At 43.2% G+C, this 72,089-nt stretch overlaps 5 protein-coding genes across 7 annotated transcripts in view; 4 read left to right on the top strand and 1 right to left on the bottom strand.

Annotated features, from left to right (window-relative positions):
• LOC124112370 overlaps nt 1-2,808 on the top strand; it is a 10,641-nt gene extending 7,833 nt beyond the window's left edge. For all 3 annotated transcript variants that reach the window (XM_046472448.2, XM_046472449.2, XM_048383438.1), the window contains one exon: nt 1-2,808. This exon is cut by the window's left edge and continues 58 nt beyond it. In XM_046472448.2, the coding sequence (XP_046328404.2) occupies nt 1-60 (60 nt within the window). In that variant the 3' untranslated portion in view covers nt 61-2,808.
• Nucleotides 2,809-23,752: 20,944 nt separating this feature from the next.
• On the top strand, nt 23,753-29,806 carry LOC124112356. The gene is made up of 4 exons (XM_046472428.2): nt 23,753-23,845; nt 24,447-24,563; nt 26,494-26,608; nt 26,944-29,806. Exons 1-4 carry the CDS (start codon nt 23,771-23,773, stop codon nt 27,090-27,092), a joined length of 456 nt encoding a protein of 151 aa, XP_046328384.2. The 5' UTR covers nt 23,753-23,770; the 3' UTR covers nt 27,093-29,806.
• A 2,880-nt stretch (nt 29,807-32,686) lies between these two features.
• On the bottom strand, nt 32,687-46,145 carry LOC124112369. Its single transcript, XM_046472446.2, has 6 exons — nt 46,040-46,145; nt 40,562-40,643; nt 37,188-37,315; nt 36,635-36,716; nt 36,079-36,206; nt 32,687-35,722 (listed from the first exon to the last, which is right to left on the bottom strand). The coding sequence occupies exons 1-6, from the start codon at nt 46,137-46,139 to the stop codon at nt 35,646-35,648; spliced, it is 597 nt and encodes a 198-aa protein (XP_046328402.2). The 5' UTR covers nt 46,140-46,145; the 3' UTR covers nt 32,687-35,645.
• Nucleotides 46,146-49,795: 3,650 nt separating this feature from the next.
• On the top strand, nt 49,796-54,052 carry LOC124112355 (glycine N-acyltransferase-like). Its single transcript, XM_046472427.2, has 2 exons — nt 49,796-49,943; nt 52,796-54,052. Exons 1-2 carry the CDS (start codon nt 49,924-49,926, stop codon nt 53,196-53,198), a joined length of 423 nt encoding a protein of 140 aa, XP_046328383.1. The 5' UTR covers nt 49,796-49,923; the 3' UTR covers nt 53,199-54,052.
• Nucleotides 54,053-55,240: 1,188 nt separating this feature from the next.
• LOC124112368 lies at nt 55,241-62,553 on the top strand. Its single transcript, XM_046472445.2, has 5 exons — nt 55,241-56,081; nt 57,132-57,428; nt 59,181-59,432; nt 59,753-59,849; nt 60,050-62,553. The coding sequence occupies exons 1-5, from the start codon at nt 55,877-55,879 to the stop codon at nt 60,657-60,659; spliced, it is 1,461 nt and encodes a 486-aa protein (XP_046328401.2). The 5' UTR covers nt 55,241-55,876; the 3' UTR covers nt 60,660-62,553.
• Nucleotides 62,554-72,089: the final 9,536 nt, after the last annotated feature.

The raw sequence follows: 72,089 nt of genomic DNA, 5'->3' as shown, positions 1-72,089 counted from the left end.
GAAATGAAGGAAGTGGAAGATTGTGACATGCCAACCTTCGTCATGAATACCCTCATGTAGCATAGCAACCGTTGTCATGAATACCCTCATGTAGCATAGCAACCGTTGTCATGAATACCCTCATGTAGCATAGCAACCTTTGTTGTGGATATCCTGATGTAGCATAGCAACCGTTGTCATGGATACACGCATGTAGCATAGCAACCTTCGTCATGGATACCCTCATGTAGCAAAGCAACCTTCATCATGGATACCCTCATGTAGCATAGCAACCGCTGTCATGGATACCCTCATGTAGCATAGCAACCGTTGTCATGGATACCCTCATGTAGCAAAGCAACCTTTGTTATGGATATCCTGATGTAGCATGGCAACCGTTGTCATGGACACCCTCGTGTCACAAAATGCCCTCGTGTAGAATAGCAACCGTGATAATAAATATACACATGTTATCTCAGCCATGCTACCAAGCCTTTGTCATGGCTACCCCTGTTACCAAGCCTGTGTCATGGCTACCCCTGTTACCAAGCCTGTGTCATGGCTACCCCTGTTACCAAGCCTGTGTCATGGCTACCCCTGTTACCAAGCCTGTGTCATGGCTACCACTGTCACCAAGCCTGTGTCATGGCTACCCCTGTTACCAAGCCTGTGTCATGGCTACCACTGTTACCAAGCCTGTGTCATGGCTACCCCTGTTACCAAGCCTGTGTCATGGCTACCACTGTTACCAAGCCTGTGTCATGGCTACCCCTCTTACCAAGCCTGTGTCATGGCTACCCCTGTTACCAAGCCTGTGTCATGGCTACCCCTGTTACCAAGCCTGTGTCATGGCTACCCCTGTTACCAAGCCTATGTCATGGCTACCCCTGTTACCAAGCCTGTGTCATGGTTACCACTGTTACCAAGCCTGTGTCATGGCTACCCCTGTTACCAAGCCTGTGTCATGGCTACCACTGTTACCAAGCCTGTGTCATGGCTACCACTGTTACCAAGCCTGTGTCATGGCTACCCCTGTTACCAAGCCTGTGTCATGGCTACCACTGTTACCAAGCCTGTGTCATGGCTACCCCTGTTACCAAGCCTGTGCCATGGCTTCCACTGTTACCAAGCCTGTGTCATGGCTTCCACTGTTACCAAGCCTGTGTCATGGCTACCACTGTTACCAAGTCTGTGTCATGGCTACCACTGTTACCAAGCCTGTGTCATGGCTACCCCTGTTACCAAGCCTGTGTCATGGCTACCCCTGTTACCAAGCCTGTGTCATGGCTACCCCTGTTACCAAGCCTGTGTCATGGCTACCCCTGTTACCAAGCCTGTGTCTTGGCTACCCCTGTTACTGAGTCATGGATGAGGTGAAGTCAAATGGCAGTCTGTGTTTAGCTACAAGCATGGGACATGCAACGTATTTCACTGTCATTCCCTGCCTGTCGTTTCCTATCACATTTTATACAAAACGAATTGTGGAAATACAAGTTCTGGCTCATGCCAATCTTCCGAAGATGTCAGTATGATCTGTTCTCACCGTTCTTTCCTTGTTATGATTGACTGTTATAGACAATGTGTATTTTATATAATGTCTGTGTTGCTGAACATATGTTACTGTTTACTCTCATTCTGTCGTATTTCTGTATTCACGTTTTGGTCTTTCCGGTCTACATTAACAGTCAATGCAGCTTCTCCTGAATAGGTTTCAGATCAGATTACACATCGTATAACAGCATTGTATTTTCGGAACAAGGATTCATTACCCTTGTGCATGTTTATATACTTAAGATTTGTTTTATTGTTTTGATGAAATATACCTGGAAAGTATAATTTTATATTTCCTACAGAACTCGTATATTCTTCCCCCGATGTGTATATTTCTGATATTTATTAAATAACTGTATATATTCATATGCTGTACATGGGATTATGTGATATTCTGACTTGATGTCGCTGATTTCCAATGATCCATTCATTAATTTTTTCACCGCTAGATGTACATATGCTATTGTATTTCTTCGTGGAATTAACGAACACGGTGCTATATATCCGGGAGCGTTGCACAGTATTTAATCAGCGGTGAGGAAGGGGACGTCAATAGTAACATGGGCACTTGTGACAAAAGGTTTTGATATTTGATACACAAACCACCAATCATATAATAATATATTCAAATGCTTCGACATTATGACGTTATGATGTTGAAACCGTGTGGTAATACATTTGTTTTTTGGTTTTGCTGTTTAAAGTCACAGTCAGCAATATTCCAAACTAAACGAATAAGTAATATTATAAGCAACGTCCCACGCCGCTGTCCTGATCATCTGACCCCGTCTCTTACAAAAGACATGCGTGAGACTGGTTATTCCCTGGTGTTGTCTCGTACTAATATTGATTTGTAGAGGCAACATCTCCTAATCAACGGTGTAAAACATACAGTAAAACAGAAAATATAACATAAAGTAAAACATACAATTTAACATATAATAAATCATACAAAAAAGGCCACATCGGAATTGGGAAGACAAGCATCATATGGCCATTTGATTTGTCGTAGTCTTAAATACCCACATAGTCCGGATACAGCTGTGTTATAGTCCGGATACAGCTGTGTTATAGTCCGGATACAGCTGTGTTATAGTCCGGATACAGCTGTGTTAAAGTCCGGATACAGCTGTGTTATAGTCCGGATACAGCTGTGTTATAGTCCGGATACAGCTGTGTTACATCATATGCATCAAGAAACGTGAGACTGTGGTTTTACTGAATTCTCCGTGTTCGTCCATTGTTGTCTAAATGAGCAGTGAATAAATGGAAACCTGACTTCGCTTGTGTGGCGTTTCAAAACAGGTTGTTTGTTCCTTTGATGAAATCGATTTCTGTGGCCGATGTGACTGTTGGATTCTTCAAGGATGTCACCTTGACCCAGGTGCTGCTTGGCCAGTAGAGCGAGGAGGGGGAACTCAGGCAAGGATGTCACCTTGACCCAGGTGCTGCTTGGCCAGTAGAGCGAGGAGGGGGAACTCAGGCAAGGATGTCACCTTGACCCAGGTGCTGCTTGGCCAGTAGAGCGAGGAGGGGGAACTCAGGCAAGGCTGTCACCTTGACCCAGGTGCTGCTTGGCCAGTAGAGCGAGGAGGGGGAACTCAGGCAAGGATGTCACCTTGACGCAGGTGCTGCTTGGCCAGTAGAGCGAGGAGGGGGAACTCAGGCAAGGATGTCACCTTGACCCAGGTGCTGCTTGGCCAGTAGAGCGAGGAGGGGGAACTCAGGCAAGGATGTCACCTTGACCCAGGTGCTGCTTGGCCAGTAGAGCGAGGAGGGGGAACTCAGGCAAGGATGTCACCTTGACCCAGGTGCTGCTTGGCCAGTAGAGCGAGGAGGGGGAATTCAGATAAGGATGTAGTCTGGCGTTACTGATACCATGCCTATGAACAGCTCGCTGCACATCCTTCTTTTCCTGGTTTGGTGTTATTTACTGTGGTGAAGACATCATTACCCCTGTGATAACATCTTCGTCTTTTTAATAGCTTCAGAAACAATTTACGAGTAGCAAATGTTGGGTATCTCCCCCACCCCCTTAAATACTAATTAATACCGTCACTCTCATACCTGTACCACGCTCACACAACCCCCGGCTACATTGTTACAGTAATAGTTTAACCACTTAGGTCTGTATGCAGGTTTACAGAATCAATAACGCGCCACATGGACACCTCACATCTCTCATTACACCTGCTTGGGACGTGTACAGAAGCGGGAACGCGCTATCTCTCATTGCACCTGCTTGGGACGTGTATAGAAGCGGGAACGCGCTATCTCTCATTGCACCTGCTTGGGTCGTGTACAGAAGCGGGAACGCGCTATCTCTCATTACACCTGCTTGGGACGTGTACAGAAGCGGGAACGCGCTATCTCTCATTACACCTGCTTGGGACGTGTACAGAAGCGGGAACGCGCTATCTCTCATTGCACCTGCTTGGGTCGTGTACAGAAGCGGGAACGCGCTATCTCTCATTGCACCTGCTTGGGACGTGTACAGAAGCGGGAACGCGCTATCTCTCATTACACCTGCTTGGGACGTGTACAGAAGCGGGAACGCGCTATCTCTCATTACACCTGCTTGGGACGTGTACAGAAGCGGGAACGCGCTATCTCTCATTACACCTGCTTGGGACGTGTACAGAAGCGGGAACGCGCTATCTCTCATTGCACCTGCTTGGGTCGTGTACAGAAGCGGGAACGCGCTATCTCTCATTACACCTGCTTGGGACGTGTACAGAAGCGGGAACTCGCTATCTCTCATTACACCTGCTTGGGACGTGTACAGAAGCGGGAACGCGCTATCTCTCATTGCACCTGCTTGGGTCGTGTACAGAAGCGGGAACGCGCTATCTCTCATTACACCTGCTTGGGACGTGTACAGAAGCGGGAATCACCACCTCTCATTGCACCTGCTTGGGACGTGTACAGAAGCGGGAACTCACCATCTCTCATTGCACCTGCTTGGGACGTGTACAGATGCGGGAACCTACCATCTCTCATTGCACCTGCTTGGGACGTGTACATCAACACGTCACCTCTCATTGCACCTGCTTGGGACGTGTACAGAAGCGGGAACTCACCACCTCTTATTGCACCTGCTTGGGACGTGTACAGATGCGGGAATCACCACCTCTCATCGCACCTGCTTGGGTTGTGTACAGATGCGGGAACTTACCATCTCTCATTGCACCTGCTTGGGACGTGTACAGAAGCGGGAACTCACCATCTCTCATTGCACCTGCTTGGGATGTGTACAGAAGCGGGAACTCAACACCTCTCATCGCACCTGCTTGGGACGTGTACAGATGCGGGAACTTACCATCTCTCATTGCACCTGCTTGGGACGTGTACAGAAGCGGGAACTCACCATCTCTCATTGCACCTGCTTGGGATGTGTACAGAAGCGGGAACTCACCACCTCTCATCGCACCTGCTTGGGTTGTGTACAGATGCGGGAACTTACCATCTCTCATTGCACCTGCTTGGGACGTGTACAGAAGCGGGAATCACCACCTCTCATTGCACCTGCTTGGGACATGTACAGATGCGGGAACTCACCACCTCTTATTGCACCTGCTTGGGACGTGTACAGATGCGGGAATCACCACCTCTCATTGCACCTGCTTGGGACGTGTACAGAAGCGGGAACTCACCATCTCTCATTGCACCTGCTTGGGACGTGTACAGAAGCGGGAACTCACCACCTCTCGATACATAGCACCCGGATGTCAAAACACATCATAACAATACAACCACGATGTATTCATCAGATAGACACGCTATGTTCATGTGTATGGCAACATACAGTACAAAACATGTATACAAAATAACCGACAAGGAAAGTGACATTTGTGTATGGCTTTCAATGTTATTCAGTTTTTATTCTTCATTGGATTATTTAGCTCATTAAATTGTCATACAACTGTCAAAGGAAAAACGTATCAGTAGCTGTGGAGAATTATCATCATGGTAACCTATGACGACAACCTGGCGGAAGGCGATCCACACACAACACATCAGGCGAGAAGCGCGTGACCAGACTGTCCAACTTGCCCGCCTCTGTGTGAGCTGTGGCTGCCACACACGTGGCGGTGTCCGGCACAAGATGACCAAGTACGTATACATCCTGCATGTCCTCAAGACCAGACTCGCAGCTGGGTGGTAGTCATTGTGTAACATGCTGTCTTATTGAATATCAGGCTACACACGCGGTTGTGGAAAAAATAGACACAACTTTTTGATATGGTAATATAGCAGTGAGGTATGTCACCTGACCACTGCTCAGACCACTGACTTGTTGAAACTCTCCACACTGGGTTTTGTGTTACTGGCTTTAGTATTAAACTATTATTTACTTTGTGAAAGGAGGTTCACACATTCAAAATTCAAATATCTGTCAAGCATTTACTTGAGTTATTACAAAGGTAAAAATAAACAGAAATAAATTAATATAAACAGCCACAGTCGTGACGAAGTGTATGGGAGCTATACAAGAGAGTTCAAGTGCAAATGTTATGTATGATCACATGTGCGAACTAGCACCATGTAGGCGGGAAGCACCGCTGAAACAAACTTCCATGACGTAACGTGCTAGGTGGGTGTAAGAACTATCATACATTCGAATGTTTGCCCTGATAGTCAGTATTACATCCTGCGGATGACGTGATACCTTTAAAGGAAAGTGTTTATAATCTTCAAAGAATGTTAAATGTACTAGATAAATTTTGTGACACGTGGAAAATGTCAGTTAATATGTCTAAAATAAAGGTTGTTGTGTTAAGAAAAGGGGGTGGACTTTCACTTTTCGAAAAAACGGCTTATTAAAGATGATAGGATTAAAGTTTTTTCATGATACTACTATTAAGGATAGCGCTTTAACAATTGTTTCCATGAAGTGTATCTATGACGAACGAGGCTGGACAAATTGGGTTGAAAAGCTAAGAAATTGTATGTATAAACTAAGATTTGTCGATAAATTTTGTTTGTTTGTTGTTTAACGACATATTATAAAGCAATCTTCCAGATATATGACGTTTTTTTGTAAGTAATCAAGTCTGGACCAGGCAATCCAGTGATTGACATCATGAGCATCGATCCACGCAATTGGGATACGATGGCATGCATCAACTACATGTAAGTCAGCGAGCCTGTGAACTACGTTCCTCCTCAAAATTCATTATCATGCAAAATTAAAAACTTTTATTAACTGTGAAACCTATTTAAAATTCATACCGCCAGTTAAACTAAAAACTGTTCTTTCTAGATTTCGAAAAAGCTGTTCCGATCTAGAAATCGAACGTGGGCGGCATGCAAATATTCCACGAAATCTACGTAAATGTACGTTATGCAGCTGTGTTGAAACGGAAGTCCACTTTAAATTTATCTGCTCCGTGTTTGATAACTTTAGACAAACTTGTATTAAAAAACAAGTTCTATCTCCATCCCAACTATCACAAATTCAACCTCCTGTTATCATCGCAAGATCCTAACACAGAAGTTAATTCGGCTAAATATATTTATAATGCTAATGTTGAAAGAAACGTATTATCCAATGTTGAACAGCCTGTCTGAATTATCATATTCTGTACACAAAGCCCTGTGGCCGATACGTATTGAATAAAATCACATTGAATTGAAACATTCGAAGCAAACATTGGGAAATATGTAATCAGGCTACGTGTTGTCTTCATTTAACTTTGAATAACTATGACAGAGCAATTCCAAACACATTGCTGATGTGTGCAGAGGCGACACCAAGCATGGAATTTAAAAATGATGGCAAACAAATATAAGGTGTCAGTCAAACATCAATGATTCTGTCATAGGTAGGGGAAGTGTTCATTGTGTTTCTGGGTCTGGTCGATTAATAACAACGTGAATACAGACATAACTAATATTTGACAGGGAAGTTACATTGTGCAAGTACATGAATGGTTGCTCTGATAGGCCTGTCGTATGCTTTGTTACGTCAACACTACAGTTCATCAGCAACGCCGATCTTGACAATGGTCACCACGCAATGAAATGTACCCGGCAAGGAAAACCCGATTAGATACACACACACAAAGTAATACCGTGTGTTGCACATTTTCCTCCCAGCTTCTGTACACTTGTGCTCAGAGGTGAGGTGAAATGGGGTTTAACGTCGCGCCCAAGACTATTGCTCTTATATAGCGACGTGCATGCACGTGTATGTGTGTGTGTGGCTGCTTGTACTAGTCCGGACTGATGCCGATTTATAGTGCTAGCACACTGAGATACCATGCCGCAGTTTAACATGAATACCCCACTCAGACACAGTATACTGACTCAGAGCCGACCAGTCCTTGCTTTAGCACCTTAATGTCGAGCGCCAGACAGGTAACAACAAGTACCATCTTTTAATGTCTTTTGGTATGACGCGGCTGGGGATCGAACCTTCCCCGGACCTTCCGCTCTCCGGGCGGACGCTCTACCATTAGACCACGGAGGCGGTCACACGAGCTCAGAACATGTTACTGAAGTACATGTACATATACGGAAACGCCCTGTTGGAAACAACGTATTAACCCCAGATTTAACCCTGTATCACTCGGAGTATTAACTTTAAGTACACCGTGTTGAAATAAGATACGCCTTTTGCAGTTAGCATAAATAACCGTATATTTTATTAGATTTCACATCGTTTGGTGACGATGGAAATGGAAACCATTATTGTACGAGAAATATAAGGCTCTTCAGTCACACATGACCTAAACTAAATAATCTTTGCTGAGGAGTTAGTTATATTTATTGATGCTATTCAAATGTGCTTCCATTGGGAAGAATCTGTGGAATATGTTTATTCATATTCAATTATTGTTTTCACTAAAAGTGCGGTGTGGTGTAGCGTGGCCAACGTTCTAACTTTCCTTTATGTCCAGCAATATGTCTGCAGCTTCAGTTCTTTGTGTCTACATTTCACAGATTATGAAGTACAATCGAGCATCCTCTTTCTACCAAGATTTCAAAGAGCACCATGAGATCCTTGCTCAAAAGTTGTTTGATCAAGGTTACAACATTAAAGGCATCAGTATCAAGCTAGCAGGACATCTCCAAAGACGCATCAGTGACAAAATGTCCCATGCAATTCCCTATTTTGACTTGCACCACGTTAGTTCCAATGGTTTTTTTTCAAACTCGCTTTCAACTGCCACATTACATTAACATTGAATGATGATTTTATTTCATTAACATATTTTTAAACACAGTGTACCATCGATATTCAAGATATGTTTCTAGCTCCATTGTTAGTACGGGTGAAACGATTTGGGGGGAATTTGCAATCATTCAAAAAGATTATACCCACAAATCTACGACTAGGGAAATAATAAAATTAGACAAAACGAACATGTGCCATAATTTATTAAAAAAAGCAAATATAAACATTTGATGTTAGTTACAGGACGAACAAGTAAAGTTTAAATCGTTAAGTCAAGTCATTGTTCTGAATAATGCATAAGAAAGGCAAAAGGAAATAAATAAAAACATAAAGACAACCGAAAGTCCATTCCTTCAAACGCGGCGGGCATGGAGTGCAAGAACAGTTGCATCAGGTTGGAAAATCGTCCTTCAGGTTTTCCTTTTTTAAAATGAATATATTTTCATTACATTATTTGCAGAGATTGCACGGACTGTGCAGTGCAAGGTTATTAGTTTTGTGACATCAGTAGCCGAAAAACTACAATATTATAATTGCTTTGAAAAGCGTCATGCGTAATTCTGTGGAAAGACACCCTCACAGTCTGTGTAACTGAAAGTAGGAACATCCTTCTCCATTCACACATTATAATGTCATTACTTCTCTATCCTGGAGGTCGGATATCCTGCACAAATATATGTCACATGGGCACGATTCGATATGTAGCCTGGAGTTACACCGGGATGCATTGAGCTGAGAAACCTAAGAGAACAAGAGAAACATTAATTGAAATATGAAGTGATCACTGTAACAGTTGGAGAAGCCAGGTAGATCAGACGGTGATGCACTGCTCCTGTTGATGCGCCCTAACTGCTGCTGACGTGATGCACCGCTCTTGTTGATGCGCCCTAACTACTGCTGACGTGATGCACCGCTCCTGTTGATGCGCCCTAACTACTGCTGACGTCATGCACTGCTCCTGTTGATGCGCCCTAACTACTGCTGCGGTGATGCACCTCCCTTGTTGATGCGGCCTAACTACTGCTGACGTCATTCATCTCCCTTGTTGATGCGCACTAACTACTGCTGACGTGATGCACCGCTCCTGTTGATGCTCCCTAACTACTGCTGACGTGATGCACCGCTTCTGTTGATGCGCCCTAACTACTGCTGCGGTGATGCACCTCCCTTGTTGATGCGCCCTAACTACTGCTGACGTCATGCACTGCTCCTGTTGATGCGCCCTAACTACTGCTGACGTGATGCACCTCCTTTGATGATGCGCACTAACTACTGCTGACGTGGTGCACCGCTCCTGTTGATGCGCCGTAACTACTGCTGACGTGATGCACCGCTTCTGTTGATGCGCCCTAACTACTGCTGCGGTGATGCACCTCCCTTGTTGATGCGCCCTAACTACTGCTGACGTGATTCACCGCTCCTGTTGATGCGCCCTAACTACTGCTGACGTCATGCACTGCTCCTGTTGATGCGCCCTAACTACTGCTGCGGTGATGCACCTCCCTTGTTGATGCGCCCTAACTACTGCTGACGTGATTCACTGTTCCTGTTGATGCGCCCTAACTACTGCTGACGTCATGCACTGCTCCTGTTGATGCGCCCTAACTACTGCTGACGTGATGCACCTCCCTTGATGATGCGCACTAACTACTGCTGACGTGGTGCACCGCTCCTGTTGATGCGCCGTAACTACTGCTGACGTGATGCACCGCTTCTGTTGATGCGCCCTAACTACTGCTGCGGTGATGCACCTCCCTTGTTGATGCGCCCTAACTACTGCTGACGTGATGCACCTCCCTTGATGATGCGCACTAACTACTGCTGACGTGATTCACTGTTCCTGTTGATGCGCCCTAACTACTGCTGACCTCATGCACCTCCCTTGTTGATGCGCCCTAACTACTGCTGACGTCATGCACTGCTCCTGTTGATGCGCCCTAACTACTGCTGACGTGATGCACCTCCCTTGATGATGCGCACTAACTACTGCTGACGTGGTGCACCTCATTGTTGATGCGCACTAACTACTGCTGACGTGATGCACCTCCCTTGATGATGCGCACTAACTACTGCTGACGTGGTGCACCGCTCCTGTTGATGCGCCGTAACTACTGCTGACGTGATGCACCGCTTCTGTTGATGCGCACTAACTACTGCTGACGTGGTGCACCTCATTGTTGATGCGCACTAACTACTGCTGACGTGATGCACCTCCCTTGTTGATGCGCCCTAACTACTGCTGACGTCATGCACTGCTCCTGTTGATGCGCCCTAACTACTGCTGACGTGATGCACCTCCCTTGATGATGCGCACTAACTACTGCTGACGTGGTGCACCTCATTGTTGATGCGCACTAACTACTGCTGACGTGATGCACCTCCCTTGATGATGCGCACTAACTACTGCTGACGTGGTGCACCGCTCCTGTTGATGCGCCGTAACTACTGCTGACGTGATGCACCGCTTCTGTTGATGCGCACTAACTACTGCTGACGTGGTGCACCTCATTGTTGATGCGCACTAACTACTGCTGACGTGATGCACCTCCCTTGTTGATGCGCCCTAACTACTGCTGACGTGATGCACCGCTCCTGTTGATGCGCCCTAACTACTGCTGACGTGATTCACTGTTCCTGTTGATGCGCCCTAACTACTGCTGACCTCATGCACCTCCCTTGTTGATGCGCCCTAACTACTGCTGACGTCATGCACTGCTCCTGTTGATGCGCCCTAACTACTGCTGACGTGATGCACCTCCCTTGATGATGCGCACTAACTACTGCTGACGTGGTGCACCGCTCCTGTTGATGCGCCGTAACTACTGCTGACGTGATGCACCGCTTCTGTTGATGCGCCCTAACTACTGCTGCGGTGATGCACCTCCCTTGTTGATGCGCCCTAACTACTGCTGACGTGATGCACCTCCCTTGATGATGCGCACTAACTACTGCTGACGTGATTCACTGTTCCTGTTGATGCGCCCTAACTACTGCTGACCTCATGCACCTCCCTTGTTGATGCGCCCTAACTACTGCTGACGTCATGCACTGCTCCTGTTGATGCGCCCTAACTACTGCTGACGTGATGCACCTCCCTTGATGATGCGCACTAACTACTGCTGACGTGGTGCACCTCATTGTTGATGCGCACTAACTACTGCTGACGTGATGCACCTCCCTTGATGATGCGCACTAACTACTGCTGACGTGGTGCACCGCTCCTGTTGATGCGCCGTAACTACTGCTGACGTGATGCACCGCTTCTGTTGATGCGCCCTAACTACTGCTGACGTGATGCACCTCCCTTGTTGATGCGCCCTAACTACTGCTGACGTGATGCACCGCTTCTGTTGATGCGCCCTAACTACTGCTGACGTGATTCACTGTTCCTGTTGATGCGCCCTAACTACTGCTGACCTCATGCACCTCCCTTGTTGATGCGCCCTAACTACTGCTGACGTCATGCACTGCTCCTGTTGATGCGCCCTAACTACTGCTGACGTGATGCACCTCCCTTGATGATGCGCACTAACTACTGCTGACGTGGTGCACCGCTCCTGTTGATGCGCCGTAACTACTGCTGACGTGATGCACCGCTTCTGTTGATGCGCCCTAACTACTGCTGACGTGATGCACCTCCCTTGTTGATGCGCCCTAACTACTGCTGACGTGATGCACCGCTCCTGTTGATGCGCCCTAACTACTGCTGACGTGATGCACCTCCTTGTGGTTGTATACGTGTAACATTTAGATTTATTATCCTGGCGGCTAATCTGGAGGCCAGGACCTTTGGAGGAGGTGTTCTCACTTGGGGGCTCAAGCTCAAGGTATTCAGGAATTGGTTTAGCTTTAGTTTTTGCGTCGTCCTTAGGAAGTTTTTGTCTGTGAAAGAAGTAAGAATACACTTGCTGGACATCTAGGTTTCAAAGTAAGTGATGGAATTTAAGTATTAAAATAATGTTTACAATTCAGTATACGGCACTCAATAAGAGATCGTTAAATCAACGAACAGAATGAAATCTACGAGTCCCTCTGTGGCACTCTGTCCACCCTTCTAAGTAATCTAAAGTTTGAATACATCAGGATCATAGACCACCTCAGCTATACAGCAGTGAGTAATGCCCCATATCTATCCAATCTCATTAAAATCAGACCTCAGTTCTTGCTACGCTAAACAAAGATCTGAGGACATCCCATTAGGGGTCACGTCAGAACGACCTTTCATCCGACAATCAGAGCATCGCTTACCAGATTATGAAAGTGACAGTCGGAATGTGATTTCTATTCATGCAACCTCGAAAACTGTAACTCCGAACGATAGTTACGGGTTTAACGACTGAATCTATACAATATAGGCCATCTATTAGCTATTCTAGAATGTTCTTTTGTTCAGGTTTCAAATTTGTAATCGCGAATTTGTCAAAATATGTTTCGAAGTGTGGTCGCCAAATTGAAATTAGTGCCGTAAAGCACGATAAAGCTGCCTTCTGATTGGTCATTCCATTGGTCAGTCAAAGTTCGCGCAAGGTCGGCCTGACATGACCCCTAATGGGATGTCTTTAGATCTTTGTTTAGCGGTAGCGAGAACTAAGATCTGATTTTAATGAGATTGATATCTATCTGGATCCACGGAAAGATTAGGATCCCTATTGTGTCAACGCGATATACATAATACGGGTTTCACCACAGTTGTTTATATTTTTAGCGTTCCTCTCAACATGAAGACATGACATAGTAGGCATGAATTAACAGACACCTAAATTCAATGTTCGAAGTCGGGTCCCGTAGGCACGCCAGAAACTTGAAACTGCTTGTTCCAATCCAGGTTCGCCCCTATTATGTTTCTAGGTTTGTCAGCACCATACCCGTGCTTGTGGTGGAAAACGTCTCAGACTTTCATTACTCCTGGCTTTCCTCCAACACGAAGGCTACACGCCGTGATATAACTGAAATACTCACTTACTGCCTCACTCTTTACCCCACAGACCAGGCGAGAATAACTACCCCTATGTTATATTCTCCTCATTTGAAGTATCGATGGGGATTTACTTCCTATTATGTTTATGTTAAAAATAACTGTGTCCAAGAAGTTCTCTGTTATGTCTGGTCCGATATAAGATACTCAAATAGTCCAATAATACCTTGGAATACAAATAAAAACATTATCTTTTGTATGTTGATCACGTTTTCCCAAGTATAGTGCTACATGTTTCTGTTGTTGGAAGTGACAAGAGGTGTGCTGCAACAGGTGTCAGGACACAACAGAAACAAGGCTCAGCTACATTTTCCCTATGTGAACATACAGTGAGTGTCTGTTTGGGTGAGTGGGTGGCTTTTAGCAGCATCACGGGGGGAACCTGAAATCTGCTTCACTCACTGAAACCGGTTGATGCTTTAACCACTAACCTACCCCACCGACCCAATTAGTGAGACAAATGTAAGTAAAACCAACACGCATTATACAGCCTAAATACACTGTCCAAGTCTATGAGTGTACGTTCTTTGCGTATCTTGATTACAAGAACGAGGTAATAGCATGCATGATGTGCACTCTTCAGGATTGATCTCTTAAAGAGTCAACAACGAATAATAAAACAAGCCATAGGTACCTTCTCCTGACACAGACTACAAGTGTTATCACCAGCGCCACCACAGCAAGACTCCCTACAGCTCCTGCTTGGATTGCATATACATGCCCTGAAAATATGATACAACATTTCATTGATTTTAGATATTATTGCTTTCAGTATAATTTTGAAACATTCTATATATAATAATAGTCTAAAAGGAATATTATTAACACGAACTTTTGAGACACAAGGAAATGTCTTTAAACACAGGTAAAAAACGTAATTTGCCAAACGTGTAACATTATGGGTTAATATATAACAGTTTCATATTTTTACCTGAAACAGTTGAAGTTGATGGCACCTCAGGCGTAGTTGTGAAAGTTGATGGCACCCATGCAGAAGTAACAATAACTGTTGTTGTGGAGGTTGATGGCACAGCAGTGGTAGTAGCGATAACTGTTGTTGTGGAGGTTGATGGCACAGCAGTGGTAGTAGCGATAACTGTTGTTGTGGAGGTTGATGGCACAGCAGTGGTAGTAGTGATAACTGTTGTTGTTGAGGTTGATGGCACAGCAGTGGTAGTAGCGATAACTGTTGTTGTGGAGGTTGATGGTACAGCAATGGTAGTAGCGATAACTGTTGTTGTGGAGGTTGATGGCACAGAATTTAGTGTGAAACCAACCAAATCACTAGGTTTACAAATTACTTAACCGCAAGTACGATGGAAGTACACAATATAGTGAAAGTACATTATTCAATTTCAATAGATATAATATGAAGACAGTGGTCAGTATCAAATACACAAATACAGTGGTGATAGCAAAAGTCGGTGATAATAATATATATTCACCCAGCAGCAACAGTGGTCAAGCTTCCGAGATGGGTTAGGCAGGATATCCGAGATGATGAGCGATCCTCACATGAAAGCTGGTCTTTACGTGATGAAAGTGCCATGGAGACGAAATGTGCGAGAGACATGCAATTGTCCCCTTATATACCGTCTCACTTGCTTCCAGAACCTTCTAGACAAGGCTGTAAGGTTCTATACAACGCTGAACGAGACTCGTCGTTTCCGGAAACCCTACCATTCTAGCATCTAAATATAGTTACGTCCTAACGACTGCTCACTGCCCATACACGATGCAACCAGCGTCTACTGAATCTCAACAGAATCATTGTAACACAGTTACAATCACTGTTCAACAATAAAATACACTGCCATACAAAACGATATCTCACAAATTAGCAAATGTTACTGAACGCAAAGTGGTCTCGACATTATCTATACTATTGTCTCATACAAGCACTGTGCTCGTGTCGATCCCGGATAAGTCTCTGTATATTTACGTCTCACTGGGTCACAGTGAAACAACAACATAGAGGAACAAGCACAACCCGTGCCTCCTACAACGGTGAACTATTAACGCTGTCATAACAGATGTGAGTATACGATTTCAAGCACACTCAGGACAAAAACTCCGATGGGAATAGTTGTATTGGCTTCTGAATTGAAAAAGATGTACCATATCAAAGTTACAGAGTACAAAGGTGAGCAAGACCCCTCTGATCTGCATATTACATGGCCACCATTACAAAGCCATTACATTTTCATGCAACTTTAGTATTCGTACACACAGTATAAAATACATACTTTTGAATGATTGGGAATACATGTTTGATATGATAAAAATATTAGTAAACGTTCCTCGCTCTCAGTTGAAAGAGATTGACAATGTTCAGTACTTCGATTTGACAACCATTGGTGCTTGTTGGTGGTAATAACCTTCACAATCTTTCGATAACACACAGTACGTTCAGACATGTACACATACGAGAATGGAATTAAACTTCACATAACTTTGTAGGAGCGGTTGTTGATGATAATAGCATGATTTTTACTTCATCTGCACTCAATTTGTTTGTTTCTCAATAATTTGTTCGGGATTTCAATTTAAACCATTTGCAACACAAACAACATAGCAGCGAGCACCGTAGTCATTGCAGTTCCAGCTGTTGATGAAAACATAGAAGAACTTTGGATATACTTAAAGTACTACACACTACTTAACACGACAAGACAGACAAACAGACTGACAATTTGTTTTCAAGACAAGGCCTCCAGCCCAAAATATATTCAGTGAGACTTATCTATAGGTCACTGTTGACATTATTGTTTTCTAGTTGTCAACAATCTGTTTACTTATGTAGATATAAGGCAGTGTAACATCCATGTTATTATTCTGTAACTACGTATAAGTGTATGAGACGTGAACGGCCCTTTCAAGCACAGTCTACACTAAAGTCAGGGAAGATGTCACCAGAGATGGACAGTCACATTAGGCCTGATCACCGTACACACACCTGCGGACACCTGTCAGGTCAGGTTCAGGGACAGTCACATTAGGCCTGATCACCGTACACACTCCTGCGGACACCTGTCAGGTCAGGTTCAGGGACAGTCACATTAGGCCTGATCACCGTACACACTCCTGCGGACACCTGTCAGGTCAGGTTCAGGGACAGTCACATTAGGCCTGATCACCGTACACACTCCTGCGGACACCTGTCAGGTCAGGTTCAGGGACAGTCACATTAGGCCTGATCACCGTACACACTCCTGCGGACACCTGTCAGGTCAGACGTGCCAGGTTCAGGGACATATTCCGACCTCTGCAGGACCCTTCTACTCACTCTTCATCAGCTGCTTCATAATGACTGGACCATATTATATCACCACTGCGCAGATATTACTGACAAATACGTCCTTAAGGAGATCATTGAAAATATTGTTTATAAAAAGTGGATTGTATTGATTTTCAAAGACGTATTTGCCGGTATACAGACTGCTTTGCGCGTCTATCTAAAACTGCACGTCACGTTTAGCACACACAGAGTTATTGTCCCTGTCGACCTTGACAGATATACAGACGCTGACACACACTGGTCGAAATGTCCTGAATGTTGTAACTATGATCCTACATGCAAATATTCCATATTAACATGGCCGCACAACAGCGCCAGGAATCCCAGCAGTAGGATGTCTGTCATTGAAGCACAACGCCTTCAGGAAACCCAGCAGTAGGATGACTGACATGGTTTCACAACGCTTCCAAGAATCCCAGCAGTAGGTTTTCTGTCATTGAAGCACAACGCCTTCAGGAAACCCAGCAGTAGGATGACTGACATGGTTTCACAACGCTTCCAAGAATCCCAGCAGTAGGATGTCTGTCATTGAAGCACAACGCCTTCAGGAAACCCAGCAGTAGGATGACTGACATGGTTTCACAACGCTTCCAAGAATCCCAGCAGTAGGATGTCTGTCATTGAAGCACAACGCCTTCAGGAAACCCAGCAGTAGGATGACTGACATGGTTTCACAACGCTTCCAAGAATCCCAGCAGTAGGATGTCTGTCATTGAAGCACAACGCCTTCAGGAAACCCAGCAGTAGGATGACTGACATGGTTTCACAACGCTTCCAAGAATCCCAGCAGTAGGATGTCTGTCATTGAAGCACAACGCCTTCAGGAAACCCAGCAGTAGGATGACTGACATGGTTTCACAACGCTTCCAAGAATCCCAGCAGTAGGATGTCTGTCATTGAAGCACAACGCCTTCAGGAAACCCAGCAGTAGGATGACTGACATGGTTTCACAACGCTTCCAAGAATCCCAGCAGTAGGATGTCTGTCATTGAAGCACAACGCCTTCAGGAATTCCAGCAGCAGGATGCCTGTCATGGCGGCACATCGCCTTCAGGAAACCCAGCAGTAGGATGAATGACATGGTTTCACAACGCTTCCAAGAATCCCAGCAGCAGGATGCCTGTCATGGAAGCACAACGCCTCCAGGAATCCCAGCAGCAGGATGCCTGTCATGTCTGCACATCGCCATCAGGAACCCCAGCAGTAGGATGTCTGTCATGTCTGCACATCGCCTTCAGGAACCCCAGCAGTAGGATGTCTGTCATTGAAGCACATCGCCTTCAGGAACCCAAGCAGTAGGATGCCTGTCATGGCGGCACAACGCATCCAGGAATCCCAGCAGTAGGATGTCTGTCATAGAAGCACAACGCCTCCAGGAATCCCAGCAGTAGGATGTCTGTCATGGCGGCACAACGCCTCCAGGAATCCCACTAGCAGGATGTCTGTCATGGCGGCACAACGCCTCCAGGAACCCCAGCAGTAGGATGTCTGTCATGGCGGCACAACGCCTCCAGGAATCCCAGCAGCAGGATGCCTGTCATGAAAGCACAACGCCTCCAGGAATCCCAGCAGCAGGATGTCTGTCATGGCGGCACAACGCCTCCAGGAACCCCAGCAGCAGGATGCCTGTCATGAAAGCACAACGCCTCCAGGAATCCCAGCATTAGGATGTCTGTCTTGGAAGCACAACGCCTTCAGGAACCCCAGCAGTAGGATGCCTGACATGGAAGCACAACGCCTCCAGGAATCCCAGCAGCAGGATCCCTGTCATGGCGGCACTTCGCCTTCAGGAACCCCAGCAGTAGGATGCCTGTTATGGAAGCACAACGCCTCCGGGAATCCCAGCAGCAGGATGCCTGTCATGGCGGCACTTCGCCTTCAGGAACCCCAGCAGTAGGATGCCTGTCAAAGAAGCACAACGCCTCCAGGAATTCCAGCAGTAGGATGCCTGTCATGTCTGCACAACGCCTCCAGGAACCCCAGGAGCAGGATGCCTGTCATGGCGGCACATCGCCTTCAGGAACCCCAGCAGCAGGATGCCTGTCATGAAAGCACAACGCCTTCAGGAACCCCAGCAGCAGAATGCCTGTCATGGCGGCACATCGCCTTCAGGAACCCCAGCAGCAGGATGCCTGACATGGAAGCACAACGCCTCCAGGAATCCCAGCAGCAGGATCCCTGTCATGGCGGCACTTCGCCTTCAGGAACCCCAGCAGCAGGATGCCTGTTATGGAAGCACAACGCCTCCGGGAATCCCAGCAGCAGGATGCCTGTCATGGCGGCACTTCGCCTTCAGGAACCCCAGCAGTAGGATGCCTGTCAAAGAAGCACAACGCCTCCAGGAATTCCAGCAGTAGGATGCCTGTCATGGCGGCACAACGCCTCCAGGAACCCCAGGAGCAGGATGCCTGTCATGGCGGCACATCGCCTTCAGGAACCCCAGCAGCAGGATGCCTGTCATGGCGGCACAACGCCTTCAGGAACCCCAGCAGCAGAATGCCTGTCATGGCGGCACATCGCCTTCAGGAACCCCAGCAGCAGGATGCCTGTCATGGAAGCACAACGCCTCCAGGAATCCCAGCAGTACGATGCCTGTCATGTCGGCACATCGCCTTCAGGAACCCCAGCAGTAGGATGCCTGTCAGGGAAGCACAACGCCCCGGGAATCCCAGCAGTATGATGCTTGTCATGGCTTCACAAAGCCCATTAGTTTATCAGTAGAAATTTAGGGCCCAGGAAAATACTTTCGTCCAGTAGTTGGTCACTATTTCGGTCAGGTGGAGTACATTTATATGCTCTTAATGTTAATGAGGAAACATCGAAACATTTGACTGCACTGACCGTAAAGTGTTGATCTAAAATCGTGCAATCTGCTTCGGATGTGAATGGCAGAGTTTGTGCGATCTGCAGTGTATAATTCGTGGAAATCGAGTATTTGCCTGTGCTCTAAGGTAGACAGAGAACTCGCCACAATACATGTATATCCTGATACAGTACTGGCACTCGCCCGCTATCCGAACGTTATCCGAAAGTACATTAACAACGCACACTTGGTGAGGAAAACGCATATATCCAAAGGCCATTGGCACAACGGTTCCTATATCTCTTTCACATTAAAAGTCCAACACAATCAGGAAATCCCAGGGCAATGCGTTTTCAGTTGTATACGTGAATATAAAGGTAGTGTCAATGGTACAATCAGGTCTATACATCTATTTCTCCGGTGTAGTCACATAGCAGGGTAGAAATCACTATACTGACGTGTGTTGGAGAGGAAAATGTCATGTTCGTCAGTAGTTGGTAATAGTAAGATTAAGTGCTAGTTTACCCAAATGAGATCGTTCTTTTCAGTGCATATCTTGCATGCAGTATCATGAAAGAAAGATAAGCTTTGGTTTTTGCTTCACACAAATGTACTTTCAAATAAAACAACAAAATATGAAACTGCATAATGGAAGAACAGTATATAGCTGCATACAAAACCGATACATGACTATACAATAGGGAGCGAGTGAGTTAATGTTTGTAGTCACATCGGCAATGTTTCAGCTGTATCGTGACTTGAACAAGTTATGCGTTAATTTTATACATTAGAACTGTCGTCAAAAGACAGTATAACAACACGAAATATATCACAAATTATAATTGTAAAACTAGTTTTAGAACAATTAAAATGATCAGATTATGACAGACGACACGTTATAAAAACAGGCTATAGATCACCAACAACTGAAGGTTGATCACCATGCTGGGGTCCACGGGGACTTACAGTACTTTGGCTACCTTCATGGACCCCAGCCGTTGTTGGCGATTACTAACACATTTAGTCTTATTAAAACTAAACTAGTGTCCAAAAGAAACGATACCACCTGTTTGCAACGACATAAAAGAAAAACAAAACAATGCAGAAGTTTAGGATTGGTGTTATGCTTTTGAGAAATCCTTTCACAACATCTGTACAAAAATTTCATTTCAATAAAATCTGTACAACCAATATGACAAGCCTTTAAAGATGGGTGGGGTCGAAAAATGAACATTTCGTTAGAGCACTGATCACAGAAACAACGGGAAATGTCACACCACACGTCTCAAAGTCAAGTCAGTAGCGGGTATGTCCACCGTGAGCATCAATACATGCCAGAACACGCCTACGGACTGATGACGTCAAACGTCTGATGACGTTGGGAGTGATGCGTTGCCATTCCTCGAGGAGACATCGTTCCAAGTCCTGGACGTTGACTGGAGGCACACGACGACGTCGGATTTGCCGATCGAGGTGGTCTCATAAGTGCTCGATGGGATTCATGTCCGGTGAACATGCGGGCCATGGCAAACCTGTACGTTGGCGTTGGCAAGGGAGTTCTGTGTCAATCTTGCTGTGTGTGGCCTTGCATTGTCATGTTGGAAAAGGAGTCCACGAGGCTGTTGCTGAATAAAGGGCACCACAACAGGCCGTAGGATGTCATCAAGATAACGCTGTGCATTCAGGTTTCCACGAATTACGACCAGCATCGTTTTGACGTCACCACATATGCCACCCCAAACCATTAACCCTCCACCTCCAGACGGCCGGACCTGTTGGATACAGTTAGGCGCCAAACGTTCACCAAATCGTCGGTATACAAGCTGCCGTCCATCGTTTCTGAAGATGAGGAATCTGCTCTCATCAGAGAACATAACACGTGCCCAGTCCCGCCGTTGCCAACGTCGAACTCGCCTGGCCCAGATCAGTCTGTTGTTCCGGTGTCGAAGCGTCAGGAGCGGTCCGCGGTAGGGATGACGTGGCCGGATACCATACTGCCGTAGTCTCCTGTAGACGGTCTGTCGACTGATCCTGTGTCCCAGTGCTGTAGCCGCCGTGGACGTCGCTGTTACGGTACGGTTCCTCAGGTGTAATACCCGGATGTAACGATCTTCACGGGGCGTGGTTACTCGTGGTCTTCCACTCCTGGGCCTGTCTGACGTCTGACCTGTCTGACGTAACCGCTGCATCAACCTGGTGATAGTGATGCGTGCGCAGCGCAACCTTCTGGCGACGTCGACGTGTGACGCTCCTTGTTGGACCATTCCAACGGCTCTCTCGCTCTCGATGGCTGTCAAACGTGGCATATCTTGTGTTCTTTTTGTTGCTGTGATATCAACGTGTCTGATCAGCCGTTTTATACAGTTTTTCTGCACGTGCAGAACATGCTAGAGAGGGAAATGTCACTTTCACGAAATTTACGTTTTTTCCCGGAAGTGATCACGTGTTCCCGGTATTTTTTATCGACTATGCTGTGTTTGGGATGTGCAATACGAATTGGCATGTTTTCATACTTGACAATTCACTTAGTAAAAAAACAGTTTTGAAAATAAGTCGGTATCGTTTCTTTTGGACACTAGTTTACATATATTCTACGAATAAAGAAAGTGGTAAGAACAGACTATACAATAAAACAATAATAGCTTTCAATGAGGACAACGTTACACGTTTGAGGGATCTGACATTGACCTTGGTTTCGTCATGTTCATTATTCCCTTTGTTCCTTTTCGTCACATTTCTCTCTGTGTAGTTGTGTGGGTGTACGTGTGTGTGTATGTGTGTGTATCTGTTTGTGTGTCTGTGTATCTGTGTGTCTGTGTCTGTGTATGTACATGTATGTGTGTGTTTATGTTTGTGTGTGTGTATGTGTGTGTATGGGTGCCTGTGTGTGTATGAGTGTGTATGTATCTGTGTGTGTATGTATGTGTGTGTGTGTTTGTATCTGTGTGTGTATGTGTGTATATGTGTGTATATGTGTGTATGTGTCTGTGTGTGCTTGTACATGTTACTCTCTGTGTGTGAGTATATGTGTGTATGTGTGTGTCTGTGTGTGTGCGTGTATGTGTGTATGTATGTGTGTGTATGTGTGTTTGTATGTGTGTGTATGTGTGTGTGTCTGTGTGTGTGTGTCTGTGTGTGTGTGTATCTGTGTGTATATGTGTGTATGTATGTGTGTGTGTATGTGTCTGTGTATGTTAGTCTCTCTGTGTGTGTTTGTGTGTGTCTGTGTGTGTGTGCGTGTATGTGTGTATGTATGTGTGTGTATGTGTGTTTGTATGTGTTTTGTATGTGTGTATGTGTGTGTATGTATGTTTATGCGTATGTGTGTGTATGTGTGTGTATGTTTGTGTATGTGTGTGTCTGTGTGTGTTACTCTCTGTGTGTGAGTATGTGTATATGTGTGTATGTGTGTGTATCCGTGTGTGTATGTGTGTTTGTATGTGTGTTTGTATGTTTGTGTGTACATGTATGTGTGTGCATGTGTGTATATGTGTGTGTGTATGTGGGTGTATGTTTGTGTATGTGTGTGTTTGTGTGTACGTGTGTGTGTATGTGTGTATGTATGTGTATGTGTATGTATGTGTGTGTACATGTGTGTGTACATATGTGTAGGCGTGTGTGTGTATGTGTGTGTTGGTCTCTTTGTGTGTATGTGTGTGTGTGTGTGTATGTGTGTTCGTATATGTGTTTGTATGTTTGTGTATGTGTGTGTATGCGTGTGTGTGTATGTGTGTGTTTGTGTGTTTATGTGTGTGTATATATGTGTGTGTATGTTTGTGTGTGTCTGTGTGTGTATGTGTGTGTGTATGCATATATGTATGTTTAATGCTAAAAGCGGCGTAAAATCACTCACTTAATCAGTATCACGATGCGCGACATATACTGTATATATTCTGTATGATATGTAGGCAAGCTGACGTAACAATGTTCAGGCTGGACACGTGACCTACTTCAACCTATGTAGGCCACCTGCTGGAGTTAGTAATGGCGGTCGCCCTGTCCACGGATCTACTGCCAGAGCTTCTGTCAACTCTGCAGAATGACGATAGAGCTATCCATGTAGGTACACACTCGAGTCTTGCCTCGTCCTGCAATGTGTACATCCCATACAACAATAGTGCTGGCGTAACTGTATGCCTGCGACAGTACCTCATTGAGCCTGATAGCCTAGGGGACGTCTCATAAACGGGAATGTTATCTTTGTGTTGACAATGTCAATATTCAGTTTAACAGCAGGGGATATTTATGTATCGTCAATGCTCCATAAGCATTGATGATTGTGCAATATGTCACGTTCAACAGTTGCCCTACCCGTATATGAAAACCCGTGAAGTATTGGTGATTGTGTAATATGTCACACCAACAGTTGCCCTAACCGTATATGAAAACATGTGAAGTATTGGTGATTGGGCAATCTTTGCCCTACCTGTTAATGAAAATGTCAAATTTCAGCTCATATACGGTCAGTTTGTGCAGAATATACAAACGCACCCTTCTAGCTTGTTTCCATCCATCACTAGTTTAGGACACGAAAAGAAAACATTTCAGGTAAATGAAATCGACAGCTGGTAGACCCAGCCAGAACCTAGGAATATGTGGTGATATGATTTCAATGTACAGGACTGTTCAACATTCAACTATTTTTTCTGTTATTTATTAGATTCGAGGTGAGATAAAATCAAAGCTCTGCTCCGTAATTACTGATTATGACGTCATAGTGGACCGCTGGCCGGACTACACAGCAGTGGTTGCACGGGTCAATGCTGCCACAGCCAAGGTGAACAGGCTACATGCTAATTACACTTACAAACTGCCTACTATACATGTAATACAGGCTGCCTACCATACATGTAATACAGACTACCTACTCACCATACATGTAGTACAGACTACCAACTCACAATACATTTAATACAGACTGCCTACTCGCCATACATGTAGTACAGACTACCTACTCTACATACATGTAGTACAGACTACCAACTCACCATACATGTAATACAGACTGCCTACTCGCCATACATGTAGTACAGACTACCAACTCACCATACATGTAATACAGACTGCCTACTCACCATGCATGTAATACAGACTGCCTACTCACCATACATGTAGTACAGACTACCAACTCACCATACATGTAATACAGACTGCCTACTCACCATACATGTAGTACAGACTACCAACTCACCATGCATGTAATACAGACTGCCTACTCGCCATACATGTAATACAGACTACCTACTCACCATACATGTAGTACAGACTACCAACTCACAATACATTTAATACAGACTGCCTACTCGCCATACATGTAGTACAGACTACCTACTCACCATACATGTAGTACAGACTACCTACTCACCATACATGTAATACAGACTGCCTACTCGCCATACATGTAGTACAGACTACCAACTCACCATACATGTAATACAGACTGCCTACTCACCATGCATGTAATACAGACTGCCTACTCACCAAACATGTAGTACAGACTACCAACTCACCATACATGTAATACAGACTGCCTACTCACCATACATGTAGTACAGACTACCAACTCACCATGCATGTAGTACAGACTCTCTACCATACATGTAGTACAGACTGCCTACTCACCATACATGTAGAACAGACTACCTACTCACCATACATGTAATACAGACTGCCTACTCACCATACATATAATACAGACTGCCTACTCACCATACATGTAGTACAAACAACCTACTCACCATACATGTAATACAGAGTACCTACTCACCACACTTGTAATGCAGACTGCCTACTCACCATACATGTAGTACAAACAACCTACTCACCATACATGTAAAACAGAGTTCCTACTCACCATACATGTAATACAGAGAACCTACTCACCATACATGTAATACAGAGTACCTACTCACAATACATGTAATACAGAGAACCTACTCACCATACATGAAATGGAGACTGCCTACTCACCATACATGTAGTACAGACTACCAACTCACCATACATGTAGTACAGACTACCTTCTCATCATACATGTAGTACAGACTGCCTACTCACCATGCATGTAGCACAGACTGCCTACACACCATACATGTAGTACAAACTACCTACTCACCATACATGTAGTACAGACTGCCTACTCACCATACATGTAATACAGACTGCCTACTCACCATACATGTAGTACAGACTGCCTACTCACCATACATGTAGTACAGACTACCTACTCACCATACATGTAGTACAAACTACCAACTCACCATACATGTAGTACAGACTGCCTACTCACCATACATGTAGTACAGACTGCCTACTCACCATACATGTAGTACAGACTACCAACTCACCATACATGTATTACAGACTGCCTACTCACCATACATGTAGTACAGACTGCCTACTCACCATACATGTAGTACAGACTGCCTACTCACCATACATGCAGTACAGACTATATGAGGCTCGTTAATAGAACTTGTATAGGAAGGACTCAACAATCTATATGGTTGTAAGTTGCTATAAATGGAAATTATGCTGACCTATTTTTCTTATACAAGCACGTGGTCTTCTCAGGGTTTCTCCTGAAGATGTTTTTATAATCCGAGATACTAACGCGTGACTCATTCAAAAACTATATTGTAAAATAATGCAAATAGAATTTGACGAATCGTTGAATTTATAAATTGTGTTGATGTTTGTTTCCCCAGTACCCTGTTCACCTCGGCCCTCTCGTCAGCGTCTTTACGACACAAACGGCACGACTGGAAACGCTGCTGCGACAACCCGACGTGCTGGACTGGTCAGCTAGGATCATATTTGTGTGTAAGTGTTACCATGGAAACAATGATCTCACTATAAATTCCAAACATGTCATTTCAACACAGCATTACTCAACCTTTCAGAATAATTCCTTGTTTCGACTAGGTTATTCAATGTATTACAAATATCACGTTTAGTAAGAATATGTAGGAAATGTTTCAGCAGATCAGTCTACTTTGATAAAATGAACATGAAGAGAATCATGGGTAATGGATACACTCGGACTTTCAACGACCATGGGTACCTTACATCTCACAACAGCAAACGTGTGTCGCCGTGGTATAAAGTGATGTGTGTTTCCCAGGTGTATGGATACTACATTAGCTTGTTCTAACCAGGTGTTGATATGACCGCCATGCCGGATGTGGTCAAGGCCATCGGTTATCAACACAGATCCTATACAGTGGACACATACCGCCTGATGACCGTCACACGGGCCAGGCTCCGAGTCAGGTACCCACAACATATACTTGTATACATACTCTAGGAACAAGGTTAAGCGCCCCCTGAAAAATTGTGAATCAATGTCGAGCGACCGCGAAAATAATTGGTAAAATCAGTTAAGCATACTAAGATTGGTAGAGCTTCTGGAGCGCTAATTACGGGCATAAACGATCTATCAATCAAAGCTAAATTTAGCACTATTTGAAATTATTCCGAACATTTGACGTAATTCTTGTTCAAAATGATTCGTAGCAGATTGTCTCATGGCGAAATGTGTTGAATAATAGCCATGATTTATGTAGAATGTCCTTCAAAGCTGTTCGTCGTCAGCTCGGATATGAACAAATTAATGTGGTAAAGGAACGTCCTAGGTCTGGACGGTCTCATGTGACGTCAGCAAGCATGCTCTGTTTCGTTAGGAGACAAGCCACAAGCAGCTGTCTGGAGGAGAACTGGATCCCTTGTCATCGAGGACATTGAGAATCAGCAGGTTTGAGATCAAGGAGGGTAATCAAGCATCCAAAACTGCCAGACTGTCTTCGCAGAAACCGTTTAGTTTGGTGTACAATGACACGTAGCTGCAAGCCGAAGACATGGAGGAAGATTCCCTGGACGGGTGGGAACAGTTTCCTGTTGAGTGTGACAGACTGGGGTATTCCCCCTTAACCACCCGTCTACATGGACGACAACCATTCTAGGCAGGTAACAGAGGCCTCCAACTCAAACGCGTCCATCCGTGGCTCATCGTGAGTCCATTTCTCAACCTGAGGGAACACATCCGGGACATAATGGTTCGCAAGACAGAAGCTGAACCAGCCAGCAGCACAAGCATTGCCTGAACCAACCAGCAGCACAAGCATTGCCTGAACCAACCAGCAGCACAAGCATTGCCTGAACCAACCAGCTGCACAAGCATTGCCTGAACCAACTAGTAGCACAAGCATTGCCTGAACCAACCAGTTGCACAAGCATTGCCTGAACCAATCAGTAGCACAAGCCTTGCCTGAACCAACCAGCAGCACAAGCATTGCCTGAACCAACCAGTAGCACAAGCATTGCCTGAACCAACCAGCAGCACAAGCATTGCCTGAACCAATCAGCAGCACAAGCATTGCCTGAACCAACCAGCTGTACAAGCATTGCCTGAACCAATCAGTAGCACAAGCATTGCCTGAACCAACCAGCAGCACAAGCATTGCCTGAACCAACCAGTACCACAAGCATTGCCTGAACCAACCAGCAGCACAAGCATTGCCTGAACCAACCAGCAGCACAAGCATTGCCTGAACGAACCAGTTGCACAAGCATTGCCTGAACCAACCAGTTGCACAAGCATTGCCTGAACGAACCAGCAGCACAAGCATTGCCTGAACCAACCAGTTGCACAAGCATTGCCTGAACGAACCAGCAGCACAAGCATTGCCTGAACGAACAAGTAGCACAAGCATTGCCTGAACCAACCAGCAGCACAAGCATTGCCTGAACCAACCAGCTGTACAAGCATTGCTTGAACGAACCAGCAGCACAAGCATTGCCTGAACGAACCAGCAGCACAAGCATTGCCTGAACGAACCAGCAGCACAAGCATTGCCTGAACGAACCAGCAGCACAAGCATTGCCTGAACCAACCAGCAGCACAAGCATTGCCTGAACCAACCAGTAGCACAAGCATTGCCTGAACTAACCAGCAGCACAAGCATTGCCTGAACCAACCAGCTGCACAAGTTTTGCCTGAACCAACCAGCAGCACAAGCATTGCCTGAACCAACCAGCAGCACAAGCATTGCCTGAACCAACCAGTACCACAAGCATTGCCTGAACCAACCAGCAGCACAAGCATTGCCTGAACCAACCAGCAGCACAAGCATTGCCTGAACCAACCAGTAGCACAAGCATTGCCTGAACCAACCAGCAGCACAAGCATTGCCTGAACGAACCAATTGCACAAGCATTGCCTGAACCAACCAGCAGCACAAGCATTGCCTGAACGAACCAGCAGCACAAGCATTGCCTGAACGAACCAGCAGCACAAGCATTGCCTGAACCAACCAGCAGCACAAGCATTGCCTGAACCAACCAGTAGCACAAGCATTGCCTGAACTAACCAGCAGCACAAGCATTGCCTGAACCAACCAGCTGCACAAGTTTTGCCTGAACCAACCAGCAGCACAAGCATTGCCTGAACCAACCAGCAGCACAAGTATTGCCTGAACCATCCAGTTGCACAAGCATTGCCTGAACCAACCAGCAGCACAAGTATTGCCTATACCATCCAGTTGCACAAGCATTGCCTGAACCAACCAGCAGCACAAGTATTGCCTGAACCAACCAGCTGCACAAGCATTGCCTGAACCAACCAGCAGCACAAGCATTGCCTGAACCATCCAGTTGCACAAGCATTGCCTGAACCAATTAGCAGCACAAGTATTGCCTGAACCAACCAGCTGCACAAGCATTGCCTGAACCAACCAGCTGCACAAGCAATGCCACATGTTCGGGAAAGTTCTTTGCGAAATAGACAAATTCTTCTTCTCCTTTGCTTCTCAAATTGTTGGCCAAACTTTGTAAGCTGGTGTTTAAAAATTTGAAACTGTCCAAGAAACGAAATTGATCTATTTGAAACATGATGAAGTGTTCCGAATTTTGACCTATGCACGTCAACTTTCGATCGGCAAACAGTTCTGCTGCTTGAAGAATCAAATGATTGTCATACCTCAAAGCATTGTCACAAATGACATTGACAAATTTGGCTTCGTTGTAGTTGCAGTAATTGTGACAAAGACCCCTGACTCGACCCGTCAAATGATCGTGATCGATGTGTCGCTCATTCTGCTGTACTTTCTCCCCGCAAAGATAGCAATGGGTTTCCGAAACTAAAGCTAACTTTTCCTCATCTGTTAATGTCATGGGCACGGGATGATTTAAGATGTCCACGATTTGATCGTAATCCTCCAAAAGGTGCGTCATGAAATGCTCTGAAGCCTGTTCCCCGCTATAGGTTCTCAATGGAAATGTGTACATGTCGGGTTCCCGACATACAATTTGATAACTAACCGCAGGGAATGTGCTCATGGACGTGGTGACTTCCTCGCCTCCCTGATGTCTCGTTATGTTCTAAAGGTGACAACACGGATTCAAAATCGCAGTAGATCACAAAGGGGACTTTGACTGTTTTGGCATAGTGGCCCAACCCAAATGTTTGAAAAGCTTTGTTTGGTTCAGGCATTTTAATTCGCTCTGCTTTGTGATAACAGTAGGGGGTATGCCTTTGTAGTCTGTCTTCAGTAGTGAAAGTCCACAAACATTTTCGACAAATGAATTTGTTGTTACTATCTCCAGTTTTTCTGATCAAAGCTGGCAAACTTGAGATCAGAACATAATGAGACAGCGGGGGTTCGTCTTCCTCCTCTACTTCTTGAGTTAACAGGAGGAGATCGATGTGACGCTCTTTGGGTACTTCGGAAGTTACTGAACTGATTCGTAAAGGAAAGATGACATGCTGTTGGTTCTCATCTTCGTCAAAACCATAGACATTGATACTTACATTGTTTGTTTTTTCAAATTTTGCACACCCTTTCAAATCTAACTCGTGTAGTTTGTCCTTGTAGTGACTCACTTGTTCTCTGACCATTTGAGACTGAACGGGGAACAGATGAGCCAAAACGCAATAGGCAAAACAGAGGTTGTCGTCCACATTTTTAATGTCTAACAGGCAGCGCTTTTTCTCTAACGAAGGGGGGAGGGGAAGATATGAACTTCTGCGAAAGGGTTGAAATTTAACTACGGATAATTTCACGCTCAACACAGTTTCAAAGTTTAAGTTTGAACTATCTCCTTCGTAATTGTCCATTAGTTTCATGATTGTATTTATGACTTCAGTGTACAGCCCATCCAAATCATCAGCTTGTGTGGCTGGAGACATTTTGGGTCTAAAGTAAGGCTCACTAAATGTAGTCAGACCATCAGAGTTTGTTTTGCTGAATCTAAATTGGGTACAAAGTCCCCACTTCATACTATGTTTTGTTTCAATTTCTGTTTTCAAGTGATGAATCATGTCAGGTTGAATTTTCACAAAATAATAGTAGGGATCATTTCCCTCTTGGCCCTGAGGAATAAAATCAAATTCCCTGACATTTTCATTTATTGCCTGTCTGGAACATGACTGTTGATTATCTACATTAGTTTTCCTACGTTTAGCTGCCGCCCCTCCACCACTTTGTTGATTTGAATGGGTTTTTCTCCTGTGTTTAGTGAGATCTTTCACAGATGGGAAAGTGGTCGAACATGTATGACAAGTAAAAGTAAAGGTAGAAGTAGAAGTAGATGGTTGTGGATCTTTGTGTTGACTTTTAATGTGCCTTTGTAAGCTATCACTACGGTTGAAAATGTTTGGAAGCTGGGCCACAATTTCTCTGATGTCTAACAATGTTCTGTTTGTTGCTGTAGGATTTTTGACAAACCTCACATGCATACACAGGTGTTGTAAATGGGGTAGACATTATTTTTTTTAACATAAAGTCTAGCAAACAATGTTCTTGGAATACTTTTTATCTTTCTGAAATAAATAATAAAAAATTAAAAAAATAGATTGGTATGTCTGTAGACTAATGAAGACAACATGATGATTTCACAATTATAATACATCCTCAGATAATGGGTTTAAAAAAAAGTTGAAACAATGATATGAAATACTTGTAATAACATAAAACGTATTATTAAAATACATTTTTAAAAAGATATGGTCTATTAATAAAAAAATTAAACTCTTACCTTCACACAGAAAATATATCTCTCCCAAATTGAGACCAAAAAGTTCTGTGGTATGGAGAATAAACACAATGTTCATTCATGAACCAAGAGAGACCAAATGCAGTATTTTGGGTCACAACACTGTTATTTATAGGGTAAAAAAACCAGGTGTATTCAAATTACAGTAGGTCTCGAGTAACGATAACTAGAGACGGTCTCAGAAACACATTTGTTTTTCAAGTATTTCCTTTCACAACAGTCGTGTTTACACAAGTGTTTCCTTTCAACTGTGCTGGGGAGGGAATCAGTCGTCCATCTCAACAGCAGGGAAAAAAATATTTAACTTGTTCTGTGTGTCTAAAACGTTCTGCTTTAATGAAATTAAAACCACTGGCTTGTTTATCAATATGACACATGCGGGTTAAGGGTGGCTCTTTTTTAGATTTGATTTTTGGGTTAGGTAGTATGTGAACTGAGCAATGCGGTCCACATGTTGGAATTGGTTTGGTTTAGACTCAAATTCACAATGCAAGTTATCACTACGGTATAAATGATAACGATTTGAGAAAAAAAGACTTCTGTTTTGGGTATTCTTTTCCCAAAGAGCTTCCATGAGTCGGTTGAGGTGGAACGAGTCATGGATGTGTGTACTGCTGACCCCCCCCCCCCCCCCCCCCCCCCCCCCCCACAAGGTCAAGGTTATGTGACGTCATCAGTCACGTGAGGTTACTAGGTGCACTTGTGACGTCATCAAATGTGGATGTGTGGATGATTACATCTTAAATATCTACTACTGATATTGCTGGAATATTGCTAAAGCGGCGTATAACCATACTCACTCACTCAATCTGAATTGTTTAAATGTCTTTGGAAATACACAAAAAAAGCTTTTGGGACATATTTCCTTTTTTATTGCTAAACATATACAGGTCAAGTACAAGCAAATGATATCGGGTTATTCCGTTTATTTTCTGAAAGAAGAGTGTTATTATGGTTCTGTGTCTGATGTTGAAAATAAGTCAGCAAAGAGCCGGAGTCACAAGAGACTAATTACACTGAACAATGAACAATATCTTAAATATGGCTGAGGGTGCCACAAAGAGTCGGTACAACCCTTTGCGCCGTGGGTGAGAGGTCTCCTTGGTTTAGAATAATAAAAGGAATATTATTGGTTGTTGATACACAATGGGGTTTTGCCCTACGGTTAATAAATGGCTTGACAGAAGGGAATACTTAATCCTGTTGGACTGGCACTTATCTTGTTGATATATCTACTGGGTGCTTGGAAAGAGATTATGATATCACAATCGACGAGCTTGTATGGAGGCTAAACCTTAATGAGTCTAAATTGAAGTATTTGCTCAATGCTATTCTGATATAGGCGAGAGCAGAGCAGATATACTTAAATAAAAAAGTTCAGGCAATCTATAAAACTATGTGGAGATGGGTTCTTGTTAGCTTAGGCTAGTATCTTTCTAGAAGCAATAACTGAAACTTCTGCATTTTTCCTGGATCCTAATATATTTTACCTTCTGTTCTGTAACTATATGAAAATTTGCATTAATGTTACACCATGATAACTTATATAAGCACTTGCTGTGGATCTAATTATAATATAAAACCTAATATAGATATTACACCATGATAGTATTTCAGAATTGGTATATAACTTGATGTAGTGTCTGTTGGAGTCTAGTGCTTGGTATATTGTCTGTTGGAGTCTAGTGCTTGATGTAGTATCTTTTAGTGTCTAGGGCTTCGTGTAGTGTCTGTTGGAGTCTAGTGTTTGGTGTAGTATCTGTTGGAGTCTAGGGCTTCGTGTAGTGTATGTTGGAGTCTAGTGCTTCGTATATTGTCTGTTGGATTCTAGTGCTTGATGCAGTATCTGTTGGAGTCTAGGGCTTCGTGTAGTGTCTGTTAGAGTCTAGGGTTTAGTGTAGTGTCTGTTGGAGTCTAGGGCTTCATGCAGTGTCTACTGGAGTATAGTGCGTCATGCAGTGTCTGCTGGAGTCTAGGGTTTCGTGTAGTGTCTGATGGAGTGTACTGCTTCATGAAGTGTCGGCTGGAGTGTACTGCTTCATGTAGTGTCTGCTGGAGTCTACATGTTCGTGTCGTGTCTGTTGGAGTGTACTTCTCAATGAAGTGTCTGTTGGAGTCTAGTGCTTCGTGTAGTGTCTGTTGGAGTCTACTGCCCCATGAAGTGTCTTCTGGAGCATAGTGCTTCATGTAGCGTCTGATCGAGCCTTCTTCTCCTCTTGAAGTGTCTGTTGGAGTCTAGGGCTTCGTGTAGTGTCTGTTGGAGTCTAGTGTTTGGTGTAGTATCTGTTGGAGTCTAGGGCTTCGTGTAGTGTATGTTGGAGTCTAGTGCTTCGTATATTGTCTGTTGGATTCTAGTGCTTGATGCAGTATCTGTTGGAGTCTAGGGCTTCGTGTAGTGTCTGTTAGAGTCTAGGGTTTAGTGTAGTGTCTGTTGGAGTCTAGGGCTTCATGCAGTGTCTACTGGAGTATAGTGTGTCATGCAGTGTCTGCTGGAGTCTAGGGTTTCGTGTAGTGTCTGTTGGAGTGTACTGCTTCATGAATTGTCGGCTGGAGTGTACTGCTTCATGTAGTGTCTGCTGGAGTCTACATGTTCGTGTCGTGTCTGTTGGAGTGTACTTCTCAATGAAGTGTCTGTTGGAGTCTAGTGCTTCGTGTAGTGTCTGTTGGAGTCTACTGCCCCATGAAGTGTCCTCTGGAGCATAGTGCTTCATGTAGCGTCTGATCGAGCCTTCTTCTCCTCTTGAAGTGTTTGTTGGAGTCTAGGGCTTCGTGTAGTGTCTGTTGGAGTCTACTGCCCCATGAAGTGTCTGCTTGAGCCTAGTGCTTCATGTAGTGTATGATGGAGTTTTCTTCTCCTTGAAGAGTCTGTTGGAGTCTGCTATTGCTTCATGAAGTATCCCATTAAAATTTACTATTGCTTCATGAAGTATCCCATTTAAATTTACTATTGCTTCATGAAGTTTCTCTTTGAGTCTACTGCTCGATACAGTGCCTGTTGGAGTGTAGTGTCATGTTAGTGTCCAGTGCTCCATGAAGTGTCTGCTGAGTTTATTGCTTCATGTAGTTTCGTGTTAGTGCCCAGTGCTCCATGAAGTGTCTGCTGAGTTTATTGCTTCATGTAGTTTCATGTTAGTGCCCAGTGCTCCATGAAGTGTCTGCTGAGTTTATTGCTTCATGTAGTTTCATGTTAGTGCCCAGTGCTCCATGAAGTGTCTGCTGGAGTTTATTGCTTCATGTAGTTTCATGTTAGTGTCCAGTGCTCCATGAAGTGTCTGCTGGAGTTTATTGCTTCATGTAGTTTCATGTTAGTGTCCAGTGCTCCATGAAGTGTCTGCTGGAGTTTATTGCTTCATGTAGTTTCATGTTAGTGCCCAGTGCTCCATGAAGTGTCTGCTGGAGTTTATTGCTTCATGTAGTTTCATGTTAGTGTCCAGTGCTCCATGAAGTGTCTGCTGGAGTTTATTGCTTCATGTAGTGTCATGTAAGTGTCCAGTGCTCCATGAAGTGTCTGCTGAGTTTATTGCTTCATGTAGTTTCATGTTAGTGCCCAGTGCTCCATGAAGTGTCTGCTGAGTTTATTGCTTCATGTAGTTTCATGTTAGTGTCCAGTGCTCCATGAAGTGTCTGCTGAGTTTATTGCTTCATGTAGTTTCATGTTAGTGTCCAGTGCTCCATGAAGTGTCTGCTGAGTTTATTGCTTCATGTAGTTTCATGTTAGTGTCCAGTGCTCCATGAAGTGTCTGCTGAGTTTATTGCTTCATGTAGTTTCATGTTAGTGCCCAGTGCTCCATGAAGTGGCTGCTGGAGTCTACTGCTTCATGAAGAGGGCGATGAAAGGCATCAGTAGAGAGGTCAAGGAGAGATAGATTCCACCGGCAGCGGAACCTGTCAAATAAACAGATCAGACTTAGCTTCGGTTCAGTTGTTATATTGACCTTCCTATGACGACTGCTACCAATACAGTCGACACTGCATGTCGTCACGGATTCCCAGTGATCTTATTGTCATTTCCATCAGCAAATAAAGCAATGAAGCATTATCTCAACTTACATTAAAATTATAGCTAGAAATTAGCCTTGCATGCCTCGAATAAGTATCCTTCATTTGAAACGAACAGATGTTTATCCGAAGACATTGGGTGAAGGGAAGTATCTCGTTTTGTTTGCGTCGTCTGCCTCGTGTCACACCCTACGCCCCGGGGGATCAGTTGATCACTTATACAGTTTGCTACTGCTACTTACATGGGAGGGCGTTCATCAGTACAGTGTTACTGGTGATGGCGGCATCAAGGCTGGCTTTCTCCACAACCTGGGAGCTGGTGCAAGCACCCACTTCGTCTTTCAGACACTCAATGTAGAGATTATAAGTCCTGGTGGAAAAACGTATTTCTAATTGTTAAAAGAACAAACAATGATGTCTGAAATGAAGGTCAGTATGTATCATGGCCTACTCCTTCTCTGAATTTATAGTCAGTAGGTATCTTGGCCTACTTCCTATCTAAATTATAAGAAAGTAAGTACCGTGGCCTACTTTCTGTCTGAAATGAAGGTCAGTATGTATCGTGGTATACTCCCTATCTGAACATGAAGGAAGTAGGTAACGTGGCCTACTCTCTATATAAACTGAAAGTCAGAAGGTAACGTGGCCTACTCCCTATATTAACGGAACATCAGAAGGTATGGTAGCCTAGTGGCTATCTGTATGACCTTAGAGTGGGCTATTATTGCTAGTGTGAAGGGAGTGATAGGAGAAGAAAGTATTGCGTGGAATGTTGAAGGAACGCAAAAAGAAACATACGCGCATCCTTCTGTCCCAAGGATACTTCCTGTCAGTGAACATACAAGAATATTGCAGGCAGCAGGCACGCTCGCCGCTGGACCTGCAACAGTTAGACACGTGTCATGAACATCATTCATGCTTGTTGACTTTTTAAAGTCAATTACGATCGTATTAATTTGCAATCCTTGTATTTCCCAACAATAACCCCTGGAGCAGATTTAACGAGAGTAATCAAATGTAAAACATCTCAATTCTCTTCACAATTATTAATTGATCAAACGATCAGTCGGGGCATATTGTGTGATGTACCCTGTGTTTGAGCCTATGTACCCCGAGCCGTCAGGTGTGATGTACCCTGTGTGTGAGCCTATGTACCCCGAGCCGTCAGGTGTGATGTACCCTGTGTGTGAGCCTATTTACCCCGAGCCGTCAGGTGTGATGTACCCTGTGTGTGAGCCTATGTACCCCGAGCCGTCAGGTGAGATGTACATAGGCTCACACACAGGGTACGTCACACCCTACGCCCCGGGGGATCAGTTGATCACTTATACAGTTTGCTACTGCTACTTACATGGGAGGGCGTTCATCAGTACAGTGTTACTGGTGATGGCGGCATCAAGGCTGGCTTTCTCCACAACCTGGGAGCTGGTGCAAGCACCCACTTCGTCTTTCAGACACTCGATGTAGAGATTATAAGTCCTGGTGGAAAAACGTATTTCTAATTGTTAAAAGAACAAAATGATCAAAATGAAATTTAATAATTAAAACAGACAATTACCATAGGATTATATATATTAATTTAAGAAAACAATTAAAGCAAAATACGTTATTAAAAACTCGGTCACGAAAAGGATTATTTTGGGTAACAACGTTTTCCTATACATCATACTTCTTTACTACACATCATATATGGCTAACAGCGTCTTCACTACACATCACATATGGCTAACAGCTTCTTCACTACACATCACATATGGATAACAACTTCTTACTAAACATCACATATGGATAATAACTTCTTCAATATACATCACATATGGATAATAACTTCTTCAATATACATCACGTATGGATAACAGCTTGTTCACTATACATCACATATGGATAACACCTTCTTCACTATACATCACGTATGGATAACAGCTTGTTCACTATACATCACATATGGATAACAACTTCTTCACTATACATCACGTATGGATAACAGCTTCTTCACTATACGTCACATATGGATAACAGCTTGTTCACTATACATCACATGTGGATAACACCTTCTTCACTACACATCACATATGGATAACAACTTCTTACTAAACATCACATATGGATAATAACTTCTTCAATATACATCACATATGGATAATAACTTCTTCAATATACATCACGTATGGATAACAGCTTGTTCACTATACATCACATATGGATAACACCTTCTTCACTATACATCACGTATGGATAACAGCTTGTTCACTATACATCACATATGGATAACAACTTCTTCACTATACATCACGTATGGATAACAGCTTCTTCACTATACGTCACATATGGATAACAGCTTGTTCACTATACATCACATGTGGATAACACCTTCTTCACTACACATCACATATGGATAACAACTTCTTACTAAACATCACATATGGATAATAACTTCTTCAATATACATCACATATGGATAATAACTTCTTCAATATACATCACGTATGGATAACAGCTTGTTCACTATACATCACATATGGATAACACCTTCTTCACTATACATCACGTATGGATAACAGCTTGTTCACTATACGTCATATATGGATAACAGCTTGTTCACTATACGTCATATATGGATAACAGCTTGTTCACGATACATCACATATGGATAATAACTTCTTCACTATACATCACGTATGGATAACAGCTTCTTCACTATACGTCACATATGGATAACAGCTTGTTCACTATACATCACATGTGGATAACACCTTCTTCACTACATATCACGTATGGATAACAACTTCTTCACTATACGTCACATACGGATAACACCTTCTTCACTACACGTCAAATATGGATAACAGCTTGTAGAGATTATAAGTCCTGGTGGAAAAACGTATTTCTAATTGTTAAAAGAACAAAATGATCAAAATGAAATTTAATAATTAAAACAGACAATTACCATAGGATTATATATATTAATTTAAGAAAACAATTAAAGCAAAATACGTCATTAAAAATCGGTCACGAAAAGGATTATTTTGGGTAACTACGTTTTCCTATACATCATACTTCATCACATATGGCTAACAGCGTCTTCACTACACATCACATATGGCTAACAGCTTCTTCACTACACATCACATACGGATAATAACTTCTTCAATATACATCACATATGGATAACAGCTTGTTCACTATACATCACGTATGGATAACAGCTTGTTCACTATACATCATGTATGGATAATAACTTCTTCAATATACATCACATATGGATAACAGCTTGTTCACTATACGTCACATATGGATAACAGCTTGTTCAATATATATCACATATGGATAACACCTTCTCCACTACATATCACATATGGATAACAACTTCTTTACTACACATCACGTATGGATAACAACTTCTTCACTATACATCACATATGGATAACAACTTCTTTACTACACATCACATATGGATAACAACTTCTTCACTACACATCACGTATGGATAACAGCTTGTTCACTATACATCACATATGGATAACAGCTTGTTCACTTTACATCACATATGGATAACAGCTTCTTCGCTACATATCACATATGGATATCAACGTCTTCACTACAAATCACATATGGAGAACAGCTTCTGCACTACAAATCACATATGGATAACACCTTCTTCACTATACGTCACGTATGGATGACAGCTTCTGCACTACAAATCACATATGTATAACACCTTCTTCACTATACGTCCGTATGGATGACAGCTTCTTCACTACACATCACATATGGAGAACAGCTTCTGCACTACAAATCACGTATGGATAACAACTTCTTCACTATTCGTCACATATGGATATCAACGTCTTCACTATACATCACATATGGATAACAGCTTCTTCACTATACATCACATATGGATAACAGCTTCTTCACTATACGTCACATATGGATATCAACTTCTTCACTATACGTCACATATGGATATCAACTTCTTCACTATACATCACATATGGATAACACCTTCTTCACTATACGTCACATATGGATATCAACTTCTTCACTATACGTCACATATGGATATCAACTTCTTCCCTATACGTCACATAAGGATATCAACTTCTTCACTATACGTTACATATGGATATCAACGTCTTCACTATACATCACATATGGATAATAATTTCTTCACTTAAAAAAAGGTTTGGATATCAACTTCTCCATTTGACATCACATATGGATAATAACTTCTTCACTATACATCACGTATGGATAACAACTTATTCACTATACATCACATATGGATAACAACCTGTTCACTATACATCACATATGAATAACAACTTCTTCACCATACATCCCGTATGAATAACAACTTTTTTATTGTACAGTCACATTGTTTCAGGGCAGCCTACGTCCAACAGTTGTTGTTACTTAAGGTTTCAGTTTGAAAGTAAGTAGGTATCGTGGCCTACTCCCTGTCTGAATTGAAAGTCATCAGGTGTAGTGGCCTACTCCTTCTCATTAATAAAAGGTCAGTAGGTATTTTGGCCTACTCCCTATCTGAATTGAAAGTCAATAGGTACAGCGGTCTAATCCCAATATGGACGGAGCATCAGAACGTATGGCAGCCTAGTGACTAAATGTATGACCTTAGAGTGGGCTATTATGGTACGTGTGAAGAGAGTGATAGGAGAAGAGGGTTACGCGTGGAATGTTGAATTAACGCAAGAAGAAACATACGTGCATCCTTCTGTCCCAAGGATACTTCCTGTCAGTGAACATGCAAGAATATTGCAGGCAGCATGCACGCTCGCCACTGAACCTGCAACAGATAGACACGTGTCATGAACATCACACATGCTTGGTGACTTTTTAAAGTCAATTACAATCGTATTTATTTGCAATCCTTGTATTTCCCAACAATAACCCCTGAAGCAGATTTAACGAGTGAAGTCATCTCATTTCTCTTCCCAATTATTAAATCTAGTTGATAAACACATCAAAACAATTCGTGGCTTGTCCTTGAGTAACACGTATTAATGGAGCGAGGAGGCTATCAGGTCTACGCGAGAATGTCAATAGCATGCACAAGTGGTACTCTTTTCTGACAGCGAGTTCATGCTGTTAAGTATTTCACATGTATAAATGATAAACAATCAGGCGCAAGCAGCGTTCATCAAAACAATCAAGATGAACAAGATTTGTTCCCTGGAAACTTCAAACTTCTCATGGCAGCGAGTAGAAATATTGGAAGTGTGTAGTTACCTGTTGAAGTGTTGAGGTTTCGACACCCCGGTGTCGTTGCAGTGACGAGAAATATTGGAAGTGTGTAGTTACTGGTTGAAGTGCCAATGTTTCGACACACCGGTATCATTGCAGCGAGGAGAAATATTGGAAGTGTGTAGTTACCGGTTGCAGTGCCAAGGTTTCGACACACCGGTATCATCGCAGCGAGGAGGAATATTGGAAGTGAGTAGTTACGGGTTGCAGTGCCAAGGTTTCGACACACCGGTATTGTTGCAGCGAGTAGAAGTATTTGAAGTGAGTAGTTATGGGTTGAAGTGCCAAGGTTTCGACACACCGGTATCGTCGCAGCGACGAGAAATATTGGAAGTGAGTAGTTACTGGTTAAAGTGCCAAGGTTTCGACACACCAGTATCGTTGCAGCGACTAGAAGTATTTGAAGTGAGTAGTTATGGGTTGAAGTGCCAAGGTTTCGACACACCGGTATCGTCACAGCAACGAGAAATATTGGAAGTGTGTAGTTACTGGTTGCAGTGCCAAGGTTTTGACACACCGGTATTGTTGCAGTGACGAGAAATATTGGAAGTGTGTAGTTATGGGTTGAAGTGCCAAGGTTTCGACACACTGGTATCGTCGCAGCGACGAGAAATATTGGAAGTGTGTAGTTATGGGTTGCAGTGCCAAGGTTTCGACACACTGGTATTGTTGCAGTGACGAGAAATATTCGAAGTGTGTAGTTATGGGTTGCAGTGCCAAGGTTTCGACACATCGGTATTGTTGCAGTGAGGAGAAATATTGGAAGTGTGTAGTTACCTGTTGCAGTGCCAAGGTTTCGACACACCAGTATTGTTGCAGTGAGGAGGAATATTGGAAGTCTGTAGTTACGGGTTGAAGTGCCAAGGTTTCGACACACTGGTATCTTTACAGTGACGAGAAATATTGGAAGTGTGTAGTTACTGGTTGAAGTGTAGAGGTTTCGACACACCGGTATTGTTGCAGCGAGGAGAAATATTGGAAGTGTGTAGTTACCGGTTGCAGTGCCAAGGTTTCGACACACCGGTATCGTCGCAGCGACGAGAAATATTGGAACTGAGTGATACTGGTTAAAGTGCCAAGGTTTCGACACACCGGTATCGTGCAGCGAGTAGAAGTATTTGAAGTGAGTAGTTATGGGTTGAAGTGCCAAGGTTTCGACACACCGGTATCGTCACAGCAACGAGAAATATTGGAAGTGTGTAGTTACTGGTTGCAGTGCCAAGGTTTTGACACACCGGTATTGTTGCAGTGACGAGAAATATTGGAAGTGTGTAGTTATGGGTTGAAGTGCCAAGGTTTCGACACACTGGTATCGTCGCAGCGACGAGAAATATTGGAAGTGTGTAGTTATCGGTTGCAGTGCCAAGGTTTCGACACACCAGTATTGTTGCAGTGACGAGAAATATTCGAAGTGTGTAGTTATGGGTTGCAGTGCCAAGGTTTCGACACACTGGTATTGTTGCAGTGAGGAGAAATATTGGAAGTGTGTAGTTACCGGTTGCAGTGCCAAGGTTTCGACACACCAGTATTGTTGCAGTGAGGAGGAATATTGGAAGTCTGTAGTTACGGGTTGAAGTGCCAAGGTTTCGACACACTGGTATCGTCGCAGCGACGAGAAATATTGGAAGTGTGTAGTTATCGGTTGCAGTGCCAAGGTTTCGACACACCAGTATTGTTGCAGTGACGAGAAATATTCGAAGTGTGTAGTTATGGGTTGCAGTGCCAAGGTTTCGACACACCGGTATTGTTGCAGTGAGGAGAAATATTGGAAGTGTGTAGTTACCTGTTGCAGTGCCAAGGTTTCGACACACCAGTATTGTTGCAGTGAGGAGGAATATTGGAAGTCTGTAGTTACGGGTTGAAGTGCCAAGGTTTCGACACACTGGTATCGTTACAGTGACGAGAAATATTGGAAGTGTGTAGTTACGGGTTGAAGTGTAGAGGTTTCGACACACCAGTATTGTTGCAGTGAGGAGAAATATTGGAAGTGTGTAGTTACGGTTTGAAGTGCCAAGGTTTCGACACACCGGAATCGTTGCAGCGAGGAGAAATATTGGAAGTGTGTAGTTACCGGTTGCAGTGCCAAGGTTTCAACACACCAGTATAGTTGCAGCGAGTAGAAGTATTTGAAGTGAGTAGTTATGGGTTGAAGTGCCAAGGTTTCGACACACTGGTATCGTCGCAGCGAAGAGAAACATTGGAAGTGTGTAGTTACCGGTTGCAGTGCCAAGGTTTCGACACACTGGTATCGTTGCAGGGAGTAGAAGTATTGGAAGTGAGTAGTTATGGGTTGAAGTGCCAAGGTTTCGACACACCGGTATCGTTGCAGCGAGTAGAAGTATTGGAAGTGAGTAGTTATGGGTTGAAGTGCCAAGGTTTTGACACATCGGTATCGTCGCAGCGACGAGAAATATTGGAAGTGTGTAGTTACCGGTTGCAGTGCCAAGGTTTCGACACACCAGTATTGTTGCAGTGAGGAGGAATATTGGAAGTGTGTAGTTACTGGTTGAAGTGCCAAGGTTTCGACACACCGGTATCGTCGCAGCGACGAGAAATACTGGAAGTGTGTAGTTACCGGTTGCAGTGCCAAGGTTTCAACACACCAGTATAGTTGCAGCGAGTAGAAGTATTTGAAGTGAGTAGTTATGGGTTGAAGTGCCAAGGTTTTGACACACCGGTATTGTTGCAGCGAGGAGAAATATTGGAAGTGTGTAGTTATGGGTTGAAGTGCAAAGGTTTCGACACACTGGTATCGTCGCAGCGAAGAGAAACATTGGAAGTGTGTAGTTACTGGTTGCAGTGCCAAGGTTTCGACACACTGGTATCGTTGCAGGGAGTAGAAGTATTGGAAGTGAGTAGTTATGGGTTGAAGTGCAAAGGTTTTGACACATCGGTATCGTCGCAGCGACGAGAAATATTGGAAGTGTGTAGTTACCGGTTGCAGTGCCAAGGTTTCGACACACCAGTATTGTTGCAGTGAGGAGGAATATTGGAAGTGTGTAGTTACTGGTTGAAGTGGCAAGGTTTCGACACACCGGTATCGTCGCAGCGACGAGAAATACTGGAAGTGTGTAGTTACCGGTTGCAGTGCCAAGGTTTCGACACACCAGTATCGTTGCAGCGAGGAGAAATATTTGAAGTGTGTAGTTACCGGTTGCATGGCAAATGTTTCGACACACTGGTATCATTGCAGCGAGGAGAAATATTGGAAGTGAGTACTTACGGGTTGAAGTGCCAAGGTTTCGACACACTGGTATCATCGCAGCGACGAGAAATATTGGAAGTGTGTAGTTACCGGTTCAAGTGCCAATGTTTCGACACACTGGTATCATCGCAGCGACGAGAAATATTGGAAGTGTGTAGTTACCGGTTGCAGTGCAAATGTTTCGACACACCGGTATCGTTGCAGCGAGGAGGAATATTGGAAGTGTGTAGTTACGGGTTGAAGTGCCAAAATTTCGACACACCGGTATCGTTGCAGCGACGAGAAATATTGGAAGTGTGTGGTTACCGGTTGCAGTGCCAAGGTATCGACACACCAGTATTGTTGCAGTGAGGAGGAATAATGGAAGTCTGTAGTTACGGGTTGAAGTGCAAAGGCTTCGACACACAGGTATCTTCGCAGCGACGAGAAATATTGGAAGTGTGTAGTTACCGGTTGCAGTGCAAATGTTTCGACACACCGGTATCGTTGCAGCGAGGAGAAATATTGGAAGTGTGTAGTTATGGGTTGAAGTGCCAAGGTTTCGACACACTGGTATCGTCGCAGCGATGAGAAATATTGGAAGTGTGTAGTTACCTGTTGAAGTGTAAAGGTTTCGGCACACCGGTATTGTTGCAGCGAGGAGAAATATTTGAAGTGTGTAGTTACTGGTTGAAGTGCTAAGGTTTCGACACACCGGTATCGTTGCAGCGACGAGAAATATTGCAAGTGTGTAGTTACCTGTTGAAGTGCAATAGTTTTGACACACCAGTATCGTTGCAGCGAGGAGAAATATTGGAAGTGTGTATTTATCGTTCCAGTGCCAAGGTTTCGACACACCGGTATCGTCGCAGCGAGGAGAAAATTGGAAGTGTGTAGTTACCGGTTGCAGTGCCAAGGTTTCGACACATCGGTATCGTAGCAGCGAGGAGAAATATTGAAATTGGGAAGTTGCTGGTTGCAGTGTAGAGGATTCAAAACAGCGGTATCTTCAAGTGGCAGAAGAAGTAACGCACAGGCATTCAGCCGCCAACATGTTTCGAATGGAAGCAGACGTCTTCACGTCTGAACTGTTCTCAAGGCAAGAGAGAGGCATCACCAAGTCCAACTGTATGGCTTAGGCGGCACCGTGATGGTATTCCAGACGGCCATTCCTACCTTGCCTCCCCAAAGACCATCATGTACAGTCAACATCACAACACCACGATTTCCAACATCGAGACCCGACATCCAAATTGAGGACAAGTGGACTCGCACCGTCAATGGTATTTACATATATTTTGCATGGTACGTAACGAGAATTAAAGTTCCTGCTGGGAGGGGGCTTATGGTTGGAGGGAATATCCCAAATGTTTGCTGAATACATTAAGTTTTGAAACCAACACCTTTAGAAATGGTTTCCACTATGACAGTATGATCATTACTGTCTAATTTGTCTTGCTCTCAACCTGCGATCAACATTAACAGAAATGAAAGGGGTACATTACGATGTATAGTGAGAAACCTATATTCTGGGGCTAGGGAATTTTAACGAAAAAGTAAATGGTCTCAGAAAATGGTTTAAACACCTTGGTTTGATGTTGAAAAATATAATAAGTTGTCATTTTGAACATGAAAGGTATAGTCTCATAGTTTTAATCAACAAAATATCTGGTTTTGCTGAATCCATATCTGGTCTCAAACAAAATGTCCGTCCCTAACACATTGTAGAAATAAACAAAATGAGAAAAACTTACAACAAAGAGCGAGAAAGCCGAGAACAGTATTCATTTTTGCTGTGGCTGTGTTGTTTAGGCTGGTGCAGTTGTCTTCAATATGTCCAGTTCCTACTAACATGGAAAGATGGGTTTGAAATATATAGGTATATCTACAGACACGCACTCCATGGTTACAGAGCCTAACAATTGTGTAGGTCAGAGATTGGTCGGCTCGACGGTGACAGTTAAAATGAAGTACCCCAGCTGCACACGCAAGTTACAAAGTGACACGCTATGGGAAACCCGGACATACACAACAGTGTTCATGTATTGTGAAACATATTGTATTTTTAGAATGATGGAACTGATTGGGAAGGTTGTGCCTGTCCCGTCCACCGGTTGAGAGGATGTCAGACCACGCTACACATACTCAGAATACCGTGTAGGTGTCAATGCGTTCAAAGCACTCTGTGAAGTCCAGACGTCAGATGGTCTTCATTGAAACTATTGAAAAGATTAACACTAAAGCCACACATTCCTTAACTGTACTGTCAACCTTGATGTTAATTCAATCAGACGCTGTATATACAATATATCCCCTACATTTGTAGAATACAGTAAGATCTGATATCAATGTATCTTCATCACTTGGATGAGATAAAGATAGTCTATCTACCTTCAGATGAAGTCGTCTTTTAAAACACGTTAAAAGTCGCTAAAGACACGTTAAATGACGTTTAAGACACATTTGACGTCACTTTATTGGTCATTTTCGACACACTAGATGACGTTACGACGATGTTTGAATAATTAGCTGCATTATAAATTAATTAAATGGAAATGTAAGAGGAGGTGTAAGAGGAGGTGAAACATGTAGTGTTGTTGTATGTACATTGTACGCAAGGAACATTATCAGTAAACCTATCAATGGTAATTGTTGGACAGATCATTGCTTTTGAAAGTCGACAGAATGGAAGTATGTGCGATATGTTTGACTAATAGTGTTGCCCAGCACGACTGTCATTCAAGCAGGTCATTAGGCTTTATCCGTCGGTGTATATGTTGCCTGCTCAGCGACATCAAGCACCTCTGGACTCTGTGATTACTCCATAACAACATTGCAGCCTTTGATGAGCTACAAGAACCTCGCCCCGTCCGTCAACTAGACTCTGCGTGACCAGTCACATTATTACTCTAGTAGTCGCAAACATGCATAGGGGTGTGTTGAAAGTCCCAAAGTCACCTCCCTCCACCGCTGTTCGTCTGTTTTGGAATCTTAGAAGGGACAGTGTCGCATTGTCGCTCTTACGAAAACAAGCAAAAAGTGTCAACATGAGCTAAAGCCCGACAAGGCGACATTTTGACCTTTTGTCGCATTGTCGCCTTTTGAATAGTATTTGTTACTTTAACTAAAAGGCGAATATGCCTAAACGCCACATTTCTCAAGGTAAAAATTTACCGTTTTATTACATTTGTGACCCCATCTAAAACGGCCTTAAAAAGCGTTTAACTGCTTGTACTAGTCCGGAATAAAGACGATTTTATAGGGGTAACCAACGGAGATAGCATACTACAGTGTAACATGAATACCCAAATCAGACACAGTATATTGACTCTGAGTCGACCAGTTTTAGACCCTTATTGCCGAGCGCCGGGCAGGGTAACACAAAGTACCATCTTTTAATGTGTATGGTGCTGGAATTCGAAGACACGATCTTAGTTTTCTGGTCTAGGAGACGCAACTCTGCACAGCGAAATGCGCCGTCGAAAACAACAGGGCCAACGTGTCTCTTCATCGATTTAAAAAGTCGTTGGAGACAGGAACGTAATTAAAAGGAAATGCCAAGAGTGTGCGTCTTGCCGTGAAAACACGTTTAGTTCATAGAATACCTTACCGACAGTAACTATGATATTTTGTACAGGCAGTTTCACTTCGTTATCATATAATGTTACCAAGTAGGTTTTTCCACATTTTAACAGTTTTAAATACACGGATCATTATATTTGTGCATTATATCTAACTTGTCGAATAATCACGTATAAAGTGACGTCAAATGTGTCTTTAAATGTCATTTAACGTGTCTTTAACATCCTTAAACGTGTCTTAAACGACCTGTAGCGTGTTTTAAACGACCTCATAACGTCATCTAATGTGTCTCAAAAGACGTCTAACGACCTTTAGCGTGTTTTAAATGTTGTCATCAACGTCATCTAACGTGTCGAATAGTGTCGTCTCTTAAACGTCATTAAACGTGTCTTTAACGTCATTAAACGTGTCTTAAGCGACATTTAGCGTGTTTAAACGACGTCATAAGGTCTAACGTTTTTACAATCACGTATTAAGTGACTACTTATCGATTTCAAGCGACATCTGACGTGTCTTGAACGCCATTTAACATGTATTAAGCGCCTTTTAGCGTGTAATAAACGACGTTAAAACGTTATCTATTATGTCGAATAATGGCGCATAAAGTTACTTCAAACATGTCTCAACAATACTTTATTACAGGAAAGAACACGCCTGCTTGAGGAATTAATTAGAGTAAATAATTATCATACAAATTGCGATAGGAAAGAAACCTTCATTGTTCTTAATTCAATATTTAACAATGATGATTGTCAAAGGAATTTGTTAGCCCCCTATATGTTTGAATGGTATCTTATACACTTATAATTTTGAGATTTTAATCATTGGTACAAGAAACAAAGATTTAAACATGCAAAGTTATTGTCTGACAAATGTGCATATTTAAATAAAAGACTCCATTCTAGTCCAAAACTGACTGGCATCGTCTTCCCATGGAAGCAATCAGATCCCGAATTGTGACCTGAGTAATGTTAACCCACTCTGCCTGTAGTGTTTGCGCTAACTGTCGCGGGTTCTGTGGTTGCTGCTGACGTGCCCGCAGTCGTTGATCCAGTGCATTCAATACATGTTCGATTGAGAATACATCTGGGGACCTGGGGGGCCATGGCAGGATCTGGATGCTGTGATTCTTGCCGTTTGAGGTCGGGCGTTATCTTGTTGAAAGATGACGCTCGCTTGTTGCATAATGGGAAGGACGTGTGGCCGAGGAATGTCATCCGTGTAACGTTGTGCCATTAAATTTCACAGAACTTGCACCAGTTCTGTTCTACCAGTGTAGGAGATGGCTGCCCACATAATCATACTACCACCCAATATCCTACGCAATCCTGGTTTGCCGTTGTAGGAGTGGTCGTGGTGGTTCCTCCACGAAAGTGACGTAGCTGTATGAATCTGTCCTGTGCTCTAGTAGTGACACGTAGTCGACCGAATCTGGGAAGGTCCCGTGTGTCTGATAACGGTCTTGTAATGGTCCTTGGTAATACGTGGAAAAAACGTGGACCCAGCTGAAGACGATTCTCCTGTTTGTAGTCGGCCAATGGCGTTGTTGCGTTGGGCTTCCGTCAGTCGTGGCATGTTTTCGCTGTTCACCAGCTGTAAGATTTTGATGGCCTGCAAATGAAAACCTTATGTTTTTACAGCCCACTAAGCGATGTAGCACATGCATGTCATGTTGGTGTGTTTCCACGCCAGGCTCTCACGTGGTTGTATGTTTGCGACTTTTCCAACACACTGTCAGATATTTACGATTTTAAGGACCTTTGTGGTTTTTTTCTTGCAGAGTATAAATACAATAATACAGCTTTCTTTGATTACACTTAAACGTTCTATTTTCCAGGTGTTATATTTAGGGTGCATTGGTATTCATATTTATGGCCTTCTTAAAGCACATTCTGGCATCACTTCTCTTTGATGCCTGTCGCCCACTCCCTTCCTCTTGCTGCCATCCTCTTTTTCCTTCCATAGGCCACTGTTTGTTTCACATGCCCGTTGGCCCGGTCCAAGGAATGGTTGTGGCCGGTTTGTCATACACGTGGACAGCAAGCAGTGTGGACCCATGTTCTTGATTCCATTAAGGTAACTGCACTGGTGGCAAATTACAAATGCATGAAATAAATGCTAATCACAAATGCTAAACATCGACTCAGAGATCCTATCTCAATAATGATACTGTACTCCGAAAACCCCATAGAAAACTGAAAATACAAAATGACATGTAACTACCAAATTTAATTAAATTCATGTCACAGCTTGAGAATATGCCTTGTAGCATTTCCTCTATCGCCTTGGTCATTAAGATCGTGGTCGGTTAAAGTTGACTCATTTTGTACTTATTGATAGAAAGGTAGATTCTTAATGAGAATGTTCAGAAGGCTTCACTGAGGTGCTGAGGCTTCACACAAGTATTGCCTGAACCATCCAGTTGCACAAGCATTACCTGAACCAACCAGCTGCACAAGTATTGCCTGAACCAACCAGCAGCACAAGTATTGCCTGAACCAACCAGCAGCACACGCATTGCCTGAACCAACCAGCTGCACAAGCATTGCCTGAACCATCCATGAGCACAAGCATTGCCTGAACCAACCAGCTGCACAAGTATTGCCTGAACCAACCAGCAGCACAAGTATTCCCTGGACCAACCAGCAGCACAAGCATTGCCTGAACAATCCAGCAGCACAAGTATTGCCTGAACCAACCAGCTGCACAAGCATTGCCTGAACCAACCAGTACCACAAGCATTGCCTGAACCAACCAGCAGCACAAGTATTGCCTGAACCAACCAGCAGCACAAGCACTGCCTGAACCAACCAGCTGCACAAGTATTGCCTGAACCAACCAGCAGCACAAGCATTGCCTGAACCAACCAGCTGCACAAGCATTGCCTGAATCAACCAGCAGCACAAGCATTGCCTGAACCAACCAGTAGCACAAGCATTGCCTGAAACAACCAGCTGCACAAGCATTGCCTGAACCAACCAGCTGCACAAGCATTGCCTGAACCAACCAGTAGCACAAGCATTGCCTGAACCAACCAGCAGCACAAGCACTGCCTGAACCAACCAGCTGCACAAGTATTGCCTGAACCAACCAGCAGCACAAGCATTGCCTGATCCAACCAGCAGCACAAGTATTGCCTGAACCATCCAGTTGCACAAGCATTGCCTGAACCAACCAGTAGCACAAGTATTGCCTGAACCAACCAGCTGCACAAGCATTGCCTGAACCAACCAGCTGTACAAGTATTGCCTGAACCAACCAGCAGCACAAGTATTGCCTGAACCATCCAGTTGCACAAGCATTGCCTGAACCAACCAGCTGCACAAGCATTGCCTGAACCAACCAGCAGCACAAGCATTGCCTGAACCAACCAGCAGCACAAGCATTGCCTGAACGAACCAGTTGCACAAGCATTGCCTGAACCAACCAGCTGCACAAGCATTGCCTGAACCAAACAGTAGCACAAGTATTGCCTGAACCAACCAGTAGCACAAGCATTGCCTGAACCATCCAGTTGCACAAGCATTGCCTGAACCAACCAGTAGCACAAGTATTGCCTGAACCAACCAGTTTCACAAGCATTGCCTGAACCAACCAGCTGCACAAGCATTGTCTGAACCAACCAGTTGCACAAGCATTGCCTGAACCAACCAGCTGCACAAGCATTGCCTGAACCAACCAGTAGCACAAGCATTGCCTGAACCAACCAGCAGCACAAGCATTGCCTGAACCATCCAGTTGCACAAGCATTGCCTGAACCATCCAGTTGCACAAGCATTGCCTGAACCAACCAGTTGCACAAGCATTGCTTCGATTCTGGAAACCTACTCTAGAAGACAAATGACGTCTCACAGGGTGAAGACGTCACTCGTCACGTGGCGTCTGTACACCCTTTTGTTAATCTCGTCAAGGGAAGTCTTGTTGGGGTCATAACGGTCATTTATCACAACATCCCAACACACACAAATATCTCGAGCACTTTGTCAATAATACACACACTGACATGTCCACCAATATAATGAATATTCCTTTCTAAAATGTGATGATTATTGTCAAGCACAAAGAATCAGACTTTCTGTTTTATGTTTTATGTGCCATAGATTATGGCCAATGCACATAATTTCAAACCTCAAGGCCAAAGTAGCAGGGTGCGCTTAATTTTTTGCAATGTGTATATATTCTAGAGATGGCATTAACTTTAGTTTAATTTGGTAAGAGCATACACTGCATGAATATGTTGAGGTAGTAGAATTATGTTTGGAAATGTTTATATCTAAACATGTTTTGGAATTTGTTCAGGTCTGAAATGGATCAAATATTTTGCGTCTCTTCACTAAACACGCTTAGAACCAACACAAACGAAATATTCTGAGGTCTCTCTGCATACCGACAACATCCCCACAATCTGAGAAAAAATTAAACAAATTCATAAATGTGAGTAACATTTTCACGACAAAGTGGGAGGAAACTTGTTTAGGTTTGTGTTTAGGATTGAAACACATTTTACAGTGTAGTGAGTCACATATATGGTATCACCAACTAGTCTCATAATGCATACAGCCATTTCCTCATATAATTGTAAGGAAAAGAGTAATGCAAGCAATGCAACGCCATACGCACCAACACTACGTCTCGTTGTTGCACTATGTCCAACTCTAGCTTTGTTTGCTTATTGTTTAACGCCACCATCAGCATTTTTCCAGCTGTATGGCAGTGGTCAGGAAATTATCGCGACTCTACCAGACAGACTGGTTGCTGATGTCATGAGCAACATCTTACCGGGTTGTCTCGCCGAGTCATTGAACCTGACACCCCCATCTATGTAACTTTTTCTATGTAGTCGCCTCATTTAGGGGGCAAAGATTAATAAAATATGGTATCACTCATCTGAATACAAATTAAATATTTCTGTTTCTTGTTTATTCAAGGCCAATACCAGAGGGCTTTAAGATGACCGGCCTCAAACCTGAACAAGCAGCTGTTGTCAATTCTCTGTGGAAATACAATGACGATAAACACTCGGAAATATACATTCAAGACATTATTGGCAAACTGCCGTCGTGTTGTCTGTATGACGCTGATGGTGCCATGGTAGGCTTCGCTCTCAACTACCACTACGGCGCTGTAGGCATGCTGCATGTTCTAGCGGAACACCGAGGGAAGGGGTACGCCAAGGTGATAATGTCTCACCTCGCCAGTTTGTGTCTACAACAGTGTGATGAGGTGTTTGTTCTGCCTGATGAGGAAAATGTTGCGTCAATCAAGCTTCATGAAGACATAGGATTTAAACAGGTCCCCGACTCAAAACGTGTTGCTTTGGTGGTTGAATGAGAGACGTGATTCATTTACGAATAAACACTTGTTTACTTAATGTAAATGGTTAACGCATTTTAACGTATTGCAACACAATTCGAAAACAGACAAGCCATTTTCAATTTATGATGAGGTGAGGTGAGATAGGGTTTAAAGTCGCGTTCAGGATTATTGCACTTACATAGCGACGTGTGTGCGTGCGTGCACAAGTCCGGAGTACCGATTTTATCGTGCTAGCCCACTGAGATACTCTGCCGCATTTTAACATAATTTATAAACCCCATTCAGACTGACTCCGAGCCGACCAGTCCTTGTTTAAGCCACTTAATGCCGAGCGCCAGGCAGGGTAACATCAAATACCATTTTGTAACGTCTTTTGGTAGGACGCGGCCGGGGATCGAACCCCGAGCTTCCGCTCTCTGGCCAGACACTCTACCGCTGAATCACGGAGGCGGTCTGTTCATTTATGTCCATGGTGAGGGAGTGAAGTTTAAGAGCCTTTGTGATGATTAAATAGAATACACTGAATACAGCACGCATGACACAATGTACCTATGTGGAGAAACAAGTAGCTAACCAAACAACAGTCAGTCCCGGCCTAGCCTTGTACACGCGGATGTACTTCAACGTGAGGGCAACAGTAGGTTGCACTAACCGGTAATAAGTTGTAATGTGGAACACCATCTTTTGTAGACGTCTATATGTAATGTAGAGCAAACCAAGATAACAGAAGCTTAAAGACATCCATCAAAAGTTAAAGTCAGAGAAGAAAAAAAACAAAATTGACCAAACAAAAAAGAACAATCGGTATCAAGCTTTTTCCGAACATATGGCTGGTACATGTTGAGGTCTCCATAGCGTATCAAGTGTAACCTCAAACACAACTCATCAGAGTCTGGAGAATGGACATGTGTCAAGTTATATCTGCAATTATAAGCCCTTACTAAAATGACAATCTGGATAGCAGTATGTTGAAGAACTATCGCCCAAGGTCGAATATAATTTTCGTCTCAAAGATCCTGGAAAGAGCTCACATCAAACCTCAACACAACATTATGCATACATTTCAATCTGCTGAGAGAACAGCTCTTAGCAGAGTTACGATACTAAATAGAATCATGAACGACCTAAACATGTCTGTTGATGATGGTCATGTGACCCTTCTAGTTCTGCTAGATGTATCCCCAGCCTTCGATGCCATTGGTCATGAGAATCTGTAAGACGATTCCAGGGAGAGTAAAGTCTAACCGGAACTGTTCTCGTCGTACCCAGCGCAGGCAACAGTGTGAAGTCATCAGCATCACCCGGTCCGAGTTCAACAGGTTCAGTCTAAAGGCCAATTCGTGTTACCCTGTATGCCTGCCAACTTGGACATGTCAACACTCAGACTAGTCATTACAACACAGTGTCACACTGCATACCTGACAACCAACAACATGCTGACAATAAATGAAGAAACGACTGCGAATCAAATAAGGATTCTCAGAAACAACAACTTGTGATACCAGGCAAACCAATGTACATCTGCAGACTCAACCTGTGTTTTAACAGCAGCACGGGTCTGGGACAATGGTTGGATTGCACTATGACTCCCATGTTTATGTATACCAGTGTTTGTGTATTTAATGAATTACCTTGCATGCATACACATACACTCACATCGTCCTCTAAGATAAAACTGATGATAAACTGGTTAGAAGGGCGGTAAAACCACCTCGCTCTTGCAGCTGACCTTGTACCTGAACAGTGCAACATGTCGACGGATGGCCTGATGTACACCCACAGAAATAAAGGATTTACATAAACTCCTACGAAACAACATTATATTGGGAACATTGGGAAATCAACACTAGTGCAATGCGGCTTGTGCTCTACGATATCATATTCTACTTTGTATCTGTACAGATTATTCACATTCTCACAGTGAATTATATATGACAAATCTGGTTCAGCAAATGTATCGCACGGAGTCATAAAAGTACATGATACAATTGATGATATTCATTATGTTTCTCCTACATTGTGTCAGTTTCTCCCGAAACTCACAGAGGGCACGGTGAGGAAGTGTCTCCTGTACCCATGTGTGCTGTGACCTCACGCAACTGCCGCTCCACCCCACGCCGTGCAGGATGGAGAATATGCTGATCCACCACGTCAGAGGAAGTGTCTCCTGTACCTATGTGTGTTGTGACCTCACGCAACTGCCGCTCTACCCCACGCCGTGCAGGATGGAGAATATACTGATCCACCACGTCAGAGGAAGTGTCTCCTGTACCTATGTGTGTTGTGACCTCACGCACCTGCCGCTCTGCCCCACGCCGTGCAGGATGGAGAATATACTAAACCACCACGTCAGAGGAAGTGTAATTTGCTCTAATATGAATGTATTGACTCGTTTGATCCAAGTGTAAGCAAACATATGTCCCCGTGTGCGCCGTGTTGATGACGCCAGGTGTACACTTCCCCCTCATGCACTGAGGTCTCTGCCCTGTATGTACATATTCATATAACACGTGGCTGTATGTACACATGTCTATATTCATATAACACGTGGCTGTATGTACACATGTCTATATTCATATAACACGTGGCTGTATGTACACATGTCTATATTCATGTAATAGGTGGCTGTAATGAAATGTATTCAAATGCTATGGCTATCGACTCTTTGTCATCAGATGTGACCATGTAACCTGATGCCGATACGATCTGTGACTGTTGTGAGATACAAGACGAAAGGCAACATACATGGCGACGTAGCTGCAGAAACTACAAGGACCACATCATTATTAACAGGAAGTGTTTCAGAAGCAGTGAAAACATCGAAAATGGACTGTCGCTGTCTGCATGTCATGTTTCTGCTCATTCTTACAGCATGTCTAACAGTGGGTGAAATCAAAGGTGAGAATTGAGGTCTCTCACAGTATCACAAGAGTACAAAGAGCTGGTCAAATGTGTTATTTGAAACATGTTATGTAAAACACGAACAAGCCATTATATATAGTGTCACTTAGTGATGATGCTATTTAAACGAGCATTTCCTTCTGGTGGTCTAAATACCACATAACAATTGTCTGTGGTAGCTGTGCGAGATAATAAATGAACAAGTATCGTCGGATAAAACTGCTTCATAAAACTACCACTGGAAATGTTCTACATGATGATTCTTCATGATAGAATATCTGTCTTCAGCTGTCATGGCTGCCCATCTACAACAATATAAAACGTCACCACCAGAGCATAATCTGTCCCGGTTTCTGCTGAAACACACTCCACTGGGCATAACAGCAACATGGTTGTGAAACCTATATGAAAGGAACACGCTTGGTATTGGTCAAATGTAACAAATGTTTTATTTGGGATAACACTTTCTTAGTAAAGTACAGATTCTCGTAGCTTTTTAGGGTTAAGTCCCATTCGTGATTCGAACCCACACTGCCAGAGTGAGGCACCTAATCACCAGCACACAAAGTCAGCTATCTAACACACTCAGCCACCGAGGCTTCAACAAAAATGACAGTCCGACAACTGGAAGTCTAGATCACGTACTTTGTGTACCCCTCTGACAAGTGTAAATTAGCACGGATTTATTGGCCGAAAGCTATGAACACACAAGCCATTTAGAAAGTGGTCACATGTAACAAATGTTATATTTGGGATAACATGTTCTTAGTAAAGTAGAGATTCTCGTACGACATTTGACATATGTTTGGTGTGCAATTATTGAAAAAACTATTTATTTGTACATCTTTCAGGCTATGAACTCAAAAACATCTATGTTATCTTTATGTGATATTTGTGATTATATCTAATAACCTTCGAGCTTCATGTCTACTAAATAAAAAAATCTAATAAATGTAAGTAATGGCATATGTGCTCTTCACTGTAAAGAATAAAGCTGTCACAATATCAGGTACACATAACGTCTAGGCAAGTCCAATGTTCTTGCAGTGGAGAGTATATGTAAGAAGCTCGAGCAGGACAGCTCTCTCCACCTGACGTGTGGTCCTGCCCAGTACATCGCCATACAGACTGTGTCAGCTGGAGCTCGGGGTGTTGACTGCAGGGTGAACAGGAGTGTGGAATGTAACTACGCGCCCCCCAACATCACACAGCTGCCTCAAGTTACAGTATGTAACGGCAACAACAGCTGTAACGTGTCTCTACAGTTGGTTGTCCAGTGCAACAACAAGGCCTACTTCGCTGACTATGCATTGGAGATTGAATACCAGTGTCTCGGGGGTAACTGTAAGTGTATCATCTCCGAGCCGACCAGTCCTTGTTTGAGAGCCTTAAAGCCTGACAGGATAACATCAAGTACTATCTTTTAACGTCTTCTGGTATGACGCGACCGGGGATCCAACCCCGGACGTTCCGCTCTTCGGGAGCCTAGTTTCTACCCTTGTCACATCAAGGCCACTTTTCATAGATAGACCCTGGCGCCAACTCACGTAGTACACGAGTTGTGCACCTTTAAATGAAAACGCCATATCCAAACAGATTGCTGTTCCTATCTCGTTGAGCTTCACAAAAATGGCGACTACCGTAGGTGACGACCTAGTCGTCCAGATAACGAAAACATTCGCGATTCCATCCCTTACGCAACAATATAGGTAATCGTTGGGGGTGGGGGGGGGGGGGGGGGGGAGGGGGGGGGGGGGGTTAATAGATTAAAAAGAGGTGTCAACAAAGACAGGCTTTCATACATAGAGGTTATCACGCGAGTGTATTTGGGGATGGTAAATATCCGGCATTAGGAATAAACATTCGCCAAGGCTCGCTAAATACGTAGTGTTTATTCTTAATACAGGATATAACACATCCCCAAACACACAAGCGTTATACCCTCTTTATCATATAATGTCATTCTTTAATTCTGTGGGGCGGTCGGGTAGCCTAGTGGTTAAAGCGTTCGCTCGTCACGCCGAAGACCCGGGTTCGATTCCCGACATGGGTACAATGTGTGAAGCCCATTTCGGGTGTCCCCCGCCGTGATATTGCTGGAATATTGCTAAAAGCGGCGTAAAACCATACTCACTCACTCACTCACTCACTTTAATTCTGTGCTTCAAAATCGCTTTCCCTCTCTCACAAACATTACCGAAACATTGCGAGTTTTCCTGGAATGCGCGCATTAATATTTATTACGTCACAGGGTAAGTGATGTGTCAGTCGGACAGTGACAGTAGCCAATATAGTTCCAACTGAAATATGTTTCTTATACAGTGGCGAAGCAACATATACGCAAAACAACAATTGTTTTAAATTGCCTTTCGCGGCAATCCATCGGTCAGTCCGCTAGAGTAACTGCCCTTTGTCAAAGGGAAGCTACTCTAACCATAGTCTATAAGACGTCACGGCAACGGTCAGACGTTGTTGACAGTCGGTCTGTCCTGTCATAACGTTAAGAAGTGTAGTCAGATGTACACACAGCGACAAAACGAAACAAGGTAACAATTCAAACATATTTCGGCCAAATCCAACTATTTTAATTTGTGGAGGTTTCAAGCCACAGAGGTCTACAAGCACAGCTATGGCTACTGATTCTGCTTGGCTAGGCCTCGTGCCCACGCAAAATTGTTTCGAAATCTAGATTCTATATCTCACAAGTTGCCAAAAATAATATTAGACTGTTCTTTGGATAATAATAGCAATTATCCCTGTAGTTTATCCAGATTCCCGATGGTTAATTCTGACTCGATCGCCGAATGACGAGGGCGACGCCATGTTTGTTTATGAACAGTGAAAGTAGCCCCTGCTTGACCTTTGCTATTTGCATCTCTATCCGCATATGACCCCAACGGATATCGTTTTTATCCGTTGGCTTTATCCTGCCGAGAAACCTACCCATTAAATGATACAAAGGTGTACCAGTCGTGAATGTTGATTCTCTGATTGGACTATCGCTATGTGCGATACACACCGGAAAAAGGATGCTGTCGACACATATGTGATTGTTATTATCACTATAGCACAATATACATCTTCTACCATCTACAGATGATGTCAAGTCTTCAGGTGTGCCCAACTCGGTTACATTACCAACTTCGGCACCAAGCCAATATATAACACCTACTGCAGTGAGAATATCAGAGTCATCTACAGCACCAACATCGGATGAAGTGCCCACTGTGTTTCCGAGACTAAATATCGAGGCTTCTATTTTACCCAACAAAGACGTCTTGCTCTCCTCAGTACCAACAACAGATGATGCTACTTCCACGGGACCTCGTGATCAGACAACCGACCAGAGTAGGTCTACAAAGAGAAATATTTTCACAAGGAAATATATCTTTATGTATATTTGAAGCACTTGTTCGTAATCTACAATGTAAAGGACAGTTAAGGTTCGCAACACCTATATCTTAATAATAACTTAGGGAGCGTACGTGAAATATCCCGGAGAGCTTGGATATTTGCTTTTCAGTCACTTATTTTTTTCATTCATATCTTCAAAACATAACACTGTATTTTGTCCCTGAATTCCTGAATGTCAGACGAACACATGTTTGTGTAAGTATTTCAGGAATGAAGTATTTTATCCCTGAATGACTTCTTTGTGTGAATTCCAGGCGCTGTCCTTCCTGTCTTTTTGATAGCTGCGTCGGCCGTGATGGGAGTCCTTGTCATCGCTGTCCTGGCGGTGCTCTGTGTCATGTGTGGCTGCAGGTAAAGTGCAATATTTACGAATCACCCTCGTCTCACTCTAAAATAGGCATCACCAGCCTTTCTATAAACTGTCCCATCAAGACTCTTTTCGTATGATGTAGTGTAAACATCTAAGGGATGTAACCGCTGACACTTACCAAAATACCTACTGCTACATAACAATTGAAGGATTTTACGTTATTTCATATTTTCTTTCCCAGAAAGTGCGGGTTAACTCACAAACTAATGGCCACAGCTTCACAACCTGGTCATATCATTCCAATGCCCGTTCCAAAGAATCTGGTCGGCACCACTTGGCAGGAGCACGATGGTTACTGGGAGCTTGATCCTGCCGATGTACACAATGTCAGCCCTGTCGCCGTTGAGAGTGACACAGGTTATGCAGAGTTAAACCCAGCAGAAAGTGAACAGAAACACATCAGTGACTATTTGGGGCATGGAACACCTGTTCAACATGTGCGTGAACTGGCTCAATTTCTAATTTCCAGTCCAAAGGAAGATGGCAGTCAACACATCCTGCAGTGTCCTAGCGTATCACCAGATAGCTCACTACCAGAAGCTCGGCTGGACGGCAGGGGGACAGACTATCAACAAATTCTAGTTCAAGGTGACAGACATGACCGTCTGAACATCAGGGACACCATGCAGAACGACATCATGGACATCAGGGACGCCAAGCAGAACGACATCATGGACATCAGGGGATTCATCATTGATGCTGACAACCATTATGACAAAATAACTTTTAGGAAACTGTATCACGTGAAAGTAGATGAAACAGAAGCGGACAAGCCTGAGAATAAAGACTGAACGTTGATGTTGTGATGTTACCATGGATGCACTCCTTCTCGGGCACCAAACTTTACCATTTATAAACTATCCTTCTGCTCGGAACAGTACCTTAGTGTTACAACTGTTTCACAATTTAGAGAAGCCCTGGCTCTTTTTGAGGTGGTAGTTCACACGAATTATAAATCGAAAGAGGATTATAAATTATATTCTGCAACCAAGAGAGCTGCAAGTGTGTGAATTATGTACTTGTAACACTATTGAAGATGAGTTTCACTTTGTTATGACATGTTATGCTTTTAATGCCATTAGGGCAAAATATATTAGTCAGAGATTGTATGTTTACCCATCTCTAGGTACATGGCTTGGGGGTCGCTGCCGCTACAATGAAGCCTTGTCATGTGAAGAGAAGTCTCTTCTCTAGGCACATGGCTTGGGTGTTGCTGCCACTACAACGAAGCCTTGTCATATAAACAGAAGTCTCTTCTCCAGGCACATGGCTTGGGTGCTGCTGCCACTACAATCAAGTCTTGTCATATGAACAGAAGTCTCTTCTCCAGGCACATGGCTTGGGTGCTGCTGCCACTACAATGAAGCCTTGTCATATGGACAGCAGTCTCTTCTCCAGGCACATGGCTTGGGTGCTGCTGCCACTACAATGAAGCCTTGTCATGTGAACAGAAGTCTCTTCTCCAACACATGGCTTGGGTGCTGCTGCCACTACAATGAAGCCTTGTCATGTGTACTGAAGTCTCTTCTCCAGGCACATGGCTTATGCGTCGCTGCCTCTACAATGAAGCCTTGTCATATGAACAGAAGCCTCTTCTCTAGGCACATGGCTTAGGTGTCGCTGCCACTAGAATGAAGCCTTGTCATATGAACAGAAGTCTCTTCTCTAGGTACATGGCTTAGGTGTCGCTGCCACTACAATGAAGCCTTGTCATATGGACTGAAGTCTCTTCACTAGGTACATGGCTTAGGTGTCGCTGCCACTACTATGAAGCCTTGTCATATGAATTGAAGTCTCTTCCCTAGATACATGGCTTGGGTGTCGCTGCCTCTACAATGAAGCCTTGTCATGTGAACAGAAGTCTCTTCTCCAGGCCCATGGCGTGGGTGCTGCTGCCACTACAATGAAGCCTTGTCATATGAACAGCAGTCTCTTCTCCAGGCACATGGCTTTGGTGTCATATCGACCTCCACATTATATCGATATATTGTTTGATTCAGTTTGTGGTCCAGGCATTCTTTATTGACACCGTAGTACGATGTCGTCTCACATCCTGTTTGTCACAACAAATACCTCATACAGTCAATGGTCCGGAAGGTTTCATTGTGTGGAAGCTTTTGTCACTCTTCTCATTTTTGCAGTTTTGTTAATAAGATGCTAGTAAAAAAATTATTCAATCTACAAATGCTAATTCCCAATGTCAAATGGAGCATTGATCCAAACATATTATTCGCTGGTTAGTTCTAACTAGTTTGAACCTCACAGAAGTATAACATTAAACATTACATGTGTGTGCACAGGATGTTCAGCAGGTCAGGATGGAAATTGTACCTTGCACTTGTCACCATCGACATGAAATAACAGTAGCTAGTAACACTGTATACATTCTAAACTGTTATCTCATTGTGTTGTACCATTAGAAAGATTACTTTTATAAAGCATGATATATTTCTCTAATTTGTAGAACGCATCTTTTGACTATTAATTCTTGTAGATCTTCGTGTCACTATGTGTAAAACGGATTGTCACACCAATCAATGTCACCATTTGTCGTCGTTTCTAGGTATTACTTGTACATCTGTAGTTTCAAGTTTTTGTAACAACCAACTTGAATATCGTTTACATTACATTTCATCTCTAGCAGTTATGCTTTAAGTGTGGAATTAAAAAGAGAAAAACATGCGCTTGATTGTGTACATTGGGGCAAGTTTCTACAGGAAGTATTGATCTCCCTGGCCACCTGCTTCAGTAACTACATCTACTGCAGTCTTTATGTTTGCCCTGGCTGTGCATCACAGCATGGGTGTGCTGAAAGATGGAAGGGCCTTGACGTAACTGGCCTCACACATGACACCCAGGGAACACAATTCATCGAATTTTTCTATTCCTCCATAACATTTGAAATGAACATTAATCCTGCCATTTCGTATCACTTCATTCAATTACTTCATATTACCTATTAATGTCATCTGTCAAATTGTTCTTCTGCCTTTAGCTGACATTTTAGAATCCTGCATTTTGATTGATCCGTCAGCGGTATCGAAACGACGTTATGCACTGACTTTCACCGTGGCCCATCCAAAGAAATTACACATTGAAACCACTTCTTTCCCAAAAACACCTTTTAAGCTATTTCAAACACTTATTAAGCTCTGTAAACGTTTCGAAATGTAATATTTGCCGGTTCCATTTTCTTGATAAAAGTGACAACAAAATTGGGAATGGCATCGGAGCTGATTTTTGTCAATATTGCGTAACATTTGGAAATTTCCTCACAGCGTCTACCTTCAAACATTTTGAAAGTTTGCACCTCCAACGTTGTGACATGTAAACACCAACAGCCGGTGCAGACACCAAATATCCTGGTGTGTTTGACAATGGATACATGGGTCATCTTACTTGCAATAGTGAGTGCGTTAGTGTTCACGCCGCCTGTTCCAGTCGTATCACGGCGTGTCACCTTCATGTGGAGGATAACTCAAAGTGACGCAGGACTTTGCTTCCAATAATAACAATACTATTTTTATTCAACTGTTTTTATAACATCACGTGACGTGGGTAATATTTTTCCATCACCTGGTCATTCCAATTGGGGCGTCGGTTGCACCGTTCAGCTATACTCTGCAACATCGACTCTGCTCCTAGAGGAATAATGTCCTCCTGAGAGACTATTTTTCACAAAACAGCAGCGACGCTTACACGCATGCGTCTTCACACTCGCTGTACTATTGAGATATTTTACTGGAATTTGGCAAGTCTGTGAGTTATTCAGTTGCCAATGAACTCTCGTCAGAATCGCGATAGAGAGAGTAGACACTTTTATATTTTAGTAGTGCAAATAATGTAGCTGTATCTAAACAAAACATTATCGCAACATTCATGGTGGCATTACAAAGGTTCAGAGCATCAGCAATAAACAAAACATTATGTCAAAACGTCATCGCAACATTTGACATGGCATTATAAAGGTTCAGAGCATCAGTTATAAACAAAACATTATGTCGTTATAGCTGGAGTTCATAGGTTGTAGGTATTACAGGAGAAGTCCAAACACAGTATTATGTATTATTTTCATAAAACCACAAAATAAACAAATGTAAACAAACTTCTATGATGTATTTAACCGTTATATACACAAGGGTGCTACTTCCTGGTTGTAGTCTTTCAGCTGCCGTCTGTGCTGTTGAACAACGTGTTGACACAACCTCGACCTGGTAATAATCACCTACATACATGCAACTACAGAAGACGCCAACAGTGCCTCGGGTTCCTCAGTCGTACACAGGGTGTGTTCCCCACATCCAATAGGTGAGTAGACGAAGGACGACACTGGATGGCAGAGTTACCACTAAACGTGTCAATGAGACGAGTGTGTAGATTCTAAGCCTGCGTCAAACAAGCCTGGGTGAGGGATACACTACGTGAACAGATGAAGCTTGGTGGTTTACAACTTGGTGAAGCAGTGAACTGTTTCTGGCTCCTGTTTATTTTTCTAACAGTTCCGTCAGAAATTGCTCAAGGTGAGTTGACCTTTTACTTCTCAGCTAAGCCTCGAACATAACTGTAATATGTTTCTGTCAAGGACCATTTGGTATTCGGAGGAAGGGAATTTTGTTCGGGTGGGGATGGTGGCACGCGACCTGGATTTGAAAATAGTAAATCAATGACTAACATATTATGTCTCTCATACAAAAATCCCAGTTAAAATGCCTAGTTATTAAATAGTCTGTCAATAATTGTATGTTGTTAGAAATCACATGTCCAACTCGATAAAGTAAATAAAGAATACGAAACGTGTTCCCGGGTAATACCAATATTATGAAACGTGCGAATAGTTCTGGTATCTGACGAGTTTCGCGAAATTCGTATTACACGGGAGGCCTGGGGCGTCAGCCTAGCAAAAGGGTTGCTGGGGTAATTGAGTGTGCACAACCTCCTCTCAGTGATCTATCATCTCCACACGCAATGTCAGTTAATAAGACCAGCGATGTTGAGAATTTTCAATATTTGTTTGGGGGTGGTCGGGTAGCCTAGTGGTTAAAGCGTTCGTTCGTCACGCAGAAGACCCGGGTTCGACTGTTGACATGGGTACAATGTGTGATTGCTGGAATATTGCTGGAAGTGGCATAAAATCAAACTCACTCACTCAATATTTGTTACTGAAACGTGTTCCGGCAGTACTGAGCTCGCGCTTTGGTATTACACACTGGCAAGCATATTCTTATTAAATAGTGGTATCTTCAACGGATACCTAATGAAAATTATTACTCGTGTACGAGTGCTGGTCTTCTTTAAATAAATTAAAATAGTATTGTATGTAAATCTTCAGCTGTGGTTTGTGCACTAGAGAGTGGAGACATGATGAAACAGTAGTACACTATACTTGTTATAAGAAGGAACAGAGGGGTAAAGCATGTTGTTAAATACTAGTAAAGAATTCAACGTTGTACATAATCGTCGTCTATCTTACAGCAAAAACAACCAGTGGTTGTGCTCGACTGACGCAGAGTGTCACTCTCAACCTGACCTGTAATTCCGGCCACCATATCTCCATAGATGACGTGTTGGCTGGGGCTGCTGCTGCAGACTGTAGGGTGAACAGGAGTGCGGAGTGTAGCATCACTTCAACCAACATAACACAGCTGCCTCAAGTCATCGCATGTAACGGTCTAAGAAGTTGTCATGTGACAGTAAACATTGCCATCACCTGTAGCACCAAACCTCTTCCGCTTTATGCCGTGGAGATACTTTATTGGTGTTTTGACCGTAAGTCTCCTGTTACTATTAAAGTCAATTTATTACCTTTTTCCGGAATGACCGCCTCTAGCCTAGTGGATAGCACGTCTGACCGGCTGTCCAGAGAGTGGAAGATGGGTGGTTCGATTCTCTTTCAGCATCATACAAAAAGAGTGGGTCATTTGTATGTGTGTGGGCTAGCACTATAGAGTCCGGACTAGTATAAGCGCGAACGCACACGCGCACGCACGCACACACACACTTAAGTTAATTGTAAGTATGATACTACTATTTAAGTCAATCACTTACCTTTGTTCGAGAACAAACCTTGAAGAGCACCAAGGTAGATGCATCAATAGATTAAAGGACTTAAACTTAAACATGTCAAAGCAAAACATCAGCAGATGGTTCATCCATCTGGTCAAAAACATGTGTGTCATCGTTTTTCCCGATCTTCCCTAGGGAAGCATGTCCACCAGCCTATATCATAGCCTAGTTTCTACTCTTGTCACATCAAGGCCACTTTTCTTCGCTCGACCCCGGCGCGTAGATCACAAGTTGCGCCCCTTGTAATGAAATCGCAATATTCAATCAGATCGCTGTTCTTATCTCGTACAGCTTCACAAAGTTGGCGACTACCATAGGTGACGACCTCGTCGATCAGAAAACGAAACCATTTGCGATTTCATCCCTGACACAACAACATAGACAATCGTTGGGGGGTTTAAAAGGTGAAAAAGACGTGTCAACAAAGACAGGCAGCAGTAATTCACTTTCATGAAAAAGTGTACCAGTCGTGGATGTTGATTTTGTGAAACGTTTTCTGATTGGACTATCTATATATGCGATAGTCCAATCATATTTAGCACAGGAAAGTGAGCTTTATGTGGCAAGGGTGGAAACAAGACTTTCAAAAAAGCCGATTGGACGCTCTTGTGCTCGAGAAGATGCCTTATTACAATTAATCAGAGTTTAAGAGAACATACACACAGGAAAAGGAGAAACTGTTGTTGTTTTCTTTCTTGTGAATGTAGCTGTTATTGAGTGTCTAATCTTTTGTAATTCAGGAACACGTGTCAGCAGCACTACAGGGTATGGGTAATTGTGCCAACACTTCTAAAGGTTTCTTTTATTTTGCTTTTAGTGCAGTAAGCAATGTACCTGAGACATGTATATAAGACCCCACAGCATCTAGAGTGCTGTCAACACATGTGTTATTGTTATTATTACTGTAGAGAGTATCTACATCTTCTAGCATCTTCAGAAGATGTCAAGTCTTCAGTGGTGCCTAAATCGGATACAGTGCCTACGTCGTCGCCGAGCCAACATATGACATCGACTGCATTGAGAATATCAAAGTCAACTACAACACTATCATCGGATGAAGAACCCACTGTGTTTCCAAGACTCAATATCGAGCCTTCTACTTTACCCAACAAAGATATCATGATCTCCTCATTGCGAACAACAGATGATGCTACTTCCACTGGACCTCGTGATCAGACAACTGTCCAGAGTAGGTCCATCAAAGAGAAACTGAGTCCCTTATCTTGTGTTGTTGTGATTCAATACACTTAATAGGAAACAAATCTTCATACATATTTGAAGCACTTGTTCGTAATATCCGAATAACAACTTATTTGTTTTTCACTCACTAACTTTTTTCAATCATATGTCAGGCGAATACATTTTGGAGTATATGTCTTCTGGAACAAATAATTATATCCCTGAATAACTTATTTTGTGTAAATTCCAGGCGCTGTCCTTCCTGTCTTCTTGCTAGCTACGTCAGTCGTGATGGGAGTCCTTGTCATTGCTGTCCTGGCGGTGCTCTGTGTCGTGTGTGGCTGCAGGTAAAGTGCAATATTTACGTATCACCCTCGTCTCACTCTAATATAGGCATCACCAGCCTTCAAGAAACTGTCCCATCAACACACTTTTTGAATGTTGCAGTGTGCAGTCTTTTCAATTGTTAACGTCTAAGGGATGTAACCACTGACAATTACCAAAATATCTTCTTCCACATAACATTTGTAGGATTTTACGTTATTTCATATGTTCTTTTCTAGAAAGTGCAGGTTAACTCACAACCGAATGGCCACAGCTTCACAACCTTGTCATATCATTCCAATGCCCGTTCCAAAGAATCTGCTCGGCACCACTTGGCAGGAGAACGATGATTACTGGGAGCTTGATCCTGCCGATGTACACAATGTCAGCCCTGTCGCAGTTGAGAGTGACACAGGTTATGCAGAAACACAATGCCATTTCGAAAGTGGTCAAATGTAACAAATGTAACAAATGTCAAATGTCATAATGGGATAACACTTTCTTTGTACAGGACAGATTCTCATATTTTTTCGGTTGAGTCCCATCCGGGATTCGAACCCACACTGCCAGATTCAGGAATCTAATCAGCAGCACACAAAGTCAGCGATCTAACACACTCAGCCACCGAGGCTTCCACAAAAATGAAAGTCCGACAAGTGGTAGTTTAGATCACTTACTTTGTGTACCCCTCTGACAAGTGCTGCATGGCTCCCATGGCCGAAAGCTATGAACACACAATGCCATTTCGAAAGTGGTCAAATGTCATATTTGGGAACAGTTTCCTCGTAAGGTTCAGGTTCTCGTACATTTTGGGTTGAGTCCCGTCCGGTGGCTGAGTGGGTTAGATCGTTGACTTTGTGTGCTGGCGACACTATCAACACATCCTAGTTCAATGTCGCAGATATGGCCGTCTGAACATCAGGGACGCCAAGTAGAACGACTCCATGGATATAAGGGTATTCATTATTGATGCTAACAACCATTACTTTTGGGAAACTGTATCAAGTGAATGTAGATGAAACTGAAGAGGGTAAGCCTGATAATATAGACTGAAAGTTTATGGTACCATGCCAGCGTATTAACCATGAGTATAGTATATGAATTGCTTGTTTTCCAACATCAGATGTCACTAATAGCAGCAAAGAATATTCACAATCCTTCGTGTTGCTCAGATCTCTGATGTAAAAAGGATTATACAGCAGCAGATATGAACAGAAGTCTCTTCTCCAGGTACATGGGTTAGGTGTCTTGTCCAGTGCAATGACGCCTCATTATATGGACAGACACATACGTCGATATATTGTTTGATACAGTTTGTGGTCCAGGCACTCTCTATCAACACTGTAATCTGATGTCGCCTCACATCCTGTTTGGAACCTCATACATTCAATGGTTCGGAAATTTCATTGTGTGGAACCTTTTGTCGCTATTCTCTTTTAGCAGTTTTGATTTAACTCTTGGTTGAAAAGATGATTCAATCTTCAAATAGTAATTTTTCAATGTCTGATGCGCATTTTAATCGCTGGTTAGTCCTAACTAACTTGAACAATACAAAAGTATAAAATTAACATTACACGAATGTGCATAGGATGTTCGGTAGGCCATGATGACAATAAAACAGAATAAGACTTGTATCCTACACTTGTCAGCATGGGTATGAAATAACAGTAGCTAGTAACACTGTATACAGCCTGAAATGTCATCTCATTGTGTCAGATCATTAGTAAGATTACTTATATTAAGCTTGATATGCTTCACTATTTGATAGAACGCATCTTTAGATTAGTCATTCTTGTAAATCTTCATGCCACTATGTGTAAAACTGATTGTCACACTAATGAATAACACCATTTGTCGTCGTTTCATATGTATAACTTGTACATCTGTATTTGCAAGTTTTTGTAACAACCAACTTTGTAATCAGCTACACCTTGTTTGCATTACATTTTATCTCTAGCAGTTATGCATCAAGTGTAGAATAAAAGGGGAAAACATGCGCTTGATTGTGTGTATTGTGTAGAGTTTCTACAGGAAGTATTGATCTCCCTGGCCACCTGCTTCAGTAAATACGTCTACTGCAGTCTTTATGTTTGCCCTGGCTGTGCATCACGGCAAGGGTGTGCTGAAAGAGGGAAGGGCCTTGACGTAACTGGCCTCCTACATGACACCCAGGGAACACAATTCAGTGAATTTTTCTATTCATGAATCCTGTCATTTCTTATTAATAAATTCAATTACTTCATTTTACCTATTAATGTCATCTGTCAAATTGTTCTTCTGCCTTTAGTTGACATTTTAGAATCCAGCATTTTGATTGATCCGTCAGCGGTAATCGAAATGACTTTATGCTCTGACTTTCGCCGTGACCCATCCAAAGAAAGTATTCTTTCGAAACCAGTTCTTACCACAAAACGACTTTTAAGCTATTTAAGCACTTATTAAGCTCTGTAAACGTTTCGAAATGTAATATTTGCCGGTTCCATTTTCTTGATAAAAGTGTCAAAAATTGTTAATTAATCATTAGATATATCTCTTCTGCTGAACGTATACTGTCCAACACGAACACATGCAAAGACAAGTCAGCTGTTCACCTGAACAAACACGGGAACATATAAAATAGGGAATGGCGTCGAAGCTGATTTTTGTCAATAATGCGTAAAATTTGGAAATGTCCTCCACCATCTACCTTAAAACATTTTAAAGCTTCACCTCCAACGTTGTGACATGTAAACACCACCAGCCGGTGCAGACACCAAATGATCCGATGTGTTTAGCAATGGGTACATGGGTCCTCTTACTTGCAATAGTGAGTGCGTTAGGTTTCACACCGCCTATTCCAGTCATATCACGGCGGTCACCTTCATGTGGAGGATAACTCAAAGTGACGCAGGACTTTGCTTCCAATAATAACAATACTATTTTTATTCAACTGTTTTTATAACATCACGTGACGTGGGTAATATTTTTCCATCACCCGGTCATTCCAATTGGGGCGTCGGATGCATCGTTCAACTGTACTCTGCAACGTCGACTCTGCTCCTAGACGAATAATGTCCTCCTGAGAGACACAACTATTTTTCACAAGACAGCAGCGACTAATGCATCTTAACATGCTCTGTTCTATTGAGATATTTTACTGGAATTTGGCAAGTCTGTGAGTTTTTCAGTTGCCAATGAACTTTCGCGACAGGAATCGCCTTATAAAAGTTCAAAGCATCACTCAAGAAAACATTATCGCAACATTCATGGTGGCATCAAAAAGGTTCAGACCATCAATAATAAACAAAACAATATGTCTAAACGTCATCACAACATTTGACGTGGCAGTATAAAGGCTCAGAGCATCAGCAATAAACAAAACATCATGTCGAAGCGTCATCACAACATTCGACGTGGCAGTATAAAGGTTCAGAGCATCAGCAATAAACAAAACATCATGTCGAAGCGTCATCACAACATTCGACGTGGCAGTATAAAGGTTCAGAGCATCAGGAATAAACAAAACATCATGTCGAAGCGTCATCACAACATTCGACGTGGCAGTATAAAGGTTCAGAGCATCAGCAATAAACAAAACATCATGTCGAAGCGTCATCACAACATTCGACGTGGCAGTATAAAGGTTCAGAGCATCAGGAATAAACAAAACATCATGTCGAAGCGTCATCACAACATTCGACGTGGCAGTATAAAGGTTCAGAGCATCAGGAATAAACAAAACATCATGTCGAAGCGTCATCACAACATTCGACGTGGCAGTATAAAGGTTCAGAGCATCAGGAATAAACAAAACATCATGTCGAAGCGTCATCACAACATTCGACGTGGCAGTATAAAGGTTCAGAGCATCAGCAATAAACAAAACATTATGTCTAAGCGTCATCGCAACATTCGACGTGGCAGAATAAGGGTTCAGAGCAACAGCAATGAGCATCAGCAATAAGCAAAACATTATGTCTAAGCGTCATCACAACATTCGACGTGGCAGAATAAGGGTTGAGAGCATCAGCAATAAACAAAACATAATGTCTAAGCGTCATCGCAACATTCGACGTGGCAGAATAAGGGTTGAGAGCATCAGCAATAAACAAAACATCATGTCGAAGCGTCATCACAACATTCGACATTGCATTATAAAATTTCAGAGCATCAGCAATAAACACAACATTATGTCGTTATAGCCGTGTAGGTTGTAGGTGTTAAGGGATCAGTCCAAACAAAGTAGTATGTATTGAAACTTGTGAGGTGTTCATATGTGTAGATCAATATTTTCATAAAACCACAAACTCCCTTATTACGTTCCCCATCATCAAATTCCAGGAAAATCCACTCCTTTTCACTCATAACAACCTTGCACAAATGTAAACACACTTCTATGATGTATTTAACAGTTATGTACATAAGAGTGCTACTTCCTGGTTGAAGTCTTTCAGCTGCCGTCTGTGCTGTTGAACAAGGTGTTGACACAACCTAGACCTGGTTATAATCACCTACATACATGCAGTAGACGCCTACAGTGCCTCGGGTTCCTCAGTCGTACACAGGGTGTGTTCACCACATCCCATAGGTGAGTAGACGAAGGACGACACTGGTGCGGAGACTCTCAACACAGGGCAGAGTTACCACTAAACGTGTCAATGAGACGAGTGTGTAGA

The sequence above is a fragment of the Haliotis rufescens genome, unplaced genomic scaffold (assembly GCF_023055435.1).
Source record: "Haliotis rufescens isolate VD_foot unplaced genomic scaffold, xgHalRufe1.0.p SCAF_48, whole genome shotgun sequence".
Taxonomy (NCBI): domain Eukaryota; kingdom Metazoa; phylum Mollusca; class Gastropoda; order Lepetellida; family Haliotidae; genus Haliotis; species Haliotis rufescens.
Note: the sequence above shows the minus strand (reverse complement) of the source record. Positions and strands in the feature narration are given on the sequence as shown.

What these genes read in the sequence shown, in the direction of transcription:
- LOC124112369 (XM_046472446.2), bottom strand. Translation starts at nt 46,139, where the DNA reads ATGTTAGTAGGAACTGGACATATTGAAGACAACTGCACCAGCCTAAAC. An exon ending in CTTGGGACAGAAGGATGCAC is followed by an intron (nt 37,316 to 40,561) that starts GTATGTTTCTTC and finishes TTTTTCCACCAG; the next exon opens with GACTTATAATCTCTACATCG. An exon ending in CTTGGGACAGAAGGATGCGC is followed by an intron (nt 36,207 to 36,634) that starts GTATGTTTCTTT and finishes TTTTTCCACCAG; the next exon opens with GACTTATAATCTCTACATTG.
- LOC124112368 (XM_046472445.2), top strand. Translation starts at nt 55,877, where the DNA reads ATGCCGATACGATCTGTGACTGTTGTGAGATACAAGACGAAAGGCAAC. An exon ending in CCAGTGTCTCGGGGGTAACT is followed by an intron (nt 57,429 to 59,180) that starts GTAAGTGTATCA and finishes TACCATCTACAG; the next exon opens with ATGATGTCAAGTCTTCAGGT. An exon ending in TGTGTCATGTGTGGCTGCAG is followed by an intron (nt 59,850 to 60,049) that starts GTAAAGTGCAAT and finishes TTTCTTTCCCAG; the next exon opens with AAAGTGCGGGTTAACTCACA.
- LOC124112356 (XM_046472428.2), top strand. Translation starts at nt 23,771, where the DNA reads ATGGCGGTCGCCCTGTCCACGGATCTACTGCCAGAGCTTCTGTCAACT. An exon ending in ATGACGATAGAGCTATCCAT is followed by an intron (nt 23,846 to 24,446) that starts GTAGGTACACAC and finishes GTTATTTATTAG; the next exon opens with ATTCGAGGTGAGATAAAATC. An exon ending in AGCTAGGATCATATTTGTGT is followed by an intron (nt 26,609 to 26,943) that starts GTAAGTGTTACC and finishes TGTTCTAACCAG; the next exon opens with GTGTTGATATGACCGCCATG.
- LOC124112355 (XM_046472427.2), top strand. Translation starts at nt 49,924, where the DNA reads ATGTTCTTGATTCCATTAAG. An exon ending in ATGTTCTTGATTCCATTAAG is followed by an intron (nt 49,944 to 52,795) that starts GTAACTGCACTG and finishes TGTTTATTCAAG; the next exon opens with GCCAATACCAGAGGGCTTTA.